At 50.8% G+C, this 62,626-nt stretch overlaps 3 protein-coding genes, 1 long non-coding RNA gene and 1 pseudogene across 9 annotated transcripts; 3 read left to right on the forward strand and 2 right to left on the reverse strand.

The window, feature by feature from the left end:
- Positions 1-2,059: 2,059 nt before the first annotated feature.
- Positions 2,060-30,455, reverse strand: Nphs1 (NPHS1 adhesion molecule, nephrin). 2 transcript variants are annotated; one of them, XM_045155110.1, is made up of 30 exons: positions 29,974-29,992; positions 29,537-29,640; positions 29,237-29,452; positions 29,040-29,162; positions 28,719-28,847; positions 28,519-28,600; positions 28,058-28,161; positions 27,534-27,661; positions 27,261-27,432; positions 26,921-27,078; positions 26,588-26,732; positions 26,374-26,498; positions 22,662-22,848; positions 22,411-22,540; positions 22,131-22,303; positions 20,294-20,434; positions 20,071-20,211; positions 19,494-19,615; positions 17,807-17,978; positions 17,568-17,724; positions 17,321-17,472; positions 15,239-15,350; positions 14,985-15,166; positions 10,809-10,865; positions 9,556-9,675; positions 9,401-9,425; positions 9,225-9,300; positions 8,973-9,066; positions 8,481-8,587; positions 2,060-3,577 (listed from the first exon to the last, which is right to left on the reverse strand). In XM_045155110.1, exons 2-30 carry the CDS (start codon positions 29,619-29,621, stop codon positions 3,446-3,448), a joined length of 3,747 nt encoding a protein of 1,248 aa, XP_045011045.1. In that variant the 5' UTR covers positions 29,622-29,640; positions 29,974-29,992; the 3' UTR covers positions 2,060-3,445. The 2 variants fall into 2 exon arrangements, with proteins under 2 accessions (XP_045011045.1, XP_045011046.1); XM_045155111.1 differs by lacking the exon at positions 8,973-9,066 and having other exon boundaries at positions 29,537-30,455.
- A 2,251-nt stretch (positions 30,456-32,706) lies between these two features.
- On the forward strand, positions 32,707-40,561 carry Kirrel2 (kirre like nephrin family adhesion molecule 2). Of its 3 annotated transcripts, none has more exons than XM_045154779.1 (16): positions 32,707-32,933; positions 33,094-33,243; positions 33,854-34,003; positions 34,148-34,308; positions 34,773-34,923; positions 35,133-35,238; positions 35,327-35,475; positions 35,930-36,057; positions 36,150-36,282; positions 36,698-36,798; positions 37,102-37,321; positions 37,946-38,050; positions 38,389-38,489; positions 38,798-38,863; positions 39,999-40,022; positions 40,111-40,561. In XM_045154779.1, exons 1-16 carry the CDS (start codon positions 32,882-32,884, stop codon positions 40,228-40,230), a joined length of 1,917 nt encoding a protein of 638 aa, XP_045010714.1. In that variant the 5' UTR covers positions 32,707-32,881; the 3' UTR covers positions 40,231-40,561. The 3 variants fall into 3 exon arrangements, with proteins under 3 accessions (XP_045010714.1, XP_045010713.1, XP_045010712.1); XM_045154778.1 differs by having other exon boundaries at positions 40,143-40,561; XM_045154777.1 differs by having other exon boundaries at positions 39,999-40,561.
- LOC123462176 lies at positions 33,732-44,641 on the reverse strand. The gene is made up of 4 exons (XR_006638141.1): positions 44,488-44,641; positions 40,329-40,442; positions 38,363-38,457; positions 33,732-34,380 (listed from the first exon to the last, which is right to left on the reverse strand). It is a non-coding gene; the product is annotated as an uncharacterized LOC123462176 (long non-coding RNA).
- Aplp1 (amyloid beta precursor like protein 1) lies at positions 43,974-55,397 on the forward strand. 3 transcript variants are annotated; one of them, XM_045154781.1, is made up of 17 exons: positions 43,974-44,108; positions 44,953-45,096; positions 47,348-47,480; positions 47,641-47,753; positions 47,989-48,122; positions 48,234-48,418; positions 48,794-48,924; positions 49,374-49,448; positions 50,168-50,326; positions 50,403-50,531; positions 52,149-52,248; positions 53,297-53,404; positions 54,092-54,148; positions 54,326-54,396; positions 54,580-54,642; positions 54,765-54,908; positions 54,987-55,397. In XM_045154781.1, exons 1-17 carry the CDS (start codon positions 43,974-43,976, stop codon positions 55,083-55,085), a joined length of 1,980 nt encoding a protein of 659 aa, XP_045010716.1. In that variant the 3' UTR covers positions 55,086-55,397. The 3 variants fall into 3 exon arrangements, with proteins under 3 accessions (XP_045010716.1, XP_045010717.1, XP_045010718.1); XM_045154782.1 differs by having other exon boundaries at positions 54,122-54,148; XM_045154783.1 differs by having other exon boundaries at positions 54,125-54,148.
- Positions 46,535-46,733, forward strand: LOC123462399 (annotated as a pseudogene).
- Positions 55,398-62,626: the final 7,229 nt, after the last annotated feature.

The following is a 62,626-nucleotide window of genomic DNA, read 5'->3' on the forward strand; positions in this document are numbered from 1 at the left end:
TTAACCGCCAAGCCATTTCTCCAGTCCCAGTCTCTCTTTCAATTTTAATTTTGATGTCATGATCTTTTCCTCCTCTTATGATGGTCTTGTGCAGCTAGTGTTGGGCACTGTGAGGCCATGGATATCCAAGCCACTTTGTGTGTGGAGGGAGCATGTTGTAAGGAGTCCTACCCTTCCTTTAGCTCTTACATTCTTTCCACCATCTCTTCTGCATTAGACCCTGAGCCTTGGAAGGTGTAATGTAGATATTGCAGTACTGAGCACTGTGGACACTTCTTTCCAGCACCATGATGCCTTCTAGGTCATCCCAAAGTCACTGCCATCTGAAAAGAGAAGGTTCTCTACCAAAAGTGAGAGTAGCATTATTATAAGGGTATGAGCATTAACAGAAGTGCTTACTGGGTAGTTTGATAAGCATAGTATATACACTTAGCCAGACAACAGCAGACGTTACACCCCTAGGGCTCATGACTACCCCTGTCTTAAGTTTTCAGTATCAGGGATGTATTCCCTCCTATGGAGCAGGCCTCCAATCCAATTAGAGGGCAGTTGGTTTCCCCCATAACAGACATGCCACTATTGTACCCATTGGCTCATATGGCCTGGCTAGCCAAATACATAATTCATTTTTCTAAACCAGAGTGGGGCTGATCAGATTTAGCCCACATCCAGTTCAGAGATGCATGGTGCTGTCTTCCAAGGCATGTAAACTGGGGCAGCCAATCCTTGGACAAGCAGTAATCCTGGGCACAAAGCAAAGCTGACCCAGAGGGGTGTAGACAAAAGTGGTGACGAGATGTGACAGTGAGTCAATTGTGGCGCACGCCTTTAATCCCAGAACTCTGGAGGTGGAGGTAGGAGGATCGCCATGAGTTCGAGGCTTGCCTGAGACTACATAGTGAATTCCACGTCAGCCTGGACCAGAGTGAGATCCTACCTCAAAAAAAAAACAAAAACGAGCAAAAAAAAAAAAAAAAAAAGCCAGGAATTTGACGCATGGCTTTACTCCCAGCACTCAGGAGGCAGAGGTAGGAGGATCGCTGTGAATTTGAGGCCACCCTGAGAATACAGAGTGAATTTCAGGTCAGCCTGGGCTAGAGTGAGACCCTACCTCAAAAAAAGAAAAGACTGTCTTTTGGGCAGGTCTGAGAGGGTGTTTCCAGGAAGGGTTAATGATGGGCAAGGCCCTCCTCTCCCAACAAACACACAGAGTAGGAGCCCAGATATAAAGGGGTCCCAGGACAAAGCAGCCCTTATGCCCACCTCTGCCTGTGCTCCTTGCTGGTGAGCACATAGGCCCTGTCACTGCCGCTGTTGGCTGACATCAGAAGGCACCTTCTCAGCCTTCTTGTGTGGACTGAAGAGCAGCAGCGCTCCAGATCTTCCAGGCCTCCAGTGCCAGATCTAGACTACTGAGGTGTCTGGCCTCCTGGACTGAGCAGCTACCCCATTCTCCTGCTCCAGCCTGCAGACAGCCATTGCTGGACTGCCTGGCCCACAGCATAGTAAATGTTCATTCCATCAGCACTGTCTCTCTAGAGAACCCTGACTAATGTACCAGTCAAGGATGAAATCCCTCAGCCTCCAGGATGCTGGGCATTGTGTTCTTTGCTTCTGTGGCATTGCCACTCACCATCACAACACTTCTTAAAAGTCCCCTTTATTTTTATTTATTTATTTTGTTTTTTCCAGGTAGGGTTTCACTCTAGCCCAGGCTGACCTAAAATTCACTATGTGGTCTCAGACTGACCTTGGATTCAAAGCGATCCTCCTACCTCTGCCTCCCAAGTGCTGGAATTAAAGGTGTGAGCCACCATGCCCAGCCTAGCTCCCCTTTTATGTTGACATTATTTTGGACCTCCAGCAAAGTTCTGACTGGTACACAGAACTGCCGTATCCACTGCATACACATGTCCCCTTAATGTCAGAATGTCAGCATTCTAGATTTGTTTAACCCTTTTCTATCTTGTGTAAGTAGCCATACTTGCCAATCAGGTGTTCAAGAATTAGGTGAAGCCACAGTCAACCCAACCCTAGATATGTGACATTGCACACTTCCTAAGAACACAGCATTCCTTTATGCAACTGCAGCATTGTAAATTAACTGTGCCAGTAAATGAGGTCATACATTATATATTGTTTCACATCTACATTCTTTCATAGAGTCTACTTATGTTTACACACAGTGTTTAGATATTGTAAAAAAATAAAATAAGTAGGATATAACAATGGCCTATAATTCTACTTACTATTATTATTTAAAATATTTTCCTTTATTTGCAAGCAGAGAAAGAGTGAGAGTGTATAGGTTCCAAACTCCAGACACAGCCATTTTGTGCACTTATCTTTACATGGACACTGGTGAATTAGTCCTGGGCCATCGGACTTCCATAGCAAGTGCCTTTAACTGCTGAGCCATCTTTCCAGCCCTCACCTTATTATTATTGGCTACTACAGATGTGGTTGAACTCAAAATGAACGAGGTGGAGTTTTTTGTTTGTTTGTTTGGGACTTTTGGGGGGAAGGGTTGAGGTAGGGTCTCACTCTAGCCCAGGCTGACCTGGCATTTACTATGTAATCTCAGGGTGGACTCGAACTCATGGTGATCCTCCTACTTCTGCCTCCAGAGTGCTGTGTTGTTTTGTTTTGTAATAGTAGTGATTAAACTCAGGACCTCCTACTTGCTAAGCATTCTATCACCAAAGCACATTCCCAGTCCTCAGTGGCAGATTCTAGGCAAGTGGTTCAGTGCTTCTACCATAGTTACTTCTCTGCAGACTCTTTAAGTTGTATTTACTTATTTATTTGTTCAAGGTAGGGATCTCACTCTAGTCTGGGATGACCTGGAACTCACTCTGTTGCTCCAGGCTGGCCTCAAACTCCTGGTGATCCTCCTACCTCAGCCTCCTGAATGTTGGGATTAAAGGCTAGCCTGAATCTTTAAATTTATTTTTGAGACAAAAATATCACTATGTAGACCAGACTGTGCCTGAACTTGTGCCACCCCTGACCGCTGGGAGTCTCAGAGTGTGCCAGGATGCCCAGCTTGGTTTTGCTTTTGATTCATGGTGCTGGGGTGAAACATGGGTCTTCATACATGTTAAGCAACTACTCACCCATTGAGCAACACTACAGCCCTGTCTCTGAAACTGACTTTGAAAAGCATAAAGATTCTCAGAATAGCTTTTCATCACCAAAATGTCATTGAGAAAAAACTCTGTCCCCTTGAGTGGTATAGTTTCTTTAAAAAAAAAAAAAAGCCTTGTTTGTTGTGCTTGGCCACTATCTTGAGTGTTCCTGTCATTTAAACACATCCCCCATGTCCTCTCCGGAAAAGGTCCATCTACTGGTGTCCTATGGAGTTCCCTTAACAAGCTCAGCCAAATTGTGAGGTTAATGGGCCCACCAGAACATTCCATGTATAGAAAAGCATTTAGAGAGCATCTCACACCAGCTCTCCCCTCAGTTCAAAGGGCAGAGAATAGGGTTCCACAGAGTCCATGTCTGCTGCCACGTGGTCATAGACACCCCTGAGATCTTCATACTGGTCCTCGGGCCAGCGTAGGTCATCAGGGTCCTAGAGACAAGAAGTGGAGTCAGCCACAGAGAGATGCCTTGTGGGACATCACCCAGCTCTGCTTAATCACCTTCCCAGACAGACATGATTTAGGGCTGAGAATACAGCTCAGTGGTAGAGTGCTCGCCTACCATGCATGAGGCCCCAGGTTCAAACCCCAGTACCACAAAAAACAAGGCCATTGTAAATTGGGCATGATGGTTCCTACTTATAATCCTAGCATGTGGAAGGCTCCTGCTTCATGTCTGAGGCCAGCTTGAGCTACGTAGTGAGTTCCAGGCTAGCCTAGAGTATATAGTAATGTCCCATCACAAAAGTTTGATTTCTGAGCCGGGCGTGGTGGCGCACGCCTTTAATCCCAGCACTCGGGAGGCAGAGGTAGGAGGATTGCCATAAATTCAAGGCCACCCTGAGATGACAGAGTTAATTCCAGGTCAGCCTGGACCAGAGTGAGACCCTACCTTGAAAAACCAAAAAAAAAAAAAAAAAAAAAAAGTTTGATTTCTCTTCTCTCGCCATCCCTCCCCACTCTATTTCACTACATAGCGGGTTGGGTTTGAACTTGGAACATCCTGTCCCGGCCTCCTGAGTATTTGAGATTATAAGCAAGTGCCGCCATGCCTGGCTTTAACTCTCAATTACAAAAAGATTTATCTTACACAGAGAAGAGTGTAACTGTAATATGCTGTCCTCACAAACTCCCACCAATGCATCACATAGTTTCCACGGCATCGAGCCTTGCTCATCTTAATTGATCAAAACCTTCACCTGCTCATTCTCCATTGAGTTCACTTGAAGCAAAAGATTTCATGCCAGGAAAATAATTTTTTTTTTGGTTTTGTGAGGTAGGGTCTCACTCTGGCCCAGACTGACCTGGAATTCACTATGTAGTCTCAGAGTGGCCTTGAACTCATGGCAATCCTCCTACCTCTGCCTCCCAAGAGTTGGGATTAGAAGTGTGCACCACCACGCCCGGCTGACAGGAAAATATTTTTTTTAAGTCAGGATCTCACAGAGCCCAGGCTGATTTCAAACTCACTATGTAGCCAAGGATGATCTCTCTCCACCTCCCAAGTACTAGTATTCCAAGTGTGCATCACCATACCTGGTTTATGCAATGCTATGGATCGAATCCAGGGCTTTGAGCATGCTAGGTGAACACTTCACCAACTGAGCTACATCCCAACCTCCAGGGAAATAATTTAAATATTGGGATTATGAAACCTTAAAAATAACTGAGTCTGGTGGCACACACCTTTAATCCCAGCTCTCGGGGGGCTGAGGTAGGAGGATCACTGTGAGTTTGAGGCCAGCCTGAGACTCCAGGTCAGTCTGGGCTACAGTGAAATCTTACTTCAAAATGAAAAGCTAAGAGTCAGGTACGGGGGTCCAGGCCTGATCTCAACACTTTTGAGAGTGAGGCAAGAGTATTGTCAAGCATTTAGGATAGCCTATGCTACAGTGTGACCCTGTTTCTAAAAACTAGACAATAACAACAACAATCCTTATGATATCAGCGATGGCAATTGTGGGATCTAAGCCCTGTATATTTTCAGAACACTTCCCCATCATAGTGGAAGACACCTGGGTGTGATGACACACACGTGAACCCCTAGTGCCCCCTGAAACCGAGGCAGGAAGATTGTAAGTTCATGGCCAGCATGCTACATAGTGAGATCCTGCCTCAAAAAATAAAATGGGGGCTGGAGGGATGACTTAGCAATTAAGGTGCTTGCCTGAAAAGCCCAAGGACCCAGGTTTGATTCTCCAGATCCCACATAAGCCACATGAACAGATGGTACATGTATCTAGAGTTCCTTTGCAGTGGCTAGAGGCCCTGACGTGCCCATGCTCTCTCTCGCTCTCCTTCACTTTCTTCCTTTCTTTGTCTCAAATAGATAAATAAAAAATAAAATGGGGGATGAAGATATGGCTCAGCAGTGAAGGTGCGTGCCTGCAAAGCCTAATGATGCTGGCTCAACTCCCCAGGACCGACATAAAGCCAGATGTACAAAGTGTCACATGCATCTAGAGTTCATTTGCAATGGCTTGAGGCCCTGGTGCACCCTCCCACCATCTCTCTTTTTGTTGTCTCTTCTTGCAAATAAGCAAATATGTAAATAAAATAAAATAAAACTGGGTGTGGTGGCACACACTTTTAATCTCAGCACTTGGGAGACAGATCTAGGAGGATTGCTGTGAGTTTGAGGCCAGTATGGGAATACAGAGTTTCAGGTCAGCCTGGACTAGAGTGAGATCCTGCCAAAAGGGAAACAAAATGGAAAAGAAATAGACCATCTGGGGTGGTCCTTGTTGGGGAGTGCTTTGTTCACGGCCTGGGAGACAAGAGTTGCTTAGCTCAGCAAGCCTTAGAGCAGATTATCCATGAGTCAAATATGGCCCACTGCCTGCCTCACTTTGTAACACCCAACAGTGAAGAATGGCTGATATTTATAATTTGTTGAGAAAACCAATGAAGGATAATATTTGTAGCATATGAAAAACATGAGAGTCACATCGAAGCATCCAGATGTAAAGTTTTCTTGGCATGCAGCCAGGCTCACTTACATGCAGCTCACCCGGCCGTGGCCACGTCTGCCTACACCGGCCGAGCTGAGGAGTTCTGAGGAAAACCGTATGCCCCAGAGAGCCCGTGACAGTCCCTCTCTTACCCCTGTGCAGACAAGCAAGTTCTGCCCCCTGCCTGTATGTTCCAGGGCTGTCTGGTCCAGCACCATGGACAGAGTTCCAGTCCCCTTAGTTCTTTGATGATGGAGCCATAGAAGCTCAGAGACGCGTGGAGAAAGTCACTTTTTGTTTTGTTGTTGAGACGGAATCTCACTACGTAGCTTAGGCTGGCCTTGAACACATGACCCTCCAGTCTCAAGGGCTATGGTTACAAGTGTGAACTGCCACACCCAGCTTGGAAGTTACACATTCTGCCCCATCTCTCTTACTGTGGTGCAGTGGGTAGGTGGATGGACAAAGTGTCTGCCTGTCATTTTTACCAGTCAAGCCACCATCTTCTCTCTTCCTTCTGGATTCTCCATCCTCTTCCACTCCCAGCGCAGAGAACTGAGTAGTGCTGGCCTCTACTACCCGACCCCATGGGTGGGCACTGGCCCAAGCCTGTTCAAATGGTACGTTCTGCTGCGTGTGGTGGCACACCTATACTATTAGCACTTGAGAGATGTGGGCAGGAGAATCAGAGGTTCAAGGTCATCCTCAGATACATAGCAAACTCAAGGCCTACAGGAGACTGTCTCAAAAAAAAAAAAAATCCTGGGCAGTAGAGATGGCTTAGTGGTTGAGGTATTTGCCTGCAAAGCCTAAAGACCCAGGTTCAACTCCCCAGGACCCACATAAGCCAGATGCACAAGGTGGCACATGCATCTGGAGTTTGTTTGCAGAGGCTAGAGGTCCTGGCATGCCCATTCTCTCTCTATCTGCTCCCTCAAATAAATAAATTAATTAATTAAACTTTTTTTTTTAAATCCTGAGGACTGGAGAGATGGCTTATCACTTAAGGCACTTGCCTACAAAGCCTAAAGACCCAGGTTTGATTCTCCAGGTCCCACGTGAGCCAGATGCACAAGGTGGTACATGTGTCTGGAGTTTGTTTGCAGTTGTTAGCAGCCCTGGTGCACCCATTCTCTCTTCCCCTTCTCCCTCTGTCTCAAATAAAAATAATTTATTTATTTTTTAATCCTGAGACTATATAGAGTATATATAGACCTGGAATTCACTATGTAGTCTCAGGGTGGCCTCGAACTCAAGGCGATCCTCCTACTTCTGCCACCATACCCCACAACTTTTTTTTCTTTTTCCTTTTTTTTTTCACTGTCCTGTGTGAGGGCATTTGAACCAGAACCAGCGATCCAGAATCCACCAGCACTGAAGACATGACACAGGGAGGCCCCTACCAAGAAAAGGAGGTTCAATCTGGCAGGCCCAGAGCCCACTCTCACCAGCCTCCCTCACAGATAATGCACCTAGGCTGCTGCCAAGCTCCAAAAAGCAAAAAGTTTTTCAAATTGTTCTCTCGGGCTGGATAGATGGCTTAGAGGTTAAGATTCTTGCCTGCGAGGCCTAACGACTCAATCTCGACTCCCCAGAACCCATGTAAGCCAGCTGCACATGGTGGCACACGCATCTGAAATTTTTATGCAGTGGCTAGAGGCCCTGGTATACCCATTCTCTATCTCATAAATATAAATATATATATAATTCTCTCTAGCAGCTTGAAATATGAAATATGAAATATGGAGTGCCAAGCCAGACTACACTTCCCAGACCCCTTTGCAGTTAGACATAACCATGTGACCATGTTTTCACCAGTTGGAACATAGATGTGCTGGGTGTCATTTCTGGGCCTCCACCATAGTCTTTCCTCTGCCTCCAGCTGATACCCAGTGAACAGGCCCATTCACACAGACACAGGCAAGGAATGTGCTGGAAAATGGCAAAGGTTCACAATAGAAAGAACTGTGTGAGAGCCAAATGACCACATGTGGCAGAGCTCAACTCAGGTGGCTGTGAGTGTGTGCGTGTGTGTGTGTGTGTGTGTGTGTGTGTGTGTGTGTGTGCGTGCATGCGCGCGCACGTGTGAAAGAGAGAGCACCAGGTCACCTTCCCCAAACTACATTCTTGAGACTCTTGAGACGGGTTGTTGCTGTGTAGCTGAGACAGATCTTGAACTCATATTTCTCCTGCCTCACCTTCCTGAGTGCTGCAATTTCAGTCCTGCGTCTCCACATGGGGTTCTAGGCGTGTCATGTCATCTCTGATTGCTGTTGCGAGGTCAGACCTCTTGGTCCTAGCAGCTATCTCACCTAGCTGACACATGCGGTGGCAAGCAGGCAAGTTTCCAGCTCAAACAAACTGGTGGCACAGCTCTCCTCACCATTTGCACTTCATCGTAGAGGGGTCCCCAGGTCCCAGGCAGGCCATATGCTCTCGCCACCTCATCATACAGGTGTCCGTGGAAGGCCACATCCTCGTCTCTAATACCTGTGAAGGTTAGAGTTGGGTGTGTTATAGTTTGGACATGAAATGCCTCCCCAAAAGGTTTGGAGGGTCTGTCTGGAGGAAGTAGGTCTCTGGGGGACATGTCCTTGGGGATTTCTTTCTCCTCATTCTGTTTTCTGTCTGCCATGAAGTGAGCAACTCTCTTCCACCTCACACATCCTCTACTGTGATGTTCAAATTAACCATGGATGGCACCAGTTGAAATTATGAGCCCAAATATTTTTTCTCTCATAATGTTTCCTCTGGCATTTTGGTCATAGTAACACAGACATAACTAATACAGTGTAAGGGAGGATGAGCAGGGGATCCGGTCCAGATGACAAGGGTACTTGGAAATGAGGAGCATTCTTGTGTGGTCATGACTCACCTTGGGGGTAAGAACCCTCCTCCAGCATGGGGGGAAGCCGGGGATGGAAGTCCCTCGGGGAGTGGTAATAGGGCTCCACGTCTGCTGTGCTGACCTACCACACACACACACACACACACCACAAAACCAACAGGTAAAGTCTTTTCCAGCCTTTGACTCTCTGGTTCCAGGAAAAGCCAATGATTAACCTGAAGTTAATAGTGCAGTTTGTCAACCCACCCATCAGCGAGGTTATCCAGCCCCCCCACTCACCGTGGAGCTTCGAGTGTCCCGATCCCCAGTCCACTGGCTCTCCTCATATTCATTCCTGACTCTGTCCTCTTTTGACCTTCCAGGATGGAGGTGTGGATGGCAGTTGGGTGTTGACCACCCATCACCCCCAAACCTTCTCCCTCAGAGCCTTCTTTGCATTAAAATATCTGGCTTACCCTGCCTCTGTCTTCTCTGAGATGTCTGAGAGAAACAGGGAAAATGGGTCAGAGACTCCTGCTCAAACCCACCTGGAGCTTCAGTGCACAGCATCCCCAGAATCCCCTCCCCGTACCCTGGTCTCCATCCTGGCAGGGGGAAGACCTCTCCTCACCTTCAGCGAGGTGCCTTAGTCTCCGCTGCCAGAGGAATCCCCCAACACAGGAGGCATTGGACAGCAGCAGAAGACCCCCAACTGCGAACAGCACAGGCAGCAGGGGTAGCCCTAAGGGCCCTGGGGGTGGAAGATGCTCTTCAGTGAGCCCCTAACAGCTAGTGGGAGCTAGACTTCCTAAACAGCATGTCCCTGACTTCCGAGTCAACTTGACTGGATTAGGATAGCCTAGGAGGCCAGTGTGCAACCTGAGCATATTTGAGAAAGAACGGTGAGAATGAATTAATTGAAGTGGAAGGCCTTCACTGAGGTGCTAGGATGACAGATATGCACCACCACGCCCCATTAGCTAGTCCTCTTTAAAAATATTTTTCTGACTTATTTTTATTTATTTGAGACAGAGAAAGGGACAGAGAAAGAGAGAGAGAGATAATGGGCATGCCAGGGCCTCGAGCTACTGCAAACGAACTTCAGACACATGTGCCACCATGTGCATCTGGCTTATGTGGGACCTGAAGAATCAAACCTGGGTCCTCAGCCTTCGCGGACAAGTGCCTTAACCACTAAGCCATCTCTCCGGCCCAAGATAATTCTTTTAAAATTAAACTAAATTATACCAGGCATGATGGCTCACACCTGCAATACCAGCACTCAAGAGGCTAAGCAAGGCTTGAAAGATGGCTCAGTAGTTAAGGCACTTTGCCTGAAAAGCCTAAGGACCCAGGTTCGATTCCTCAGTACCCATGAAAAGCCAGATGCTAGGTGATGCATGTATCTGGAGTTCATTTGCAGAGACTAGAGGCCCTGGTGTACCCATCCTCTCTCTCTCTCTCTCTCTCTCTCTCTCTATTTGCCTCTTTCTCACAAATAAATAAATAAATAAAAATATCAAGAAGCTGAGACAAAAGGATTACCACAAACTCAAGGTCACCCTGGACTAGCATACTAAGACCGATCCTGTCTCAAAAATGGAAGAGGTTGGGAAGGTGGTTCACTGGTAGAGTGTTTGTCTAGCATGCACAAGGCCCTGGGTTTGGCCCCCAAGGCTGCATAAGAATGACACTAAATTAGGAACAGAGAAATGAGTTGCTTCAGGCATACAGAAGAGCCAAAGGTATGGGCAGTAGGGGGCGTTCTGTGGTGGGAGCTCCAATAAATCTTAAGCAGCTGTGACTACAAGGGTGGAGATTGGATGAAAAGACCAGAAGGTTCCACCCTCGGAAGGGAGGAGCTCAGGGACGGGGAGGATTTACCTGGAGGCTGCACGGTAGGCAGCTCATCTCCAGGTTCTCCAGGAGTCTGGTCCAGTCCTGTGGGTGGATGAGAGAGTACCGCATTAATACCAAGAGTCAGCGAAGCCTGGAGGATTTCTCAACCTCATGCTTTTCAGCTCAGTTTGAAACTTGTGGAAAGAGGCACAAGGTTTCTTGGGGCTGCTTCAAGGGTCTCCGGAATTGCTGAAAATAATGGCGATACGCAGCAGCAGTTCGATGCTGAAGTCATGCTGCTGAATTATTAATGCGTGCTTTATGGTGTGTGCTCCTCTAACCTGAATTATCAATGGGCTGAGTTAATGAACAAAGGAGCTCGTCTCTCGGGATCCCTGGGTAGAGGTGTAAGTTGTGGAGTAAGGGATGTTAAAGCAGTGCTTTGTGCCTTATTTCGAAGACAAGACTGGAATGTGAGGGAAGGGGGGACTGCAGGGAGAGGAAAGGACCCTTATTTTTTCCAAGCAGAAAAAGGCCGTTCTATTGGGGGAAGATAGAACAAGGGGGCTCTAAGGAAGCTTTTTTGGGCAACGTAGGCAGAAAGTGAGAGATAGTTCTTCCACTTGACATGCTTATTTAGCACTGGCCCTGTTCTAAGATTACATCTTTACATATGTTAACTCATTGAATCCTGTGACTAAATCTGTGAGGAACCCTATTTCTATCTTGGCATTGTGGCACACTCCTGTAACCCCAGCACTCATACCACTATGGGAGGAAGGAGAATTACTACGAGTTCGAGTTCGAGGCCAGCCTGGGTTACATGGTGAGACCCTGTGTCAATAAACGAAAGACAAAAACGCCCCTCCTTTTCTTTGGTTTTCTGGGGTAGGGTCTTGCTATAGCCCAGACTGACCTGGAATTCACTATGTAGTCTCAGGGTAGCCTCCAACTTATGCAATTTATAATAATCCTCCGACCTCTGTCTCCTGAGTGCTGGGAGTAAAGGTGTGCATCATCACACCTGACTAAAATACCTTTAAAATTTTTTTGTTTTATTTTATCTATTTATTTATTTTTTGAGAGAAAGACAGACCCAGAAAGAGAGAATGGGTGCACCAGGGCCTCCAACCACTGCAGAGGCAAGCACCACCTTGTGCATCTGGCTTAACTGGGTCCTGGGGAATTGATCTGGGGCCTTTGGCTTTGCAGGCAAATGCCTTAACGTCAGCCATTTCTCCATCCCTAAAATACCCCCCCCTTTTTTAAAGCACTTGACTGAGGCCACAAAACCAGAAAATGGTGGACTTTAAGGGCTTCCAAATCCTGTGGGGTTAATCCCTAAACTACAGGGCCTGTCAGAATTACAACACACTTACTGGTCAACTTTAGGACTGCTATGCTGGACAAGTCCTCTTCAGCAGAGCCAGGCCCCCAGTCCCTCATTGCTGGATTCTAGCCAAGTACTCTGCCAATAAGCCACTGAGCCAGAGCCCCAGCCCCTCACTGTGGATTCTAGACAAATGCTCTATCTCTGAGCCATGCCCCCAGCCCCTCACTGTGGATTCTAGACAGTGCTCTACCTCTGAGCCACGCCCCCAGCACCTCACTGTGGATTCTAGACAAGTGCTCTACCTCTGAGCCACGCCCCCAGCCCCTCACTGTGGATTCTAGACAAGTGCTCTACCACTGAGCTACACCCCTAGCCCCTCACTGTGGATTCTAGACAAGTGCTCTACCTCTGAGTCACGCCCACAGCCCCTCACTGTGGATTCTAGACAGTGCTCTACCTCTGAGCCACGCCCCCAGCACCTCACTGTGGATTCTAGACAAGTGCTCTACCTCTGAGCCACGCCCCCAGCCCCTCACTGTGGATTCTAGACAAGTGCTCTACCTCTGAGCCACGCCCCCAGCCCCTCACTGTGGAATCTAGACAAGTGCTCTACCACTGAGCCACGCCCCCAGCCCCTCACTGTGGAATCTAGACAAGTGCTCTACCTCTGAGCCACGCCCCCAGCACCTCACTGTGGATTCTAGACAAGTGCCCTACCACTGAGCCACACCCCCAGCCCCTCACTGTGGAATCTAGACAAGTGCTCTACCTCTGAGCCACGGCCCCAGCCCCTCACTGTGGATTCTAGACAAGTGCTCTACCTCTGAGCCACGCCCCCAGCCCCTCACTGTGGATTCTAGACAAGTGCCCTACCACTGAGCCACACCCCCAGCCCCTCACTGTGGAATCTAGACAAGTGCTCTACCTCTGAGCCACGCCCCCAGCCCCTCACTGTGGATTCTAGACAAGTGCTCTACCTCTGAGCCACGCCCCCAGCCCCTCACTGTGGATTCTAGACAAGTGCCCTACCTCTGAGCCACGCCCCCAGCCCCTCACTGTGGATTCTAGACAAGTGCTCTACCTCTGAGCCACGGCCCCAGCCCCTCACTGTGGATTCTAGACAAGTGCTCTACCTCTGAGCCACGCCCCCAGCCCCTCACTGTGGATTCTAGACAAGTGCCCTACCACTGAGCCACACCCCCAGCCCCTCACAGTGGAATCTAGACAAGTGCTCTACCTCTGAGCCACGCCCCCAGCCCCTCACTGTGGATTCTAGACAAGTGCTCTACCTCTGAGCCACGCCCCCAGCCCCTCACTGTGGATTCTAGACAAGTGCCCTACCACTGAGCCACACCCCCAGCCCCTCACTGTGGATTCTAGACAAGTGCTCTACCACTGAGCCACACCCCCAGCTCCTCACTGTGGATTCTAGACAAGTGCTCTACCTCTGAGCCACACCCCCAGCCCCTCACTGTGGATTCTAGACAAGTGCTCTACCTCTGAGCCACACCCCCAGCTCCTCACTAGTGGATTCTAGGTAAGTGTTCTACAGCTGAACTATAACCCTAACCTTACAGAACCTTTTCAAATAATGTGTTAATTTTATCAAAGTTGCTGAGTTTATTGGCCTAAGATGAAATGTAGATCTTTTCCGAGAACCAGCTGTGTTTCTTTTCCTTCCTTCCTTGACAGGATTTCTAGCCCAGGCTGGCCTCAAACACCTTATGTAGTAGGAGATGAGTGGAGCTGATCCTCCTACCTGCACCTCCTGAGCGCTGGGATTCTAAGTGTATGCTGCTACACCTGGTTGATTCGGTGCTGAGGGTGGAACCCAGGGACTCTGCAAGTGCTAGCCCAGCACTGAGTAGCTGAGTCACGTCCCCAGCTGCTTTGTTTTCTACTTTTGTAAGATGGAAGCTTAGAAACGTAGAGCGTCTGGCTCAGGGCCTCTCTGTCTGATGCGAACAATTCATACTTCAGTTTCCTACTACACACTACCTTAGCTGCATCCTTAAAATTTTACGGTTTGGGCTGGAGAGATGGCTTAGCGGTTAAGCGCTTGCCTGTGAAGCCTAAGGACCCCGGTTCGAGGCTCGGTTCCCCAGGTCCCACATTAGCCAGATGCACAAGGGGGTGCACGCATCTGGAGTTCATTTGCAGAGGCTGGAAGCCCTGGCGCGCCCATTCTCTCTCTCTCTCCCTCTATCTGTCTTTCTCTCTGTGTCTGTCGCTCTCAAATAAATAAATAATAAAAAAAAAATTTTACGGTTTTCATTTTCATTCAGTTAAAACTTCTTGTTTTGTTTTTTTCCAGGTAGGGTCTCTAGCTCAGAATGACCTGGAATTCACTCTGTAGTCTCAGGGTGCCCTTGAACTCACCATGATCTTCCTACCTCTGCCTCCCAAGTGCTGGGATTAAAGGCATGCGTCACCACACCTGGCTTTAAAACTATTTTCTAATCTCCCCCACTTATTAGCCACATTGAGACAGTACAATTTAGTGGCTAAAAGCTGGTCTCTGAAGCTCATTTGCCCAAGCTTCTCCTCTCTTCCTACCTGTGTGACCTCAATCAATATATCTGCCTCAACTGTTCCATCCCTAAAAAGGGAAAAAAACCAATATCTGCTTCATTTGTCAACCTGTAAGTTCTCTTTAAAAAGTTCAACCTGGGGCTGGAGAGATGGTTAAGTGGTTAAGGTGTTTGCCTGCAAAACCTAATGAATGGAGTTTTATTCCCTAGTACCCATGTAAAGCCAGATGCACAAAGGGGGTGCATTCATTTGGAGTTCGTTTGCAGCTGCTAGAGGCCCTGATGCACCCATTCTCTCTTTCTCTCTCTGTTTGCAAATAAATAAAGTTCAGCCTTCCCAAGACTATCTCTTCTCACCTGGGGTGGTGACGGAGACTTGGATCCTCTTGTCAGTGAATCCACTATCCCCCAGGGCATTGCTGGCCAGCAGCCAGACCCTGTATCGAGTAGAAGGCTGCAACCCGGTCAGGGTAAAGGTGGTGGCCTGGGGAGGCAGGACATCCACATAAAGGAACCCGGGAATCTCTAGCGCTTCATACCTGCATGACAGGACAGTCACTTCAGCAGTGTCCCAGCACCCTGGGCTGCCACCCTTACTTGACGGGACCCACCTGATGCGGAACCTCTGTGGCAAACCCCCGTCAAAGCCAGGCTTCCACTCCAGTCCTACTGAGTGGGAGGTGACACTCACGACCTTCAATCCCAATGGGGGATCAGGGCGGCCTTGGAAGAGAATGACAGGGGAACTAAAGGAGACAAAAAGATTCTAGAAGTTTCCTTCCAGGGCATTCCTAAGAATGATTTGAAATATAGCTGGTTCCCATGACTCATGGTCACCGTACTCAGTAAGTGTACTAGTCTCAGGGTGGCTTCAAACCCACACTAATCTGTTCTGAGCACAGAGTTTACATATTAGCTCAAATTTGAGATTCTCCTGCCTCAGTAGCCCAAGTGCTGGGGCTATAGGTATGTGACACCACACAGGCTTAACCAATCAATTTTTGTTTTACATGTGTTTAGATTTTTTTTTTTCAAGGTAGGGTCTCACTCTAGCCCAGGCTGACCTGGAATTCACTATGGAGTCTCAGGGTGGCCTTGAACTCACGGCAATCCTCCTACCTCTGCCTCCCGAGTGCTGGGATTAAAGGCGTGCGCCACCACGCCCGGCTGTGTTTAGATTTTTTAAACTCTCCTTATTGGCATATGTTGTTGATTCACTAACATTGAAAGTGTGGCCAACTGCATCGCAACTTTCCTTCAACACAGCATGACCAAGCACAAGCATTTTCCCATAGGGTACATCACAGGACATCACAAACTCTTTACACTTAAGAACTCTTCCCAGAATGCTATCTTAGGGGCCACTTTAAGTCACAAAACTACCAACAAAATGCAAAGGCAAAAACCTACTGGGACATTAAATCAACCACAGAAAGGACTTCGCTACAGCATGACAGCTGGGGTAAGAAGACAGAAGCCCCCTCAGCTGAGAACAAGTGCACCGGCAACTCTAGTTCTCTGCTGTGAAGGACTACAAAGCACTATGGGTATTGACCAGGGCATCACAAGAAAATTGTAGTGACCGGGTGAATTTGTAAGTGACACATATATAACATTACACACACATACAGAAAAAACAACATCCACACACATTGTGTTCTTTTATATTCTTTTTTGTTTGTTTGTTTTGTTTTTTGAGGTAAGGTCTCACTCTATCTCAGGCTAACCTGGAATTCACTATGTAGTCTCAGGGGGCCTCAAACTCAGCAATCCTCCTACCTCTGCCTCCTGAGTGCTGGGATCAAAGGCTTGCGCCACCACGTTCTGCTAAAGCATGTTCTTTGTAGTGGATTTTTGTTTTTAGAGAGAGAGAGAATGGGCATGCCAGGGCCCCCAGCCACTGCAAACAAACCCCAGACACATGCACCACCTTGTGCATCTGGCTTATGTTCATCTGGCTTATGTGGGTACTGGGGAATCAAACCTGGGTCCTTAGGCTTCCCAGGCAAGCATTTTAACCACTAAGCCATCTCTCCAATCCTTGAGTTTCATTTTGAAAGGGCAGAATCCTAACCACTAGATAATCAGGAATGGCATGGGTTTCATTTTGAGAGTTGCCCCATCACCGTGTCAGGACACATGCTCCTGGTGAAAGTGAATCCACTCCCAGTGGGAGGCCATGTGATCAGTCCTGGCCAATTAGTGTTGCTTCCCCTGACAAGGTGATTGGTACAGGGCTGAACTGACATCTGAATGGACTCAGTGAAATTTGATTCTAATATTTCCATAGAGAATCCCAGACAAGCCTAGGCTGCATAGCAAGACCCTGTCTCAAGAAAACCAGCAAAACTAGGGCTGAAGGGATGGCTTAGCAGTTAAGCCATTTGCCTGCAAAGCCAAAGGACCCAAGTTTGATTCCCCAGGATCCACATTAGCCAGATGCACAAGGGGGTGCACGCATCTGGAGTTCGTTTGCTATGGCTGGAGGCCCTGACATGCCCATTCTCTCTCTCTCTCTCTCTCTGTCACCCTCTTTCTCTGTCAAATAAATAAATAATATTTTTTTAAAACACACCAAATGAAGTTCTGTCCTCACTCATAAACACTCTCAGAGGTCAGGAACACTGCCAGGCTGGGACATGGCAGTTTACCCAAGGAGCAGCCCCCAGCGCCCCTCCTGCCCCCTGTCATACTAATGCTGACGAGCTGAATGTTGGTGTGGTCTGAGCCAAGGGCATTGGTGGCCGTGCAAGTGAACAGGGCATAGTCCTGGGCTGCAGAGACGTTGGCGATGGTCAGAAGACTGCTGTGGATGCCACCTTGGTGGTACGTGTGCTCTGTGTACCTGAAGAGAGGATGCAGTGGGGTCTTATGAAGATAAGTGGGATCAGGAGACCAGAGTTGGAGGCTAGAATCCTGCTTAGCTATATCCAGGTTTACCTGGGATCTTGGAGATCCAGAGGAGCCCCATTTTTGGTCCAAGTGAAGATAACGTTGGGGACACCTCGGGCACGGCAGTGGAGGGTGGCAGAACTGGTGCTGTCCCCAGCTGCAGCCACTTTAGTTAGGGGAGTGGGATGATCCACCTGGGGGGCAACTAGGACAGGTTGAGGGGTCAGCATGAGGTGTGTGGGAGCACCGAGGGCTGTGGGTTATGGATAATCCTTGAAGTTACCCACATCTGACAACAAGCCGGACCAGCCCTCGGGCCGAGGGTCCCACACCATTGTCCACAATGCACTGATAAGCACCAGCCTGGGCCAGTGTAGCCTGGCGAATCCGCAGATGCCCTGTGGATCCCTTTGCCATCTGTTCCATGTCATCCAAGCTCATGTCCTCCTCCTCTTCCCCCTAGTATCCCAGGATACAGGAGTTGGCCTCTAGTCTGTCCCTAGATATATCACGCCCCAGACTATACCCCACTGTAGCCTCATTCTCCAGGTACAATCCTTCACAGAGCTAACAAGAGAAAACACAGCCTATCGAGTCTTCCGTCCAGTTCATTCATTCATCCATCCACCAGCTCAATCACTCATCCATATTGTCTAAGCACTCATGCTTGAACTATCTACCCAGCTGGGTGTGGTGGCCCACTCCTTTAATCTCAGCACTCTGGAGGCAGAGGTAGGAGGATTGTCATGAGTTCACGATCCCTGAGATTACATAGTGAATTCTAGGTTGGCCTGGGCTAGAGGGAGATCCTACCTCAAAAAACCAAACAAACGAACAAAAAAAGAACTATCTATCCACCAGGCTATCAACCCATTTAATGAGACCTTGACCAACATGTTCAAGGTCCTGGGTTCAATTTCCAGAACTATAAAAACACTAACTGGGATAGATATGGTGGTTCATACCTCTAATACAGCACTTGGGAGGAAAAAGTTAGAGGTTCCCAAGGGCAGCCTGGGCTACATAGCCAGCCAGTTTCAGGAGAACCTAGACTACATAGCCTCAAAGGCAAACCAATGAACCAACCAACCAACCTCAAGCCAAGCATGGTAGTACACACCTATAATCACAGCACTTGGGAGGTGGAGGCAAGAGGCTCAGGAATTCAAGGTTAGCCTTAGCTACACTGTGAGTTTAAGGCCAGCCTGGGCTACATAAGACCCTGTCTCAAAACAAAAGCAAAAAATCAAATCTACCTACCCACCCATTTATATTTCCATCCATTCACTAATTCATCCAAATGTTTCTCTTCCATGCACCCACTCTGCAGCTCTCTATCTACTTCATCTGTTCACTCCTCTATGCCCACACTCATACACGCGTATGATTACTTAGCTATTCAGCTACCATGTGCCCAGTCCTCCATTAATCTACTCATTCGTTCATTCATTCATCTTTTTTTGTTTGTTTGTTTTGTTTTTGGAGGTAGAGTTTCACTCTAGTCTAGGCTGACCTGGAATTCACTCTGTATTCTCAGGGTGGCCTCGAACTCACAGTGATCCTCCTACCTCTGCTTCCTGAGTTCTGGGATTAAAAACGTGGGCCACCATGCCTGGCTCATCCATCATTTTCCACAGACCTCTTTCCACTGATATGTATCCGTCCACTCATCTAACTTCCAATCAAATGTATCCTCTCATTCCTCTCACATGACCATCAAACTATCCATCCATTTATGCATTTTTTCACTCCTGTATCCAAGCAGGTGGCAAGTTACTTAGCCGCATAGCCATCCAACTCTCCCTCCTTCCCACCTACCCCCTTGCCACTCAATAGTCATTAGTTCCTGGAGCGTGCCTCAGTCTTTAGGGTTATACACGGTCACACTGATGTGCCCCCCACTCCCAAGGAGCTCACAGCCAAGAAACTTCACTCCCTAGCCCAACCTCCATTCACTGAAGGCTGGGTCCTTACCAGCCTCTCCCAGCTGAACATGTCTGGAAGGATGGGATTGGCATCAACTGTGCAGACTATGTCCACGGATCCCCCAACATCCACCTCAGTAGGATCCTGAAGGCCACGGATGGTGGGAGCATCTGGTGGGAGACAGGGCCACAGAGAAGGCACTTAGGCCAGGCCAGGCCAGGCCGTGGGAGAAGAGAGATGGGCAGGAGGGGGTGTCTTAGCGTGTCTAGGAAGGGTGTGGAGGCAGAGCGCCTGGAGAGGGCTCTAGGGTAATGAGGGAGGCCCCCCACTCTGTGATTGTTAGATGGGTGGGGTGGGTTGTCTGAAGGGCGTTGGGGTGGGGCTTCACAGAGGACTTGGCATCTTAGAGGAAGGGCCTCGTCGGAAAGCCCGTCTCTTCTTTGTGCATGGACTTCACTTTGGGTCTGTCTAGAGGGTAGAGCAGGGACTTCCAAAATAGGCTCCTAGGGTGGGTGGTTATCCCTGGCTTGTTGAAGCTCCCACCAAGTAGGTGTGGTTTCCATGGTAGCGGGGCTCCCGGAGGCCCTACTTTCTCCCTGGCCACCTCGGTGTTGACGCAGCTCACAGTGTACGTCCAGCCGCAGCAGCGCCTCGGCGGTGCCCTCGGAGTTCTGACAGTGCAGCTGGTAAGTGCCAGCGTCGGCGCGGGTCACATTCCACAGCTGCAGAGCCCCGCCAGGCAGGATGCGATGCCGGGGGCCACCAGCTGGGGAAGGCCAGGGTAAGGAGCCTGCAAGACCACCGTCCTCCGCCAGGACCACGCCTCTCCCCAGGCCCACTTTCAGCACCTGGGCTGAGGCGGTAGCCGCGGAAGGTCCAGTTGAAGGCCTCGGGGCCCGGGTTGGCGGACACGGACACAGGCAGCAGCGCCTGGCCCTGCTCCACCGCGGTCACCACCAGCACTTGCTCCCCCAGGAACTCCGGTGGGTCTTCAGAGGGGGCAGGCACCCCAAGGAGTCAGCAGTATTGGCAAGGTGGGGTTCCAGAGACAAGAGTTGAGATCAGTCTCAAGTTCAAAGGTTCAAGTCAGGGTCAGGACTAGAGCTCAGGTTGTGGATATGGTAACTGGGAGAACTGAGGTCAGAAGTAAGGCTCAGGACAGAGTTAATAGTCAAAGCTAGAAGGAGTGGCACATGCCTGCCTCTAATCCCAGTGCTTGGGAGGCAGAGGCAGGAGGACTGCTGTAAATTTGAGGCCAGCCTGATCTACACAGCGAGTTCCAGGCCAGCCAGGAATAAATAGCAAGACCTTGTCTCAAAAAAAAAAGGGCTGGAGAGATGGCTTAGCAGTTAAACACTTGCCTGTGAAGCCTAAGAACCCTGGTTTGAGGCTCGATTCCTCAGTACCCATGTAAGCCAGGTGCACAAGGTGGCAGTGCATCTGGAGTTTGTTTGCCGTGGCTGGAGGTCCTGGTGTGCCCATTCTCTCTCTGCCTAGCACTCTCAAGTAAATAAATAAAAATTTTTAAAAAATTTAAATTCAAAAACAGGGGCTGGGGAGCTGACACAGTGGTTAAAGGCACTTGCTTGCAAAGCCTGCTTGCCCGGGTTCAATTCCCCAGCCATCATATCAAACCAGACCCATAAAGTAGCACATGTGCTTGCATTTCATATGCAGTGGCAGGAGGCCTTGGCCCACCATTCATTCATTGTCTCTCAGTCTCTCTCTCTTTCTCTTTCTGTCTCTCTCTCTCTCACACACACATATAAATAAATAAATAAGTATAGGGTGGGTTTTTTTCGTTTTTCAAGGTAGGGTCTTGCTCTAGACTAGGGTGACCTGAACTTCACTACATAGTCTCAGGTTGGCCTTGACTGCACAGCAATCCTCCTACCTCTGCCTCCCAAGTGCTAGGATTAAAGGCGTGCACCACCACACCCAACTAAAAATTAAAAGAAGAAGAAAAAAAAAAAGAAGCTGAGATCCTGGGCTGCTAGTAAAAGTACTTGAGTTCCAGCCTCAGAATCTACTTTAAAAGCCAGGTGTGGTGGCACCAGCCAGCACTGGGGAGGTGCAGATAGGTGGCTCCTTGAGGCTGCCTGGCCACTCTAGCCTAAGGAAGTGAGTTCCAGGCCAGGGACAGATCCTGGGTCAAAAAAAAAAAAAAAAAAAAAGGTGGGTGACGGGGCTGAAGGAATGGCTTAGCGGTTAAGGCGTTTGCCTGCAAAGCCAAAGGACCAAGGTTCAATTCCCCAGGACCCACGTCCGCCAGATGCACAAGGGGCACACGCATCTGGAGTTCGTTTGCAGTGGCTGGAGGCCCTAGCACACCCATTCTCTCTCTCTCTCTCTCTCTCTCTCCCTCTTTCTCTATCAAATAAATAAAAATAAAATATTTTAAAAAGGGGGCCTCTGGCCTCCACATGCAAGTCAGCACACGTGCATGTACACCAACACACACACACACACACACACACACACACACACTCACTCAAGTTAAGGTCCAGATTTTGGACAAAGCTCGAGACCTGGGTTGATGGAGAAAAGGGTCAGGATGGACCTGGTGCCGTTTTAGCGGTCAAGGTAAAGGTTATGAAGGTCAAGACTTGAGGGGTCAAGTGAAGACCTGAGCAGCTCGGGGTCAGGAGGGGGTCATGGGGAGGCGTTCCAGGCCTGCGCACATACACAGCACGTCGAGGCGGTGGAAGGCGCTCACGGTTTCGTGGAGTTCGGCGCTGTGGGCGCGGCAGGTGACGCGGTGGCCGTGGTCGCGCGATGTCACTCGAAGGAAAACGCTCCTGGAGGCGGCGGAGCCTTTGAACGGGGCGCTCCGGGGCGGCGCGGGCACGTCTTCCAGCCTGTGCCCCAGGCCGAGAGAGAGGGGTCAGCACAGGGCTGGCTAGGGGTGCGGGAGGGTCCAGGACAGATGTGAGCAGGACCAGAACCGGGGCCGCCCCACTCTCACCTTTCCCCCTCCTTGTCCCAGGATAGGTTGACTGGGGGGTTGCTGCTGATGCTGACGCAGGTCAAGTTCAAGGCGTCCCCGGGGCGCAGCACGGACACGTTGGCCAGGATGGTCAAGTTGGTTGGGGGAACTTGGCGGGTTGGAGAGGAGAGGCTCAGAGGCGACGAGGAGGCCACCGATCCCGGCTCCACGGCGGCTCCCCAGCCCGCCCCGCGCCCCGCGCCCGCGCCCGCGCCCCGCGCCCCGCTCACACTGCACCGCGAGCTGCGTGGACGCGCTGAGCTGGCCAGCCCTGCACGAGAACTTGGCCCTGTTGTCCGACGGACCGATGATCAGCACCAGCTCGCGGGAGAAGGTGCTGCCCGACTTCTCCAGGCTTCCCAGCTGCACCCGCCGCGGCTCCTGAGGCTGTCGCGGCTCGGTCACGGTGCGCGCGTCCTGGGGACCAACAGGGCGCGCTGGAGACCGCGGTGCCCCTGCCCGACCTGCCCCAGACTCCCACAGAACCGGCCTTTGTGTGATGGTCAGCGGGGATCCCCTGCCTCCTGTGACCCCACCCATGCTTGCCCTGCACACCGTGGTCTCCCACACTGCCTCGCTGGCCACCAGCCCCCATCTAGCCCAGTGTTTACCAAGCCCTATGTACCAGGAAACTCCCTTGAAATTCCAGACCTACATGGGATTCTTTCATTTTCCTAACCTCAGCTTTTTTTGTTTGTTTCTTTATTTAGCCATAGGGTCTCCTGTAGGCCCTACACAATTACATCCAGTTGAAATGGAAGTCCACTGTCACTCGTATATTTCCCACTCCTCCCAGGATTTTTAGTAGGGTCCTAGCTTCTCAGGTTTTCCCTCAAAATTTGTAGGAATGTCCTTTAATTTTAATGGAATTTCACTTTCTTATCTAGAAACATCAAAAATAAAATTTAATATTAATGGATGTACAATATTCTGTTGAATTATTATTTTTCCAAAAATATCTAGCTTCTTACAAAAATATAATTGCCTTTCCCCCCTCTAGAACCCCTAGTCTTTCTCTTGAACTCTGAGATTTTCACTTGAACTTTTAAAATATTAATCAAGTTATTTGCCTTATATCTAGAGTTGTTAGTCTTGATCCAGAGTTCTTTCTTCTACTCTGGAATTGTTTTCCCAGAAATACCTCCACCATTTTTTTAATTTTGTTTTGTTTTGTTTTTCGGGGTGTGGTCTCCTCTAGCTCAAGCTGACCTGGAATTTACTATGTCATCTCAAGGTGACCTCAAACTCAAGGTAATCCTCCTACCTCTGCCTCCCAAGTGCTGGGATTTAAGGTGTGCACCACCACAGCCTGCTACCTCCACTATTTTGTAGTGAATAAAAGTTTCTCCCAGTACTCAGGTGGTGAAGGCAAGAAGACTACAACTTTTAGGCCAGCCTGGGTTACATAATAAGGCCTTGTCGCAAAAAATAAAATTAAGTTAAAATAAAATAAATAAAAGCAAGAGACTGAGGTAGGAGTATCACTAGGAGTTTGAGGCCATATTGGGCTATGAAGAAAGTTCTAGGTAAACCTGGGTTAGAGTGAGACCCTACCTCAAAAAAAGGGGGGTGAGGTTGGAAGTTAGAGAGATGGCTTAGCAGTTAAGTCACTTGCCAGCAAACCCAAAGGACCCAGGTTTGATTCCCCAGTACCCATGTAAAGCCAGATGCACAAGGTGGTGCAAGCATCTGGAGTTCTTTTGCAGTAGCTAGAGGCCCTGATGTACCCATTCACTTTTTTTTCTCTCTCAAATACATAAATAATTTTTTAAAGGGTTGGGGAGCTGGACATGGCGGTGCACACCTTTAATCCTGGCACTCCAGAGGAAGAAGTAGGTGGATTGCTGTGAGTTTGAGGCCACCCCAAGGCCACATGGTGAATTCCAATTCAGCTTGGGCTAGAGTGAGACCCTAACTTGAAAAACCCAAAAAGGGGGGAGGGTGGGGAAATTGCTCAGTGGTTAAAGATGCTTACTTGCAAAGCCTGTCTGCTCAGGTTCAATTCCCCAGCACCCATGTAAGAAAGTTGCACATGCATCTGGAATCTGTTTGTTGTGGCAGGAGGCTCTGGCATGTCCATTCCTTCTATCATTCTCTCTCTCTCTCTCTCTCTCTCTCTCTCTCTCTCTCTCTCTCTCTCTGTGTGTGTGTGTGTGTGTGTGTGCTTGAAAGTAAATAACTAAACATTTTTTTAAAGGCTGGGAAATAAATAAAAATAAAAATATATTAAAAAGGGCTGGAGAGATAGCTTGGTGGTTAAGGCATTTGCCTGCGAAACCTAAGGACCCAGGTTCCATTCTCCAGGTCCCACGTAAGCCAGATGCACATGCATCTGTAGTTCCTTTGCAGTGCCTAGAGGCTCTGGCATGCCCATTCTCCCCCTCTCTTTCTCTCTGTTTCTAATATATATATATATTTGAATTAAAGTGGCTGGGGAGGGCTGGAGAGAAGGCTTAGTGATTAAGGCACTTGTCTGTGAAGGCTGAGGACCCATATTTGACTGTCTAGATCCTGCCTTAGCCAGATTCACAAAGATGAGGCAAGTGCACGTTTGCACATGCCCACTAAGTGGTGCAAGTATCTGGAGTTTGATTACAGTAGCTGAGGCCCTGGCATGCCAATTTTATCTCCCTCTTTGTCTCTCACACTCACTATCTCTATAATATAAATAAATAATCTGGGGACTTCTGGGTGTGGTGGCACACACACCTTTAATCCTAGTACTTGGGAGGCTGAGATAGAAGGATCACTGTGAGTTCGAGGCTATCCTGAGAGTACAAAGTGAATTGCAGGTCAGCTTGAACTAGAGTGAAAGTCTACCTTTAAAAAGCAAACAAAAGACCCCCCCCAAAATAAAAAGCTGGGGAGATGGATTAGCAGTTAAAAGCACATTCTTGCAAAGCCTGCCTTCCCACGTTCAATTTCTCAGTACCCATGTAAAGACAGATACACAAAGTGGCATATGCATCTGAAGTCTGTAGTGGTAAGCAGCCTTGGTGCCCCCACTCTCTCTCTGTAGTTCTGAAATAAATATCTTTTAAAAAGAGAAAGAAAGGAATGAAAGAGGGCTGGAGAGATGGCTTAGCGGTTAAGCGCTGGCCTGTGAAGCCTAAGGACCCCAGTTCGAGGCTTGGTTCCCCAGGTCCCACGTTAGCCAGATGCACAAGGGGGCGCACACATCTGGAGTTCGTTTGCAGTGGCTGGAGGCCCTGGAGTGCCCATTCTCCCTCTCTATCCGTCTTTCTCTCTGTGTCTTTCGCTCTCAAGTAAATAAATAAAAAATGAACAACAACAAAAAAAAGATTTTAGAGATAGACATATTTTGGATTGTGTCAAGATTCTGAATGTAGCCAGGCTCACTTGCCTTGTACCCCTTACCCCCACCAATGCAGAACAATGGGAAACACACACACAAAAAAAAAAAAGAAAAAAAGAAAAAAAAGAAAGGAATGAAAGAAAGAAACTAGGAAGGAACCAGGTGTGGTGGTGCACGCCTTCAATCCCAGCACTCAGGAGGCAGAGGTAGGAGGATCACTGTGAGTTCAAGGCCAGCCTGGGACTACAGAGTGAATTCCAGGTCAGCCTGGACTAGAGTGAAACCCTACCTCAAAACCAAAAAAAAAAAAAAAAAAAAAAGAGAGAGAACTGGAGAGATGGCTTAGCAGATAAGGTGCTTGCCTGTGAAACCTAAGGACCCAGGTTCTACTCTCCAGATTCCACATTAGCCAGAAGCATAAAGGTAAGGCAAGCACAAGGTTGCACATGCCCACTAGGTGGCACAAGCGTCTGGAGTTGTATTTCAGTGGCTGAGGCCCTGGCATGCCAATTTTCTATCTCTCCCCTCTCTCTTGCTTGCTCTATCTGAAAAAAGAAAGAAGAAAGAAATAGAAATGGAGGGAGGAAGAAAACTAAGGAAGGGAAGTGTCCTTGTTTGTCACCCACCTTGTACCAGGTGAGGGAGGGGTCTGGGTTGCCCCCAATGGCCAAACACACCAGCCTCACCCGGGTTCCAGTCCGGATATACTGCCCCGCTGGGGGTCCCTCAATCCATAGCTTCTGAGCTGGATCTAGTGGGAAAAAGTAGAGAGAGAGTGACTTTTCTCTGAGCGGAAGCCTCAGAAATTTAGGGTCTTCCTGAGCCAGGGTAAGGACTCACATTTCACATTCAAGGTGAGTGACTTCTTGAAGGTCTCCTTGCTGAAGGCATCACTGAAGGCTTCACAAGTGAGGGATAAGCCATTGTCTTCCCTCCGCACCAAGAAGGTCAGATTGGACATGGAGATGTGGCCACCATGCAGGCCCTATCAGCGAGTTCACATTAGGCTTGGGGATTGAGGCGCCTCCACCCATGATACCAGGGGCCCAACTCCACCCTAGGCCCCAGCAGGGACATGTGAAGCATCCCCACCCCCTCCTCTGTCAGCCCAGGAGTAAGGGCTCCTCAAGGACCAAGGCTTCCATCAGACCCTAATTGCCCTATGCCTCTCACATCCAGGACTGTCTCATCGGTGGGCAGCAGCTGCCGCCCACCCAGCCACCATCGCAGCAGGACCCGTGGGCGACTGGACTTGGTAATGCAGCAGAGGGTCACATTCTTGTTCTCAGACTGCGATGTGGATCCCAGGATGGTGATGGCACTTGGGGGAACTGCAGACAGGGTAGAGGAGAGGCAAGGCAGGCTGAGGGCTTCGCAGACCAGCCTGGCCGACCTATACCTGCGCCTAAGTCTCCTGATTTATGACTGATGAGGTCTTTGGCATCAGATAGGTTTGATTTGGAGCACAGGCGTTCTCAGAGGTACAGACTGAGAGATGAATAACAGGACTCACAGGTGACCTGCAGCGTGACGCTTTGTTCCTGGACATCCGGAGATACGCTGTTGGAGGACTCACAGCTGAGCCGTGCCCCGTGATCCTCCGGGCGAATGGTCATCACCAGCACACTGCGGGCCACGGCCTGGGCGTGCTCCGTGCCCCATGCTATGGACACTGGTTGACCATTCTGGACAAGGGATGGGCCAAGACCAGTTCTCTCTACACCCCTGCTAGCCCCAACCTGCACCTTCTCTCTCTCTCCACCCTCCATGCTGGCCTCACCCTCACCTTCATCCACTGCAGTGTGGCTGGTGGGTTTCCTCCTCGGGCTGTGCACAGCAGCTCCAGGTTCTGACCTGCCCTCACATGTCCCTTGTCTAGTCCTGGCCAATCAATGACAGGAGGTCCTGGAGGGACTAGGGAATAGAGGTCACTCAATGGGCAGGGGGAGCTCACCCCCTCTTTCTAGGCCCTCTAGCCTGGTTCTGAATTCCTTGGAAGTTCCATGTTTCACCCTTAAGGCTTGCTTTCATTTTTGGTTCTAGGGATGAAACCCAGTAGACACGTCCTAGACACGTCCTCTCCCACAGAGCTGCATCCGCAGTCTTTGCTTTTTCCCTCTACACATCCCAGGCAGACCCAGACCCCTGCTCTTTCTGACTCCGTCTTCCACGTGCACAAATTGCAGACATGCGCTGCCACACCAGGTGCCACTGTCTGAATTTCCGATAGATAATCCCTGCGTTTCCTCTGGCACCCCAAATCCTGCTTCCTGTTCTCAGTGCCCTCAACTGCCACCTTTCTTCACTTACACAGAACATTCATCGTTACTGAGGCCTTGATGGGAGTGTCCAAAGCTGGGCTGAACGCCTCACAGACTAGTAACTGCCCGTTATCGGAGCTCTGAGGTGTCACCCTGGGATGGAAGTTGGAGTTCTGGAGTCAGAGTTATCATGTGAAATTTAGGGAGTCAGGGTGGAGATGTGGGGATCCCAGATCCCTCTACCTGTGCCAAAGTCTATAGATTGATTTCTCCTAAGTGACAGAGTCCCGTGAGAGAGATGTGGTGGCTCAGCAGAGAGAAGTGGGGCCCCAGAGGGCCATTCCTAACCTAAATCTTGGGTTCCCATGAAGAAGTAGTGAGTGTCTGGGTGAAGAGTTGGCTCCCAGGCATCCATACACACCCCAAGCTTCTGTGCTTGAATCCTGGGCTAGAGATCTCTTGAAGGGAAAGCTGAGGATCAGAGTGGGGAAAGACCCCCAACTTGCATACCTGGCTGTAGCCTCTGTGGTGAAGAGCTTCTCCTGGGACCCTTCATTCACGTTAGCAGAGACACTGGACACAATCTTTCCACCTTGGGGAGAGGAGTGCTGGAGGGAGGGGGTGCTGGGTTCCCTCCAAGGTAGACCCGGGAGCATCACCCGGAAGTCCTCAGGGTGGACTTCCTCTTGGTTTTATCGGACAACACTCACTCTGGAGGAAGGTGATGTCAGGTGCTGGCTTCGCATCCCCAGACACACAGGCGACCTCGTACTCCTGCCCAGCTACCCAATGGACTGTGCTCCCTGCCTCAGGGGTCAGATGAAGCACCCTGGGGGGGACTGGTAAGAAGGAGTTTGAGGTGAGCCTCCTCCTCCAAGAAGGACATGAGGACCCGCACTGCTTCCCTTGCTTTGGAAATGATCCCTACCCAAAACCAGACCAGAGAGTTCGCACCTCTGGGATTAGGGGAAGGAGAGGCCTGGAAACCCAGAATGGTGCAGCCCAGAGGAGGCAGGCGTTCTCATCCATACCTAGAATGGTGAGGATCACTCTGGGCGACACAAGCTCAGGTCCCATCTCTGAGCGGCCGACCTGGCACTCATACGATGCATCGTCACTGAGGTCACAGGCTTCAATGTGCAGGTGGAATTCACCTGGAAGTGGGGCTCTCAAGGTCAGGGCCACAGCCTCTGCTGGTGGCTTAGGGTCTCAGGCTCTAATTTCCTACCTTTAGCAGGATTTCCTTCCAGGTGGTATCTTGGGAAACCTGGGATCTCAGGGTTGGGGCCTAGAAGCAGCCCATCCTTTGCCCACTGTACCACACTGTCAGGGGCACTGACACCACACCGCAGCTCAACTTCGGTCCCTTCGACTGCTGTCAGGTTTTCAGGCATAGCCCAAAAACCTCGAGGAGTTGAGGCAGATATTGGAGACTGGGCCAGGCCTGGGGACACAAGGAGGGCAGCAGGGAATGGCAGGGGTACTCTGGGGAACAAAGGTGGGAGGGGAGTTCCAGCATCCCACTCACCTGAGGTCAGCAGTCCCAGGAACAGCAGGGGAGCCTGGATGGGGGTCCTCAGGGCTGTCTCATTCCCTCTGACCCTGGCTCTCATAGTGCCCGTTGCCTGTAACCTGAATGAATCTGTTCTGGTCTCGGTCTGGGTCTCTTTTCCTGTTGGTCTCTTGCTTTTCTTTTGGTCTCTCTTTTTCTGTTAAACTTCTTTCTGTTTTTCTATCTTCCTAGGAGTCTGCCATTATCTCTGACTCTCTCCAAGTCTTTTCTCTTCTAACTTTACCTTTCCGTCTCTTTCCCTTCTTGTCCAAGGTTATTTCTCTATGAGTCCCCAAGCCCGATTTGTTCTATCTCTCTTTTTTCTCTCTCTCCCTCCCTCCCTACCACTCTAGCTTCTGTTGCTCTTTCTTCTCTCCTACTACCCACTGCCCCTCTCTCCTTTCACTACTCACAGCCCCTCAAGGACGGACCCGCTGCTCTGGGTCCCACAGGCCTTATATGAGCCAATGTGGTTAGTAGCAGTGTTGAGTTAGTCCCTGGACCCAGCCTGAGCACACCCTCACACTGCTTCCTCCCCTGGATCCTCCCCAAATAGAGCCATGAAATCCCCTGTCAGCACATGCCAGGAACATTCTTCAGTCCCTCCCCAGATCCCTGTCACCCTGGGAGAGAGAACCTGAGACTGTCTCCCAGCATGGGAAGCAGAGAACTGGGCCTGTGTGGGCAGAAAGGACTCCTCCACTTTTCCCAGCCCAGATACATGACCTTGGCAAGTCCCTTTCTTCCCTCGATGACATCAGGCATATCTACTGGAGAGGGTGCAAGAGTGTGTGAGAAACTGTGGGAGTGTGGGAGAGAGTGAAGCCATCTGTGTGTGAGGGGGAGGGGAAGTCATGTGATCTGTGGAAGCAGGGTGGGAGTACAAGTCTACCAGACCTTGGTATGTGTGTCGGGGTCAATCCAGGTCCCGAATGGTAGGGGCATGAAGGGTAGGGTCCCCACAGCGAGGGAGCGCCCACCCAGTTGGTGCCTGGGAACTGCAAGGCCTGAGTCCAAGGGCCATGTCAGCTTCCTTCTGTCTTTCTCATCATCTCCACCTCAACTTTCTCTGTCTCTCCTTCTCTAACCATCGGATTTATCTTCCTGCCTTCCTATTGTCCATTTCTTTGAGCTGACAAACACACACACACACTCTCTCCCTCTCTCTCATTCCTGTCACTCCTGTTTCCCCACATTGTCTCTCACACACCAGGAACTCAACAAATATCTCTTCTCAGATATTCACAGTCTCTGCCCATGCCTTTCTCATTTGTTTCTCTAGCTTGGAGTCCTGCTTCTTATCCCTGAATTTTATAACCATATGCTGGCTGGTCTTCATACACACTCACATGGGATAAGCTCCTTCTGCCTGCTTATCTCCTGCAGGAATTGCAACTGTTTCATCGCTCCCCCTTCTCGTGACCCCCCTCTCTGCTCCTGCTCCAGGAAGCAGTGGAAGCATCCGGCCTGAGCATCCAGCAGCTCCACACTGGATCTGCCTCTCTGTTCTTTCTCTCCCACTCCCCACTATTGACTGCATGCCCTCCCTTTTCCAACTCCCTTCCCATCCCTCCTGGGATAATGGCCGGGATACAGTTCTTCAGAGGGAGTATGTCATGGGGCCTTTGCCAGGTGGTGTCCCTGAGGGCTAGGGTGTAGAGCTGACAGCTGCCTGGATCTTTAATTAGAGCAAGCCTTCTAGCCTTTACCTTGGCTGTTTTCCTTCTCCCAGTGCTCTAGGGACCTCAGTTTTCCATGCTTGTTCCACTGCCCACCCACTCACCCCCCAGTGCCAAGAAGGGGACGCAATGTCAGGTGTCTGGAAAAACAGCGTCATCACCTGACTTGGTCCCCAAGACTCAGGATTCCTTCCAACCCCCTCCCCCAGCTCGTTCAGACTCTGGATCCACTACACGGAAGCCAGTAATACAGGCACAGCATCCCATCCCCCAAACTAGTCATCAGGCCCCAGGACCTTCCTTTCGCAGGCACAGATGTTCGGGTCCTTAGTCCTTCTTTGCAGACACAAGAGTCCAGGTTTCCAACTCTCCCCCTTCCTACTCCCCCCATAGGCCTTAGGACAGATGTTCGCTGTCTGTCGATTTTCAAATCCTCCTGGACCAGTGGGGGTAGGTGGGAAAGAGATTGGTGGTTAAATCCACTAAGACTTAAAACCAGATATTCTGAACCTGGCCTAACTGTACCACCCTGCAGACCTCCAGGCATCCAGGGCTGAGGCCCTCCAAGTCCAAGCCCCTGCCATTTAGGAACACAGGAGGCCGAATCTAAACCCTCAATGCGGGCCCGCAGTTCTCACAGGCCCAGGAATGTCAGACCCGGGGTCCCAGTACCCCCCTCCGCCCACCAGACCATGCGGTAGACTCAGAGTCCCTCCCACCTGCCCCGCCAGCTGCGCAGCGTGGGAACGCCCCGGCTGGGCAGCATGGAGCTGTCAGGACCAGCTGCGCGGTTCCCAGCCTCGCTGCCCGCGGAGCCCCGGACCCGCCGCCTCCCAGCCGTCTCCCGGCAACCGGCGCAGGGGGCCCCGCGGGCGGACCGCGCCTGCAGGGTCCTGGGAAAGGAAGGGGGACGCCCGGATTCCCGGGTTTGCGGGGGGCGAGCTCCCGTTTGCAGCGGTATCAAGGCAGCAGAGGGATGTTTGAGAAGTGGGGGGGCTAAACCCCCTTCTTCAGGGCCCCCACATAGCCCTCGGGCACCGGATGTCCTCTCCCCGACCCGCAGACCCACGGGAGCCCGGGCCTCGCCTCCCCAGGGCGCGGAAACTGGCGACGTCCCAGGGGCTCCCCATTTATAGCTGGTTTTCCACTCGGCACAGTCCCTCCAGGACCCAGGCTGAGCAAGTTTCTTCCACTACCCCTCCCTCCGCATCCCGGCCTCCCCCATCAGCCCACAGGGCGCAGGTGTCCAGCCTGGGCGGGACCCCTCCTTGGACTCAGGTGTTCGGGCTCCCACATCCCCAACTGGCATGGGGCGCGCGCCTGCTGAGCGGGTCCCCGCCCTGTGGGCCCCCATTCATTCTCGTCCGGGCCGCCAGGGAGTTTCTCAATGGGAAGAGGGCGGGGCGAGCGGACCCCGCCTCCCTGGCCTCCAGCAGACCGCGGGGCGCGCGACTGGCTGCAGAGCTCCGGAGGCTGCGGGTGAGCTAGAACCAAAGACACCCCCACCCCCGGGCCGGAGACCGGAGACCTGCAGCCTGCGACAAGAGTGGAGGGCGAAGGGGACTCCGGTCCAGCGAGGTGAGACGTGCGCCGTGGACGAAGTTGGAGGGCAACCAACTTCCGAGGGACACGCGCACCCAGGATGCTCGTCCCCGCCCTCCTCGCCCTCTCCTTCTGCTTCAGGGGGCGTGCAGGTACCGCTCTCGGCTGTTTTGTTAGGCTGGTGTCTCGCAAAGCTGGGTCTGGGAGAGGAGAGGCTGAAGCCTGTGTTTCCGAGTCCGGGGAAAGAGGGTTGGAGACTGGACCGCTGGGTCCTGAATGAGGGACTTGACTGTGCCGCGCATCCCTCTCTAGGCCCTTCGCCCCGTTTCCTGCAACAGCCGGAGGACCTGGTGGTGCTGCTGGGGCAGGAGGCTCGGCTGCCCTGTGCTCTGGGCGCGTACAGGGGGCTTGTGCAGTGGACCAAGGATGGACTGGCTCTAGGGGGCGAAAGGGACCTGCCAGGTGAGCCTGCCCTCTACTCAGGGAGGGGCTGGCACCAGAGTGGGGCTGCTGGCCTTGGGCTGTGTCTGAGGTTTCTGTCATGAGCTTTTCAACTTTGGGAGACTGACGGGCTCAGGCGATTGGAGTCTTGGGCTTTGAGTTGATTCTTTCTTTGGGAACTGACACTTTGCTCCTCAATAGCAGCCGTGTAATTACTGCTCAGATCATTGTCAGTCCTGTCCTTTATTACTTTCCCTATCACAGTCCAAAAGCAGTGTTTAATCTAATTTTTGTTTGTTTTGTTTTTGAGATAGGGTCTTCCTATGTAATCGGGGCTGGCCTCAAACTCAAAATCCTTCTGCCTCGGCCTCCCCAGTGCCGAGGTAATAGGCAGGCACCGCCCACACTTGGCTTAACCTAATTTTTATTGTAATCATCTTGTATTCCTTTCTGACTTTATTAACCCCAAATTTGCAGTGGATCTAAATTGTCAGGAGGGTTAGAGTCTCTCTGGACTAAACACACACTTTTAATAGTATTTTACCACGGAATGTGTGGACCATTTTTTTTTCTGGTGTGAGTACAAAGACCTGAGATTAGGAGCTCAGGACTACGGTGTCCCTCTCTACAGGGTGGCCCCGGTACTGGATATCTGGGAGTGCAGCCAGTGGCCAGCACGATCTCCACATTAAGCCTGTGGAGCTGGAGGATGAGGCATCATATGAATGTCAGGCGTCCCAAGCAGGCCTCCGATCGCGACCAGCCCGAATACACGTGCTGGGTGAGGACCCAGCCCACTTGTGCTTTGCAAAGCCAGTAGTAGTTGGGTGTAGCAGAGTCTAAGAAACCCAGGGAGGGGTTGGAGCTGAGAGAATGGGGGCTCTGCTCCCGAGGGTCCTGTTCTGACCCAAGATCTCCCATGCAGTACCTCCAGAAGCCCCCCAGGTGCTGGGTGGCCCCTCTGTGTCCTTGACCGTTGGAGTTCCAGGGAATCTGACCTGTCGGAGCCAAGGGGATGCCCGCCCTGCTCCTGAGCTGCTGTGGTTCCGAGATGGAATCCGGCTGGATGGGACCACTTTCCAACAGGTTGGGCCAAATCCCTTTGTAGTCCTTGCCCATCCAGTGAAACGTGGGGTCTACTCTGATCACAGGGCGCATCTAGAGAAGACAGAGGAAGATAGGCATTCAGAGGTTGGGATCCTTGGAATGTGCATGGCTCGGTCACTTGCTAATTGATTAAGCTTAAATATGTTATTTACTTATGCAATAGGGATAGTAATATATACCCAATATGGTAACAGTAAGGATTGGATACAATAATACATGTAAATGTGTATAGATGTCGTGTACATAGTAAGCACTACTGTATTAAGAGGCAGATGAAATCATTGTTATTGCCCCATGTGTTGGTGAGGTGGGAGGATGGAGAGTTCAAGGCCAGCCTGGGAGGCTACACAGTAAGACCCTGTCTCAAAGAAGAAGAGGAGGAGGAACTGGAAGAAGAACAGGAGCTGGGGAAGAGGGAAATCATTACTATCTATCACTTCCAGACCTTGCTGGAGGAAAGCACCACTGGGTCTGTGGAGAGCATTTTATTCCTGACCCCTTCGAGTCATGATGATGGAGCCACCTTGATCTGCAGAGCCAGGAGCCAGGCCCTGCCCACAGGGAGGGACACGGCTATCACTTTGAGCCTCCAGTGTGAGTGCAACTGGGCATGGGAAAGACCCGGGTGGGGCCTGAACTCTTTGACCCGACACAGCTGAAGACAGAAGGATCTGGAAGGCCAGGCTCCGGTCGCAGAGGGAAGAAGGAACTAAACACCCACATCCCTGGGCAGAGGAGTGGACAAGGGGCTACAATGGATGTTTTCTAGGTCTAACAACACTAATAGTTGACCACTCTCACAGACCCTCCAGTAGTGACTCTGTCTGCGGAACCCCAGACTGTGCAGGAGGGAGAGAAGGTCACTTTCCGGTGTCAGGCCACGGCCCAGCCTCCTGTCACGGGCTACAGGTGAGGAGAAAGACCACCTCTCCCTTCAGCCAGGTGCACAGGCTTGGAGCCAAGAGCTAGGACACTAACGTCACCACTACCTTTCCAGGTGGGCCAAGGGGGGCTCTCCGGTGCTCGGGGCCCGCGGGCCCAGGCTGGAGGTTGTGGCAGACCCCTCATTCCTGACAGAGCCTGTGTCCTGCGAGGTCAGCAACGCGGTGGGAAGTGCCAACCGCAGCACGGCGCTGGACGTGCAGTGTGAGCAGGGGCGGGGCATGGACGGGGCAGGGGTGGGCGTGCCTGGATGGACCGGGCGGAGGCGGCGAGGCTGGAGGGGGCGGGGCGGGGCCTGGCTGTGCACATCAATATCAAAGTGAGGCAGTGTGGGCGTGGACAATTAGTGCCCTGAGGGTGTGGTGGACCAAGGTCCTACACCGAGACTTTTAAAAATTTTTTATTATTTTTATTAATTTTTTTTTCGGGGGGGAGAGAGAGAGGGAGAGGGAATGGGCACACCAGGGCAAACGAACTCCAGAGGCCTGTGCCACCTTCTGCAGCTGGCTTACGTGGGTCCTGGGGACTTGAACCCGGGTCCTTTAGCTTTGCAGACACGAGCCTTGACCGCTAAGCAATCCCTCCAGCCCCCGAGACTTCTGAGTGTTTTAGAGAGGTCCTGACTCCAGGGCTCCTTCCGCCCTACTCCTCTCTCCAGTTGGGCCGATTCTACAAGCAAAGCCGGAGCCGGTGTTCGTGGACGTGGGCCAAGACGCCACCTTCAGCTGTGCCTGGCGGGGGAACCCACTCCCACGGGTGACATGGGCCCGCCGCGGTGGCGCGCAGGTGAAGCCGGATCTGGAGACTTGTGACTTTTTGACTGTGGCTGGAGGCGGCCCGGGTGAAGCCCCATCTCTGATGCCCCTTTGCTGTGCCAGGTGCTGAGCTCTGGACCCACGCTGCGTCTTCCGTCAGTGAGGCCAGAAGATGCCGGCGACTACCTGTGCAGGGCTGAACCCAGGTCCCTGGGCCTGGGGGGCGGAACCGCCGAGGCGAGGCTGACCGTGAATGGTGAGAAAGCCTCACATTGCAGGGAACCCCGAAGGTCCTGGGATGAGAAGTGAGCATGGGCTGGGGAGATGCCTCGGGGGTTAAAGGCGCTTGATTGAAAAGCCTGACAGCCTGGGTTCGATTCCCCAGCACCTACATAAAGGCAGATGTGCAAAGTGCATGCATCTGTCATTTGCAGGGGTTAGGAGGCCCTGGTGCACTCTTACTCACTCTGTGTCTGCTTCTTTCTCTCCATCTCTCTCTCATAAATAAACAAATAAATACATAAATATATTTTTTTAAAGAAATGGGCAGAGGGCACATGACCTGCTTGGTTGTGATGAGTAGACAATGCCCAGGCCTGGCCTTGTTTTATTCTGAACTGGCTTTGGGAATGTGGACACCTCACCTGAGTGACCCCTGGCTTCCATTCCAGCTCCCCCAGTAGTAACCGCCCTGCACTCTGGGCCTGCCTTCCTGAGGGGCCCAGCTCGCCTCCAGTGTGCAGTGTTTGCCTCTCCCGCCCCAGACTCTGTGGTAAGGAAAAGACCCCCACTATGACCTAGCCATGACCCTGGAAACTGAGGCCTCCTCACTTGTCCCAGCACCCCACACTGCCCCTTCCCCCCCCCCCCCCAGTCTACTCATTTCTGTTTGTTTTTCTGTTGAGGTAGGGGCACACTCTAGCCCAGGCTGAACTGGAAGGCACTATGTACTCTCAGGGTAGCCTCAGACTCACAGTGATCTATCTCCCCAGTGTGAGCGCTGGGATTCAAGGTGTGCACCACCACAACTGGCCAGTCTACTCATTGACCTGCCCTCCTTCCTGCCTGTCCACAGGTCTGGTCTTGGGATGAGGGCTTCCTGGAAACAGGGTCAAGAGGCAGGTTCCTGGTGGAGACCTTCACAGCCCCAGAGGTCCAGGGAGGAGATGGTCCAGGCCTGATCTCTGTGCTTCACATTTCTGGGACCCAGGAGTCAGACTTCACTAGGGCCTTCAATTGCAGTGCACGGAACCGGTTGGGTGAGGCAGGAGCCCAGCTCTACCTGGGCAGAAGAGGTGAGACACTGACCCCAAGTCCACACGGACGCAGTTATCTCTAGGTTAAGGCTACCAAACTATAAGGTCCTCAAATATAGAGATTCCCCAAACTCGGGAATCTAAATTGGCTTCTTAAGACCCCCCCCAAAAAAACAATAAATTCCCTCAGATACAGAATCCTGAACAGAAAGACTAGTTACTTAGGAACCTCCAAAGAAACGAACCTACAAATGTGGGAAATTATAAAAGACCCTCAAATTCTAAGGCTCTCTAAAGCCTGAACTTCAATTAATTAACTTATTATTGTTGTTGGTTTTCTTTGACATAGGGTGTTATATGTAGCCCAGGCTGACCTTGTACTATCAACAATCCTCCTGCCTCAACCTCCCAACTGCTGGAATTACCACTGTGTGACACCACAACCACCTGTCAAGGGGTTTTAAACTCACTCTCAAATATCTGGAACCCCAAACCCATGGGTCTTTAAACCCCAAACTGGGGAGAGTACAAACCTGGGGAATTTCCAAACTTGGTGATCGAACCCAAGGATCCTGAGCCCAAGCCCTGGGCTCTAGTTCTCCTGTTATCTATCCCCCAGTCTGTAAGGCAGCCTTCTCAGGGCTCCCCTTCTGCTCCTTACAGACCTGCTGCCCACTGTGCGGATTGTGGCTGGAGCAGCTGCTGCGGCCACCACTCTCCTTATGGTCATCACTGCGGTGGTCCTCTGCTGCTGGCGTCACAGCAAGGGTCAGTATCCTGAGCCCCTCCCCCCAACTCCCACGTCTCCATCACTCATGCCCTGTCCACTCCCTAACTTTGCACAGGCCTTATAAGGCTCACCCCAGGCTCTGGTTCCTTCCTTAGCCTCAATCTTCTCAGGATCACACCCTCCCCACCCCACATCATATATACAATATCAACCTATTAAGTACCCTCCTCCCTTTCCCACCCCACATCATCATGGCCAGGATCCTCATTGGTTTCCAGCCTCTCCTACCAATATCTCTCCGCCCTCACAAACTTTGGTCCTCATAAACCTTGACCCCACCCATCTCTTACCTCCGCTTCTCATTGCCCCATCTCAGCCTCCTTCTCCAAGCAAAAGAAACTGGTGAGTATCCCAGGAAGTAGTGATGGCTCCACTTCCCGTGGCCCTGAGGAGGAGACAGGCAGCAGTGAGGACCAGGTAAGATGTGGTGCCCAGACCTGACTGTGCTTTCAGACCCAAGTAATAACCTAGTCCAGCCAAGCTTCAGACTCAGAGGTTGTCCCAAATCTGTGACCCCCACACACACCGAAATAGCCCTACAACACCAAATATGCCCTGGGCCCAATTATTAACTAGGTTCATTGTGTTCCCATAGCCTTCTTTATTGCCCTAAATCAATCCCTCAGGTCCATCTTCCCAAGTCACCCTTCCAAAAGCAGACTCTGATGGTCTCTGGGGCAGGAGGATCTTCCAGCCACTCCTGTACACTATTTTCCCTCCCCCAGGGCCCCTCTGTGCACACAGATCACAGGGACTTGATTCTGGATGAGGAAGGAGCACAGGAGACTAAGGTGAGCACTGGCAGGCAGAGAAGCCTCCCCACTTTTCCCCCCTTTTGGCATGTGTGTGGTATATGTGTGTCTGCATGTTCATGTGTGTGGGCACATGTGGAGGTGCTAGTGAACATGTATGTACATATATGTGGAGGTTAGAGATAAACATCAGGTGTCAAAAGCCACTCTCTAGCTTAATTTTTTAAAAAATATTTTACTTGCAAACAGAGAGAGAGAGAGAGACACACACACACAGAGAATAGACATGCCTGGGCCTCTAGCCACTGCAAATGAACTCCAGACACATGCACCACTTTGTGCATCTGGCTTTACATGGGTACTGAGGAATCAAACCCAGGCTGTTAGTCTTTGCAGGCAAGTGCCTTACCTGCTGATCCATCTCTCCAGCCCTCTGTCTTAATTTAAAAAATTTTTTTTATCATTATTTAGTTAGTTATTAGATACAGAGGGACAGAAGGAGAGAGAGAGAGAGAGAGAGAGAGAGAATGGGCACACCAGGGCCTCTAGCCACTGCAAACAAACTCCAAATGCATATGCCACAATGTGCATCTGGCTAATGTGGGACATGGAGAATTGAACCTGGGTCCTTAGGCTTCGCAGGGAAGTGCCTTAACTGCTAAGCCATCTCTCCATCCCTGTCTTAATATTTTGAAATGGGGTATCTCACTGAACCTAGATCTCAGCCAGTTCAGCTGGACTAACCAGCTAGCGAGCAAGTCTTAGGGATCTGCCTGCTTCCACCTCCCCAGCACTGGGGTTTCAGGCACGTACTACTGAGCCTGGCATCTTATGTGGCTGCTGGTGATCAGAATTCAGGTCCTGATGCTTATGCAGCAAGCACTTTACCCACCGAGCCATTTCCCCATCCCCTTTCTGTTGTTTATTGAGGCAGGGTCTACGCTGCAGCTCAGGGTAGCCTGGAGCTCACCAAACACTCCTTCAAGTCCTAGCGTGACCTGTTTTCCTTTACCTCTCTCCAGTCTGCGGGTCTAGCTCTGTCCCTACCGTCACTCTTCGCCTCTTTCTGTGTTCCTTCTTTATCTGGCTCTATCTTGTGTGTCTCTCCATCTGTGTTCCCACCTTTCTAGACTGACACGCCCCTTACCAAATCCCATTTGCTTCCCTCCCCCAGGATCCAACCAATGGTTACTACAAGGTACGAGGGGTCAGTGTGAGTCTGAGCCTTGGAGAAGCTCCTGGAGGAGGCCTGTTTCTGCCACCCCCCTCTCCGATTGGACTTCCAGGGACCCCTACCTTCTATGACTTCAACCCACAGCCGGACATGGTGCCTCCCTGCAGACTGTATAGAGCACGGGCAGGTTATCTCACCACACCTCATCCTCGAGCTTTCACCAACTACATGAAACCCCCATCCTTTGGACCTCCAGATCTGACCACTGGGACGCCCCCCTTTGCCTATGCGGCCTTCACCACACCCAGTCACCAGCGTCTCCAGACTCACGTGTGAGGACGTCTCTCCAAGTAGAGACAAGGAATCTTCAGCTTGCCACAGCTAGTGGTCCTGGAACTGAGGAATCACAGCAACATGACGGCAATGCTCCTCCAAAACTGCACCCTGAGGGAGGGGAAGATCTTTATAACTGCCAGGATCACTGATACACAGTCAGCTCAGCCAAAGGGGGTGCTTCAGGTGGGGGAGCAATATATCACTATGCCCAACTACTCTGTTAGGTGAAAGACGGTGGCAAGGCCCTTTGTGGAGGGGTGGGGAAAAGAGGTGAGGTGATGGGGCTTAGGGGCAGGGATGGAAGTCAGTTCTAGCCAGTAAGAGAAGATATTTCAAAATGACCATCTGCATTGAGAAGAATAATAGTAAAGAGCAAACCAAGGCAGAAGGACTGATCCCCTCTCCCAGCCTTTCCTGGTTTTGTCTGATGTTCACATTGGCCAATAGAAGCATCATGAAGATGGCTGTTCATTCCGTGGGAACCCACAATGACCACCATCTTGATTCCTTCCACTTTCCTTAAAGACTTGGAAAGAACTAGATACAAGGAGTAGGAGGGTGATGAAAATAAAGGGAATAAAGGGAAATCTAAATATTTGTTTAATGGAAAAGAACCAAAGAGACAGATGTGTCTTGGGGATTCTCTGATAATTATTTTCTGTCAAAAAAGAGGTCTTGGAATTCTATCTGCTGCCCCTCCCCCCTCTCTGATATATATATATATAAAACCTGGGCATGGTGGTGCACACCTTTAATCCCAGCACTGAGGAAGCAGGGGTAAGAGGACTGCCATGAGTTTGAGGCCAGCCTGAGGGTAATTCCAGGTCAGCCTGAGCTAGAGTGGCATCCTACATACAGTCTTGGACTGGAGAGATGACTTAGCTGTTAAGGCACTTGCCTGAAAAGCCAAAGGACCCAGGTTTGATTTCCCAGTACCCATGTAAAGCCATATGCATATGATGGCACATGAATCTGGAGTTCATTTGCAGTGTCTGGTGGCCCTGGCACATTGATTCTCTCTTATCTCTATCTGCCTCTTTCAAAATATTGTTTAACATTATTATTATTATTATTATGATGATGATGATGATGATGTTTTTCGAGGTAGGGTTTCGCTCTCATTCAGGCTAAGCTGTAATTCACTATGTAGTCTCAGAGTGGCCTTGAACTCATTACGATCCTCCTATCTCTGCCTGCCAAGTGCTGGGATTAAAGGCATGCGCCACCATGACTGGCTGAAATTTTTTTTAAAAAAAAGAGGTCTTGGGCTAGAGAGATGACTTAGTGGTTAAGATGCTTGCCTGCAAAGCCTAAGAACTCATGTTCGAATCTCCAGGTTCCATGTAAGCCAGCAGTGATGCAGGTGTGCAATGTTGCACGTGCACACAAGAGGGCGCACGTGTCTGGAATTCATTTGCAGTGGCTGAAGGCCCTGGTGTGCCCATTCTGTCTTTCAAAAAAAAAAAAAGTCTTCTCTGGCAGCTCAAGAGACAGAGGTAGGAGGATTACTGTAGGATGAGCTGGAGGCCACCCTGAGACTACATGAATTCCAGGTCAGCCTGGGCTGGGCTAGAGTGAGACCCTCCCTCAAAAAAAAAAAAAAAAGAAAAGAAAGAGAGAAGGGAGGGAGGGAGGAAGGGAGGGGGAAAGAAAAGAGGTCTTAGAGGCTGTCCCAAAGTCCCTCCTTTACCCTAGCCTATAAGGTAGCCTTGTGCTACCTGCTTAGCACTGTGACTTCCTTTCCTCTTGTTAAAAAAATATTTATTTATTTATTTATGTGCAACAGAGAAGGGGAGAAAGAGCAACAGACAGAGAGGGAGAGAATAGATGTACTAGGGCCCCTTGCCAATGCATACCAACTCCAGATAAATATGCCTCTCCATGCATTCATGTATCTGGCTTTACATGGGTACTGGGGAATTGAACCCAGGCCATCAGGCTTTGCAAGTAAGTGCCTATAACCATTTCTCCAGCACCCTCCTTCTTTTTTCCCCCACAACATAGCCCAGGCATGACCTGGAATTCTTGATCTTCCAGCCTTGGCCTCCAAGTGCTGGGATTATACCATTCCTGGCTTAGGCTCTTTTAATATACATCTACACAAACAAATACAGTTGAAAATAGAGACAGACAGACACATATGGGCATGTACCCGCAAGACACACACAGAGTCCATAGCCAGGCGTGGAGATTCATCCTTAATCCCAGCACTCCAGAGGCTGAGATAGGAGGATTGCCTTGCGTTCAAAGCCAGCCTGGGCTATAGAGTGAGTTCCAGGTCAGCCTGGGCAAGAGTGAGAGCCTCAAAAATAAAAAATTTTTTAAAAAAAAGAAAGAGGGGAAAAAAAAAAAAGAAACCCATACAGCAAGTTTACCCTAACTTTGAGACAAAATAATGAACCCTGAAAGGGAGGTAGGGAAAAGATTTGGGTGGAAAATGGAAATATTTGGTGCTGGGCCATCCTTAAAGAAAGGGCCCAGGGTCTTTGGTGCATGGATCTTTGAGCTAGCATTTAAAGTTCCACTTAAGATGGCTCAGCTGTTAAGGCCCTTGCCTGCAAAGCAGAACAATGCAAGTTTGATTCCCCAGCACCCATGTAAAGCCAGATGCACAAGGTGGTGTATGAATCTGGAGTTCGTTTGCAGTGACTGCTGGTCCTGGTGAGCAAATTCATTCTCTCTCTTTCAAATATATAAATAAAACTATTTTTGAAGTTCTGCTTGGGGTCTTTGGGAATAAAAAAAAACGACTGAACTACTAGGGTTGAGGAGGAAAGGATTTGGGGTCAAGATCCTGATAAATAAGGGGGTTGGGGGCTATAAAGATGGTTTAGTTGTTAAGGTGCTTGTTCGTGAAGCCTAAGGACACAGGTTTGATTCCTCAGGACCCAGGTAAGCCAGATGCACACAGTGGTGCATGTGTCTGGAGTTAATTTGCAGTGGCTAGAGGCCCTGTCACACCTGTCCCTTCCCTACCTCCCTCTCAAGTGAATAAATAATTTTTAAAACTTGTTTTAAAGAAGGGAATTGATCTTAGACCTAGATCTGAGAGAGGAAGGGACTGGGTCTCAAGTGCTGGATTGTTTTGTCTGTTTATGACACTGTCTCATGTAGCCTAGGCTGTTATCAAACTCGTACGTAGCTGAGGCTGGTTTCTCATGCCCCCATCTTCCAAGTACTGGGAGTGTACATTACTGAGGTAATTTTGGAGATCTGTATTCCTGGGATCTCAAGCGAGGAATTTAGAGGAGGTCTCTGGCATTGGCATCCCTGGCGGGGCGGGGGCAGATAAAGCCAGATGTGGGTGTCCTGGGTTTGTTCTGGAGAAAGCTGGGGGTACGAGGTGAGAGCCAGAGAGAGCGGGGGGAGCTCAAAATCCCAGCCAGCAGAGCCCAAGCCCTGGACCCTGGAGCTCCGCGGGCGCGGAGGGGCGGGGTGCGGGTGCAGGCTCCGGGGCTCGGCCGCTCGGCTCTGCGCAGGGGCCCCGCGCTATTGTCCTGCCGGGAGGGCGGGGCGGCGCGGCGCGGGGCGGGGCTGGCGGCGCCGGCGCAGCCCGGGGGCGGCGGAGGCGGCGGCGGCGCTGGGAGCTCCTGTCACCGCTGGGGCCGGGCCGGGCCGGGCCGGGCGGGAGCGCAGGACATGGGGCCCGCCAGCCCCGCCGCTCGCGGTCTGGGCGGCCGCCGGGGCCCGCCGCTGCCGCTGCTGCTGCTGCCGCTGTGGCTGCTGCTTCTGCGCGCGCAGCTCGCCGCCGCCAACCTGGCCGGGGCGCCGGAGGTGAGGCCCGGCGGGGTGCTAGGGGACGGGGTGGCGATGGCGCTGGGTGGGGGGAGGCGACGGGGAGGGGGCGGGACTGGGCCTCTAGGGCGGAAAGCGCGGATTTCAGCCGGAGACCTGTCCCTGGACTTCCCCATCACCGCCTGGTGGTCCTGCGCCCTCCTGACCCGCGGCGCGGGACCTGGCTTTCCCAGAGCCCCCGGGTCCCAGAAGCCTAGCCCACCATTGCAGGCCCCGTCACCCTAGACCACTGGGCCCCAAACAGGGCAGCAAGACACTGGGATGTAAGAGTCCAGGTCCCTTGCGTCCTCTAGACCCACATGAGGTCCCCCCCCCCAAAAAAAAACACACCCAAGGCTTGGTCCAGGCCTCCACCCACCATCCGTGCGGATGTAGCTCTCTGGTTCCCAAGGGCTTGGTGTCCAGGCCTGCAGGGAGGGAAGCCAGGCCCGGTCCCCTTTGCGCCCCCTCCACGAGAGCGGGGACTGAGCGTGGAAGGAGGACGGGCCGAACGCCTGTGTCCTCGGCCTCCTCCTCCACGGTTCAGATTAACCCCTTCTGGCTACAAAGCCAATATGCCCGGGGCGGAGGCGGAGCCTGTCTCCCCAGCAACAAGGCCCTGGAGGAACCCGGGAGAAGGGGGGGGGGCTGTATCTGGGTTGCCATGGCAACAGAAGAGCTGGGGCGCCCCCGCCCCACGGGAGCTGCCCCCGGGAACGGTCCCTCCACCCAGGGAGACTGGGAGGGGGGCTTGTCTAAATATCTGGATTTCAGTGAGCCAAGGGCCAGTGGATGGCCGGTGTTCCCCCGGGCCCCTCATTGCCTCGTCCGCCTCCACTTCCAGGCTCCGGGGTCCGCCCAGGTGGCGGGACTATGTGGACACATCACCCTTCACCGAGACCTGCGCACCGGCCGCTGGGAGCCGGACCCGCAGCGCTCCCGCCGCTGCCTCCGGGACCCGCAGCGCGTGCTGGAGTACTGCAGACAGGTGGGCGGGGCCCGGGGAGGGGCGGGGGACCCTGCCGCCCAGCGGGGCGGCGAGCTCCTAAGGAAGCTACACTTATAAAAGGCTGGGGGTGTCCGGGGAGATGCGGAAAGCTGGGGGAAGCAAGGGGGCGAGGTGAGGACAGGACCTATTTTGAGAAGACATCATGATAGCCAATAGTGTGGCGGAGTTTAGAAATCCGAACAGAGCAAGCATTGGTAATTTGGAGCATCTGGCACGAAGAATTCTTTAAGTTTTCTATTCACTCTATGCGGATCATTCCTCATCTGTAATGTGCTCCAAATGCAGCTTCACTTTCCAGATACCTTGATGCAGAATAGTTTTTCATTACTTAAAAAAAACTCTGAGCAGAGTATAAGTGGGCGTGGCCTAAGTGGAGCTAAGACGGAAGGAACTCTGCGCTGGCAGCGTGGGGGTAAGCAGTAGCACCCCAGGAGAGAGCGGTTAGCTGGGAGACGTGACCATGAAGAAGCGGGCCTAATTCAAAAAGAATAGATACTTATGCTTAGAGGCTAGACAGGCTGAGCACGAAGTAGGGCCAGATCTATTGTGAAGGAAAATAACTTGGCGTGGTGACACCTTTAATCCCAGCGCGCTGGAGAGTGAGGTAGGAGGATTGCTGTGAGTTTGAGGCCAGCCTGGGCTAGAGTGAGACCCCACCTCAAAAAAAAGGAAAGGGAAAGGAAGAAAACCTGATTTCAGGGCAGGGGTGTCTTGAGAAATGAGTTTAGGGAGGTTGATCTCATGGGCAAGCGGAGTGGAGGGATCTTCATAAAGAGACTGGACAGGGGCCTGGAAGGGTGGCAGAGTGGGCTAAAGGTACTCCTTTACAAAGCTTGATGGCCTGGCTGTGTTTCCTCAGTACCCACTGAAGTCAGATGCACAAAGTGACCCATGCATTTGGAGTTAGTTTGCAGTGGCAGAGGCCCTAGCAATCCATTCCCTCTCTTTCCCCCACACCTATAAACAAAAACATTTTTAAAAACCTTTTTAAAAAGATACTGGACAGGTCACATCTAAGGATGGTGAGTCTTTAAAGGGAGCACACTAGAGGCGTGGCCAATGATCTACTAAAGGCTGGCTGTATGCAGAAGCAAGGTATAGGAAGATGTCCTCATGAACACTAGGGCCTTGAAAATAGAATGGCCAAGTCAAGACTGGTGATCCCCAGCGATTGGGGATGGTGAGAGAGGAGGATTGCAAATTCAAGGCCAATTTGGGCAATTTAATGAGACCTGGTCTCAAAATAAAAAGTATGCCCAGTGTGGTGGTGCACACCTTTAATTCCAGCACTTGGGAGGCAGAGGTAGGAGGATCACCATGAGTTTGAGGCCACCCTGAGACTACATAGTGAATTTTAGGTCAGCCTGGGCTAGAGTGAGACCTTACCTCAAAAAACCAAACTAAAAAGTAAAAAGAGAAGACTGTACTTTCAGGGATCATTTCTAGTTCGTTACTGGAAAAGCCTCTAGTAGCTGTGTAGAGGGGAGGCCTGGCGTTCTCTCCTGAGTGTGAGGCCAGTTCTTGGTGTTGCTTTGCTGCAACTGCCACTTGCCATTGATATTCGTTCCTGCTCTCCTTTCCAGGGAGCTGGAGGGAGAGGATGCAGTCTGAGTGGGGCAAAAACAGAAAAAGAAAAAATATTTAAAAAAAAAAGAGGGTTGGAAAGATGGCTTAGCCATTAAAGGCATTTGCTTGCAAAGCCTGACTGCCTGGGTTCGATTCCTTAATACCTACATAAAGCCAGATGCACAAAAGTGGCACATGCATTTGGAATTTGGTTACCATTTTGTCTCTCTGCCTCTTTCACCCCGTCTCTTCTTTTATCTCAGATAAATAAATAAATAATTTTTTTTTGAGGTAAAGTCTTAACTCTGTAGTCCAGGCTGACCTGGAATTCACTTTGTAGTCTCAGGGTGGCCTTGAACTCATGGTGATCCTCCTACCTCTGCCTCCAATTGCTGGGATTAAAGGCGTGCGTCACCACACCTGGCATACATAAAATATTTTTTAAAGTTAAAAAACATCTCAGGTTGGGGCATGGCCCTACATTGAAAAGCCAATAAATAAATAAACAAACAAACAAACAAACAAATAAATAAAAGGACATCTTATAATGTATATTAGTTGAAACCCATTCATCCCTAGTTCTACAAAAATAAAAATACTGGAGTAGAGGAGGATATCTCATAGGTTGGGCCTTGGATTGATCGCCCGTCCCTGATACCCTCAGATGTATCCGGAGCTGCACATCACACGTGTGGAGCAGGCTGCACAGGCCATCCCCATGGAGCGCTGGTGTGGGGGTGCTCGAAGCGGCCGCTGTGCCCACCCCCATCACCAGGTTGTGCCCTTCCACTGCCTGCGTGAGTCACCTGCTTGGGGAGGGGTACCGAAGTGAAGTGGGAGCCTCCCAGACATGAGGTTCTGAGCTTCTGTGGTCTGGGTGCTGGGCAGAAAAACCTCTGAGGATAAAAGGCCTGGACTGAGTATGGTGGTGTTACTGTGGTGTCCCCCACCCCTCAGCTGGTGAATTTGTGAGTGAGGCCCTACTGGTTCCTGAAGGCTGCCGGTTCTTGCACCAGGAACGCATGGACCAGTGTGAGAGCTCAACCAGGAGGCATCAGGAGGCACAGGAGGTCAGGAACTTGGTCTACCCATCCCTACTCCCAGGACCTAGGAGTCCAGGCCCATGACACCCTTCTGCACCAAGAGTTCCTACTGGGATGTAGGAATTCCATCCCTCCACCCCTTCCTCCAGAGCTAGGAATCCAGGCTCCCAGCGTCACCAGCCCCAAAGACCCAGTCATCCTAGCTCCTTGTCCACACCCTCCGGCCACTCTGTCCTGGCCTCTGAGCCTCCTCTTCCTGCAGGCCTGCAGCTCTCAGGGCCTCATCCTCCATGGCTCAGGCATGCTTCTGCCCTGTGGCTCCGATCGGTTCCGAGGTGTGGAGTATGTGTGCTGTCCGCCTCCAGCAACCCCAAACCCATCTGGAACAGCAACTGGGTAAGTGGCAGGGGACCTTCTATGCCTCCTCCAAGGCTCCTGACGCAGCAGCTGAAAGATGAGGAGGGGTCTATTTTGGGATCTTACTGGCTGAGTCTTCTGCTCCCTCAGTGATCCTTCCACCCGGTCCTGGCCCTTGGGAGGCAGAGCAGAGGTGGGTGAGGATGAGGAAGAGGCAGAATCCTTCCTACAGCCAGTAGATGATTACTTCGTGGAGCCTCCCCAGGCTGAAGAGGAAGAGGAGGAGGAAAAGGTCACATCTCCAAGCTCCCATGCCCCTGTAGTGCTCAACGTAGGTGAGGTGGTCTTCTCTGTCCTCATCACTGTTGTGGGAATGTAGGGGTGATTTGGGAGTGATCTCGTTGAGAAGGGCCCACCAGGAGGTAGTGGAAGAGATGTTAGGGTTAGTCTGTGATGAATACAAAGAGGAAAGGTGGTTTGGGGGTACTTAGAAGTGTAGGGGCCATTCGATAGGCTTAAGGATCATTCTGGCAAAGCTTGGAAAAATGGATTCTTAAGCTTTTCAAGAACAGGCCTGGTCCAGAATTACACCTCCTGTGAGGCCAAGCAGCAGGGGCTAAACCGTATTCATGATGGTCTCCAGTGCATTCTAGGAAATGTAGCTCTTCAGGTGGGAAAGATGACCTGTTCACCTGTCCCTGGTCTTGCAGTCACTCCCACCCCAAGGCCCACTGATGGTGTGGACGTCTACTTGGGCATGCCTGCGGAGACCAACGAGCACGAGGGCTTCCTGAGGGCCAAGATGGACCTGGAGGAGCGCAGGATGCGCCAGATTAACGAGGTGGTGACACCGGCGACCACAGGACTCCTAAATACCAGGAAATCCCACACTGACACACTCTAAGTTAGAGTGCCCAAGCCTCCTTCCACACTGAGCCCTTAGCACCACCTCCTATGATGACCAGCGATCCTTGACTCACCTAGAATCCCATTGAGATGCTGCCAGATTCTATAGACACTCTAGTCAGACACACTCCACCTCTTAAATCTTCTCTGAGGCTGGTCATGGTGGTGCATGCCTATAATCTTAACATTTGGGAGGCTGAAGCAAGGTAACCAGGAGTTCAAGGCCAGCCTAGCTATAAAGATTTCAAACAATCCATCTGGGTATTCCCTCTGGGACTAGGGGATCTGGATCCTGCAAAGTCTTGGAAGTGGGCCTGGGGACTTCTTACCCATGAAGATCAGGGTAAATCCTGGGGTGCTCAAACTCTCTTTCCCCACCCCTAGGTGATGCGTGAATGGGCCATGGCTGACAACCAGTCTAAGAATCTGCCTAAAGCTGACAGGCAGGCCCTGAATGAGGTAGGACAGCCTTCTGTGGGTGCCATTCATGCCCATGTCCACTACTGGGGTACTCCATTCATTTTAACCCCTTCTATCTTGGCCCTTCCCAGCCCCACTCCTACATTTGGCAGCTCCCCACCTCACTGCACTGTACCCTGAGCCACATCTCCAGCCTTTAAAACTTGCCTTAACTTGAGTTCCCTCTGAAGGCTGACTTTGGGATCCTCTCCCAAGGGGAGACTCCTGCAATTGCAGCCAGGCCCTTCTCAGACTCTCTGGAGACAATCAAGTCCCAGTTAGGCCCTGCCTCTTTCCTCTCACTTTTACTTAGTCTCTCTCTCCCTTCCCTGTAAGCTTGACCTCCTAAGTAACTCTTGGTGCCATCTCCCTTTCCTTGCCCTGCTGCTGCCCACCCCTGCAGACCTCACTAGGGCCAGCCTCATTCCAACCCTGGGTCACACCCATCATTATCTTAGAGGTACAGCCTTGTCTCCAGTTTGGCCCCACCCAAGCCTATAGTCCTGCATCCCCTGTAAGTTTGCTCTCTTACACCTTAACAGTGACCAGTTTTGTTTCCATGTTGGCCCAGTTTTACAGATTTTACCCTCAGATTGGCTCAAAGTAAGCCTACCCCTACCCTCACCCTGCCTAGCCCACCCTACTTGCCTGGTCAGACTCTCTGACCCAGAGTTCTACCCATCCTCCCTTCTGACCTTGTGCCTCCCACCCCACTCCAGCACTTCCAGTCCATTCTGCAGACGCTGGAGGAGCAGGTGTCTGGTGAGCGACAGCGCCTGGTGGAGACCCACGCCACCAGAGTCATTGCCCTTATCAATGACCAGCGCCGCGCTGCTCTGGAGGGGTTCCTGGCGGCACTGCAGGGGGATCCACCTCAGGTATGGGGACTATAGGAGCTTACAGCAGAGGAGAAGGGGTCAGGGCAAGCCTGGGCAGCCTTCATTCCTCCCACAGGCAGAGCGCGTTCTGGTGGCCCTGCGACGCTACCTGCGAGCCGAGCAGAAGGAACAGCGGCACACGCTGCGTCACTACCAGCACGTGGCCGCCGTGGATCCCGAGAAGGCCCAGCAGATGCGCTTCCAGGTATGCTCACCGTGTCCCCGGTACCCTGCAGCCCTCAGCCCCTTCTCTTACCCCTCACCTCTGGCTTGGGCTCCTTTGCTATGCCTGCAGCCTGTCTCCCTTCTCTGCCTCAGGATCTTTTCCAGACCCTCCTGGTGTTGGAACACTCCCCTCCATACTGTGTCTTTGATTCCCTTTTCTGTTGTGTGTGTATGTATGTATGTATGTGTGTTTATACATGTGCCTTTGCATATGGAGGCCAGAGGTTGGTGTCAGTTTTCATCTAAAATGACTCTCCACTTTACTTACTGAGGCAGGATCTCGCTTGACCCCAGAGCTCAAAGTTTGGCTAGCTTAGAGGCAGCCCGCCTCAGGGACCCCCTTTCTCTGCTAGCATTGCACCTGGCAATCTAAACTTAAGTCCTTACTGTGCGGCAGGCGCTTTGCCCACTGAGCCATCTCCCCTGCACCTTGACTTCCTTCTCGTCCTTGGATTCCCACTTCCTCTTTGTCAGACTTCTGCTTCCTTTTCTAGACTCCTCTTCAGGGGCCTTGAACCTTGTTCCTGTTCTCAGCCTTCTTTCCTTCCTTCCTTGCCCTGCTGGTTCCCCCTAGAGCCCCTGTCCTGTGCCCTCAGATTCTAGTTCATTTCCTGGCAGTTCATGTCCCATACCATGAGTCCTGTGTTCTTGAATCGCCAGCCTTGCCTTTGAACCGCTGTCATTTGTAAATGTCTCTCCTATCCCAGTTCTTGCCCCCGGAGCCCCTGGACCTCCAAGTTGTGTTCCTCAGACCCTACTTTCTCCTTCTGCCTCACTCACTCTGCTCCCTGCCTTCTATACCAGGTTCCTTTGAACCTTACACTTCTGTGCCTTCTGAGCCCACTTTCCCTGGGGACCCCACCTTTCCCTGAACCTTGCTTCCTTCTCCAAGTCTCTTTCTGCTGTTGGGCACAGTTTTTCCTTTTCCAGTTTCCTCCTTCTGTGGCCCAATTCTTTGTTTGTTTGTTTGGTTTTGGTTTTTCGAGGTAGGGTCTCACTGTAGTCCAGGCTGACCAGGAATTCACTCTGTAGTCTCAGGGTGGCCTCAAACTCACAGCAGTCTTCCTGCCTCTGCTTCCTGAGAGCTGGATTAAAGGCGTGCGCCACCACGCCAGGCCCCATGGCCCAATTATTGACCTGGCACCCTACTTCCTGTCTATTGTTCCTGAGTTTCCTTCTTCCCTGTTGCAATTCTTTTTTAAAAAAATTTTGTTTATTTATTTATTTATTTATTTATTTATTTGAGAGTGACAGACAGAAATAGAAAGAGGCAGATAGAGAGAGTGGGCGCACCAGGGCCTCCAGCCACTGCAAACAAACTCCAGATGCATGTGCCAACTTGTGCATCTGGCTAATGTGGGTCCTGGGGAATCGAGCCTCGAACTGCGGTCCTTAGGCTTCACAGGCAAGCGCTTAACCACTAAGCCATCTCTCCAGCCCCCCTGTTGCAATTCTTGACCCTGATACCCTACTTCCTGTCTGTTCTGGAGACTTTTCCTGGGGTTCCATTGACTTCCTCCTTCCTCCTGCCCCACTCCTCTGTGCCTCTTCTCTAGCATACAGTATGTGGCTCATCTTTCACACTCACTCCCCTCAGGTACAGACCCACCTTCAGGTGATTGAGGAAAGGATGAATCAGAGCCTGGGGCTACTTGACCAGAACCCCCATCTGGCTCAGGAGCTGCGGCCCCAGATCCGTGAGTGCCCATTATGTTGGCCCCCAGTTCAGATCTCTGAAGGCAGACTTTAACTTCAGCCCCAACCCCCCACTCTTTTCAGACACTTTAAAACTTGGTTCAGGGACGGAGTGATGGCTTGCTTAGCAGTTAAGGCATTTGCCTGCAAAGTCTAAGGACCCAGGTTTGATACCCCAGTACCTATGTAAGCCAGATGCACAAGGTGGTACATGCATCTGGAGTTCGTTTACAGCAGCTAGAGACTATGGTGCACCCATTCTCTCTCTCTTTCTCAAAAATAAGTAAATAAAATATTTTTTTAAAACTAACTGGCTCAAATTAATAGCTATTTTTAAGCAAGTGCCTTTAACCACTGAGCCATCTCTCCAGCCCCTAATACTGTTTTTCTTTGTTTATGATTCTACAATCATGAGCATCTGATGGGTCTTACATAGTTAAGTGTGCAGCCGTATTTAGTTAGAAGATGAGGTTTGTTGTTGTTCTGGTGCTGGGAATAGAGTCCAGGGTCTCGTGATACTTGGTATTCCACCTGTGTACCACCCCTGACATATATCCCTTGGCACTTTGAGACTATAGTTGACTATGTAACCCAGGTTGGCCTGGAACTCACTATCTGGTCCAGGCTGGCCTCAAACTCGCAATCCTCCTGCCAATAAGGCAGTGTTGGGTATCTAACACACAGCCTTGTACAAGACTAGATGAGTGTACCATTGAGTTGCTCCTCTGGCTCCTTGGGCCCACAGTCTATTGGTTAGAACAAGTTATGAACTGGGTCCAGATTCAACAAAGGACATGAGTTTTTCTGATCCATGACTATCAGAACATCCCCCTGACAGTTAGGAAGCCAGTCTGTTGAAACTTGTCTCCATCCTTGCCTCCACCAAGCTCCTCACTTGGCCAGGTCACACATGGGGCTGCTCGCTTGGAGCCTCTCTGCTGCAGCCCAGTCTCCCAGCCATCTACTGTCAGGGTGCCCTTCCCTCACCTGTTTTGTTTGTGGAGGTGCTGTGCGCACCACTCCAGGCACCTTTCTGCATGTCCTCCTCAGAGGAACTCCTGCACTCAGAACACCTGGGTCCCAGTGAGTTGGAAGACCCTCAGGCTGGAGGCAGCAGTGAGGACAAGAGTGGGCTTCAGCCTCCAGACTCCAAGGATGGTGAGTGAGCCTAGATAACCCTGCCAAGACTCATTTCTTCTTCTTTGTGGGGTGATTTCTTGGCCTGACAGAAGAAAGTCAACACCCAAGGTCAGGACCCAAGGCTCTATGCGTGCTAGGCAAATGCTCTGCCAGCAGGTGACACACACCCTCAGTCTCTTTTTACTATCTATAATTTTTAAAACTTTTTAATTTTTGTTTTTTTGAAATAGGGTCTTTCTCTAGCCCAGGCTGACCTGGAATTCGCTATGTGGTCTCAGGGTGGCCTTGAACTCACAGCGATCCTCCTTCCTCTGCCTCCTGAATGCTGGGATTAAAGACGTGTGCTACCATGCCTGGCTGTATTTATAACTTTTGAGGCAAGGTCTCACTAAGTTTCCCAGGCTGTCCCCAGACTCACTTTCTAACTCAGGCAGCCTTGAGCTTTTGGTCCTTTTGCCTCTGGAGTCCCTGGAATGAGGCACGGTCCGCCAGGCTCTGCTCTGGCATGCACCATCTGAACCTTCCAATCTTACTTCTACATCCAGCTTCTTGACTCATTTTTAATTTTCTAAAGTCCAGGGATGTATTGATACCACAGCATATGGGTGGGAGTGAAGGGAATGCCTGAGGGTGTGGGGAATCTGTAGGGTCCTTGGTTCCCGGGAGGGTCTCTCTGCTCTATTTGATGGCCTTCTCTCTTCACTGTTCCACCTGTCTTGTCCCTCTGGAAACCAGAAGACACTCCCATGGCCCTTCCAAAAGGTGAGTGTCACACAATGTAGACCCCACATAGGCCCTAGCCACTGAATCGTGCTGAACTCCAAAGCCCTGATGGATATGTAGCTACCCAGTGGGAGGCCCAGAGGGTGGGGTCTGGTGCCCTTTCTGAGCCCCCTGAGGTGTCTAAACCCTCAAGGATAAGATGGACTTGGGGGGTAGGGCCCACAGATCAAGATGCCCCATCCTCTGGAAAAGAGAAACTGTCCCCACTGGAACAGTATGAGCAAAAGGTAAGTTAGAGGGACGTGTGGGCTCCCGAGGGGCCAACCCTGGGGGGAGGTGCTCGAAGCTTGGATTCCTTGGCCTGAGGGAAGAGGGACTTGCGGTTCTGGGAAAGAAGAAGGTTGAGGGGTACTCTCCTGGGCACCTGAGGAAGAGGAGAATGGGGCCCATGAAACCTCCTGCTCCCCCAGGTGAACACATCGGTTCCCAGGGGCTTTCCTTTCCATGCATCGGAGATTCAGCGAGATGAGTTGGTAAGAAGAGGCATATCCTAAGGGGAGAGGTCAGAGGCCAGTGTCTTCAGTGCCGCCTCCAAAGTCACACAGGGTCCTGGTGTATCTCAAAGATGCCCGTGTCTCCTCCTCCTCTCCCACAGGCACCAGCTGGCACCGGTGTGTCCCGAGAGGCTGTGTCTGGTCTGCTGATCATGGGAGCCGGAGGGGGCTCCCTCATCGTCCTGTCCTTGTTGCTCCTGCGCAAGAAGAAGCCCTACGGGACGATCAGCCATGGAGTGGTGGAGGTGAGAGGCACAAAGACAGCCACACTGTGCTCGGGCCACAGAGCCCCATGCCGGAGACTTCCTGTGGCCTTGTTGCAGGTGGACCCCATGCTGACCCTGGAGGAACAGCAGCTCCGGGAATTGCAGAGGCATGGCTACGAGAACCCCACCTACCGCTTCCTGGAGGACAGGCCCTGAACCTGACCCCTGGCCATCTACAGCTGAGCCCAGACTGCCCCTCCTCCTGGAGCCCTGAAGCCCTCCTCCCAGCCTCAGGTGGGGAAGGGAGGTCGGCCTCCCTTCCCTATTCCAAATTCTATCCCCTTAGAAGTTCCCAGGTATTCCCAGCTTTTGCCCCACCTGGGACCTCCTCACCTTAATTTATTTTATGTTAATTTATTGCTTCTTAAGGTGACCACCACCTGGGTCCCAGTGTCTGTCACTCCCTGGAATTCACCTACCCACATTTTTCCCCACTAACCTCCCAATAAAGTGTCTTCACCAGGTCAACCTGTGTCTCTGTTGGAGAGGTGTGTATGCACAGCTGGACGCGGGTATCCATCTCTGCCTAGGCGTCCTTGAAACTGGATGTGGGCGCTTTAAATCTGGGCTGGGCCTGCAGGCAGAGCTCTGGGGCTGGCAGGCTGAGGCCGTGGCTGGCTGGCTTCTGGCGCCTGCTCCCTGGAGCTTTCCATGGTGCTGAATGGGACTCCAGGTCTTTGTGGGAGGGCCACTAGGAGGTGGAGCTATGGCAAATTTTTCCAGCCTTCTACTTAACCATACCCACAATCACTCATAGTGCCTACCTGCCAGCCTTATGAAGGGCTTCGGAAGGTATTCTTTCTTTCTTTCTTTCTTTCTTTCTTTCTTTCTTTCTTTCTTTCTTATTAAATATCCTGTCTATAGTGTGTGCTGTGTGTAAGAAGTACATTTTTTTTTTTTTTTGAGGTAGGGTCTTGCTCTTGTCCAGACTGACCTGAAATTCGCTATGTAGTCTCAGGTTGGCCTTCAACTCATGGTGATCCACCTACCTCTGCCTCCCAAGTGATGGGATTAAAGGCGTGCGCCACCATGTTCAGCTTGAACATATTTTTTGAGACAGGGTCTCATGTAACCCAAGCTGTTCTCTACTTGCTATGTAGCTGTGAGACCTGGAACTCTGGATCTCTTTTTTTTTTCTTTAATTATTGTTGTTTGTGTGTGAGAGGGAGATGAACTCCAGATACATTCTCCAGACTTTGGAAGCAATCTTTACCACTCAACCATCTCCCCAGCCTTGGAACTCCTGACCTGCCTCCACTTCCATCCAGGTGCTGGGATCAGAAGTTACTTACAGGTCATCTCCTTGGCACCATAGAGTTTCCCCTTTAACCACAATTGCCCAGCAGATGGCAGTCACGCACCAGGTTCTAATGTCAGTGAATCCCGATTTTCTGACAGATGGCTTGGGGAAGGAGAATCTATTCCTAACTCTCCCAAAGGCCTCATGAAGTAGCTCTTCATAAACTGCCCATGTCAATGCAGGTCATGTATATTAAATGCACACCTGGAGGTGTAAGGAATAACATGCGTCCTAACGAGTTGCACACAATGCCACAGTTCATTAGAGAATTCAGTTTGGCACCATCATTCTGATGGTGGTTACATCTTCATAAATTCGGAGGAGCCTAACAGAAATCCATCACAAATGCCACACAGTAGGGAAAAAAGCTGTGTTTGTATTTTCACAACTATGTATGATAGACTAACAGTAAGTAAAGAGTTCTAAGCAGACAAAACTGGAAATAAGACAATTTTTTTCTCAATATGGCCAATATGTGATTTCGTAATAAAGCTTACTTTTTTAAAATTCAAGGTAAGGTGTCACTTTAGCCCAGGCTTACCTGAAAGTCACTCTGTAGTCTTCGGCTGGTCTCAAAATCACAACAATCCTACCTCTGTCTCTGAGTGCTAGGATTAAAGGCGTACAATACCACACCCCTATTAAAGGTTACATTATAAAGGCAGTGTTAGGTTATTATTTGTTTTAAAATCTGTTATTAAGTGTTGAGAAGATGGCACAGTGGGTAAAGTGTTTGCTAAGCAAACATGAGGACCTCAACTTGGATCCCTAGCACGCACATGAAACGAGATGCAGTTATGCACACCTGTAATCCCCGTGCTGGGAGGTGGAGATGGGAGGGTCCCAAGGGCTTGCTGTCTAGCTAGTTCAGCCAAATTTGCAAGAGCCAGTTTCAGTAAGAGGCCCTGTCTCAGAAATAGAAAACTGTGAGGTGTGAAGCACACACTTTTAATCCCAGCACTCAGGAGGCAGAGGAAGAGGATCATCATGAGTTTGAGGCCACCCTGAGAGTACACAGTGAATTCCACATCAGTCTGGGCCAGAGTGAGATCCTACCTCAAAAAACAAACAAACAAAAAAATTGCCGGTGTGGCGGCACACAGGGACTCACGTAGGAGGATCACTGTGAGTTCAAGGCCACCCTGAGACTACAGAGTGAGTTCCAGGTCAGCCTGGGCTTGAGTGAGACCCCTACTTCCAAAAAAAAATTAAGGTAGAGTGTCGAGAGCTGTAGCTGCTCTTTGACCATGGGAACTGCAGCTGGTCTTGGATCTCTGGGCACAGAGGCCTTATCGTACGGCCTTGATAAACAGTGTTTAGACTCAGAGGTATTTGTGCAGCAGACTTTAGGCACATAGGCACTATTGAGAAAGTTTTATCTTCTGTATATAAGCTTGTGCTTGCCTGAATACACTTGAGACCTTGATCAGACTCTAGACTTGGTCTCCTTCTTTGTGTCTGTCTTGTCTCTCATCCAGGTTAATTTCCCCTCGGGTCCTTGTTTAACTCCCTGCTGGCCAGGACAGTAGAGAGCAAATTGAGGAAGACATTGGATGAGTACACAAGTATGCAAACACCTGCACACACACATGCATGCACCGTGCACATGCCTGCACACACAAAAAAAGGTTATCAAAATAAAATATTTTTTCATTGCTCATTTAATGCTCTTGTGCCTTTCTAAAACAGCTTTGTTTGTACATTGAAGATGATTATATTAATTTCTTTTTACTTTATAAAGCACATAAGTTTTTTTCTTGCAGTTTTGGAGACTGGGAAAAGGAAAATCAAGATACTGTCCTTTCTTGTTTTTTTAAAAAATTTTATTTATTTATTTGAGAAAGCAAGAAAGAGAGAGAGAGAATGGGCATGCCAGGGCTTCCAGCCACTACAAATGAACCCTAGACGCATGTACCACCTTGTGCATCTGACTTACATGGGTCCTGGGGAATCAAACTGAGGTTCTTTGGCTTTGCAGGCAAACGTCTTGATCACTAAACCATCTTTCAGCACCCCTTTCTTGTTTTTGAGATAGTCTCACTCTAGTCAACCGGCCTTGGACCCATGCAAGCCTCCTGCCTCAGCCCCCACCCCACCTAGCAGCGCTGCCTTGTATTGTCTCAGGGGTGCTTGGCTTCCTCGCTGTTCTCGTGGAGCAGAAGGCGTACCAGGCCGAAGGGTGAGTCAGCCACACGCTGCATGAAGCCTCTTCTGTCAGGGCTGTAGCCGTTCACAATGGAACTCCTGGGACCTAACCATGTCACTAGCAATACTGTCACACTGGTCATGGCTGGGTGTGGGGTACATTCAGACTCCTGAAACCTCTGCACCTCTTTACCAGCCAGCACCCTGTGAAGCTTGTTAGTCAGGGGGGAGAACCACTGTGAGCATGAGGCTTCTCTTCAATTCTAGGAATCAGCTGCTAGGGGCACTCTTGGACCCCCATGGTTAATTTTGTCAGACTGGCCACAAGGTACCCACATATTTGGTAACACATTGTTTTAGATGTTTTGGATGTCAGTGACATGTAAGTCAGTGAATCTGAGTAAACGAAACTGCTCTGTCAGTGGGTTTCTCACAGAGAAGGAAATACCAGCCTCCTCCAGGAAAGAGGAAATTCTCCAGCAGAGAGCTTCTGGAGTGGAACTGAACCATCAGCTCTCCCTGCAGACACTGCACGTCTGTCTTAGTCAAGTAAGTCACTACTTCCCACGAGTTTCGGCTTACACATCATGTTGGTTCTGGTTCTCTGGAGAACTCATAGAAGCCCTCTGAGGCTCATCACTAAGCAGACCTGTTCCTATCTGGACAGAAGGCTTCGTGCTTGGCAGGCCCCAAAGGCTGCGGTTCTGTGCTTGTACAGCCTGCACTACCAGCTGCATTCCAGCCTTGACCCAAGACAATCCAGGAGCTTGCCAGCACAGAGTGGGCTGGGCCAGCCCTCTCCTGTAGGCCTGAGTCCATCTTGGGGAGAGGGAGCCCCTTGTAAGTAAGGGTGTGCGTTCAACAAGAACTCTTCTCTGATGAGGCACCATTTCTGTCCAGTGGATTTGTGGTGGTTTGATTCAGGTGTCCCCCATAAACTTAGGTGTTCTGAATGCTAGGTTTCCAGCTGATGAAGATTTGGGAATTAACGCCTCCTGGAGGGAGTGTATTGTTGGGGGCCGGCTTATGGGCTTTATAGCCAGTTTCCCCTTGCCAGTGTTGGGCACACCCTCCTGTTGCTGTGGTCCATTTTATGTTGGCCAGGGGGTGATGTCCACCCTCTGCTCATGCCATCGTTTTCCTCTGCCATCGTGAAGCTTCCCCTCGAGCCTGTAAGCCAAAATAAACCTCTTTCTCCCAGAAACTACTCTTGGTTGGGTGATTTCTACCAGCAATGCGAACCGGACTGCAACAGTAAAGTGGTACCAAGGAGTGGGATTGCTGCTAGACACCTGACTGTGTGGCTTTGGCCTTTTGGAGCTGATTTTCAACAGGAATGTGGGAGGAGTTGAAACCTTGGCCTAAGAGATGCCTTGCAGTGCTGTAAGTACAGCTTGATGGTCTATCCTGGTCAGAGCTGAAAGACCTGAGGCAGTAAGAACTATGGACTGGGAGGTTTGGCTTATGAGGGCGAGAAAGAGCTTTGCTTGGACTGGGCTAGCAGTTTGTGTGAGAAGCTTGCTCTTATGCGCATGTCCTGAGAAGTTGTGCAGGGTTGCTTTGCGTAGAAATGAACTGGTGTGAGCAGAGGAATATGGCACAGAAAGGAAAATCTTTGGGTGAACTACTGCCCATTCAGCTGCAACTGAGAGATTACAACCTTTGAGACTGGGCTAGCTGACCTGTGCTGGGGCAACAAAAAGAATGTCGACTCTTTTGAAGGGGCCTGAGTGCTCAAGGAGTGTCCTGTTCTTCAAAGTCTGCTTTATTCCCCCCTGGATTAACAAATTGGCACCCTACCTGGTATTGTGGAGTATAAGAAATGCTGGAAAGAGGGTCATTGAGTTTGCAACACGGTCTCGTGTTTTGGAAATGGCCATGGGCAGTGTGAAGCAGGTTTGCTGGTTGCCTGCATAGAGACCCCATGGGGCCATGAGGATGAACCGTGGCTTGCAGTGGAGACACAGTGGAGATGCCGGGACCATGAGATGGCTGCCGAGGAGCTGCCAGCCCTGATGAAGTTTTCCAGGACTGTGAGTAGCCTAGCTGGAGGGGCGGAATTGGAATGCCAGAAACTTGTTGCTGGTTAGAATTATCAGACTTGAAGATTTCTCACTGGCTAGAGTTGTTGGACTTGAAGCTACAAATGTTTGCCCTGGTTGTTTTAAATCTTGTATTGGTTGAATGTTTCTTTGCTATGCCCAATGCCATCTACTGCAGTGCAAATATTTATTATGTGCCATTATGGGTTTTTTGAGGTTATTTTTTGGTATTATGGCTCAGTTAAAAGATCTTGGACTATGGGGATGTATGAACATCATTGGGATTGATTAAAAACTATGGGGACTTTTAAAATGAGATGAATGCATTGTATTTTACATCATGTATGGATATCAGTTTATGGGGGCCAGGGGTGGAATGTGGTGGTTTGATTCAGGTGTCCCCCATAAACTTAGGTGTTCTGAATGCTAGGTTCCCAGCTGATGAAGATTTGGGAATTAACGCCTCCTGGAGGGAGAGTATTGTTGGGGGCCAGCTTATGGGCTTTATAGCCAGTTTCCCCTTGACAGTGTTGGGCACACCCTCCTGTTGCTGTGGTCCATTTTATGTTGGCCAGGGGGTGATGTCCACCCTCTGCTCATGCCATCGTTTTCCCCTGCCATCATGAAGCTTCCCCTCGAGCCTGTAAGCCAAAATAAACCTCTTTTTCCCAGAAGCTACTCTTGGTTGGGTGATTTCTACCAGCAATGTGAACTGGACTGCAACAGGGTTCAACTGTCCTTTTATCCTCTCTTGTTAATTACACTATCAGTTGATGATTTTATTAATTTGTTAGACAGTGTCTCTATATCACACAATGGACTCTATGAGGAATTTCCAATTCCAATTCAGTTCTTAAGAGTCGCTGAAACAGCACGTCCATAAAAATTCTTCCCAGGCTGGCTGCCTCTGAGTACCGCACGAGCTCTCCCTCTGACTTAACGCTCGTGGTCCCCAACAACTCTGCCTTCTAGCTTTCGTCTACACACTGAGTTGATGCCCACCACGCTCGTCCTGGGCTTGGCCTTGTGGCGTCAGTCAGTGTGGTGCCAGCAAGCATGATGCAAGCAGGTATGTGTCCTTTCAAGGCGCTCTTTCTTGGAGCCTTTAAGCACCGTGTGAAAAGAACCACTTACCTTCCGGTACTGCATGGAGACATGCCCACCCGCCCCAGCAGTCCCAGCTGCCAAGTTACCAGATGTGCAGTGACTTAGTGTTGAATCCCAGTCCAGGTGAACCCAGGAAGTGATGGGAGAGAGACAACAGCACTTCCAGCTGAGCGCCACCAGGCAGCAGAACCCGTCAGGAGGTGAACGTTGGAAGCCTTACATTACTCTTGCCCTGAAGTGAACTAATATGTTAGTCAGTTACTTTTTTTTTTTTTTTTTTTTTGCTGTGACCAAATTAATGACAGAAACAACTTAAGGGAAGAATTCCTTTGGCTCATGGTTTCAGAGAGTCCAGTCCATGGGACCACTGCCACACTGAAGAAGGAACGTCATCGTGGCAGAAGCTTGTGGTAGATGAGTCCCCAAGGACATGTCCCCAGTGACCTATTTCCTCCACTTAGGCCCTACCTCCTGACCTGGAACTCACTACACCATCTCAGGCTGGCCTTGAATTCAGAGATCCTCCTACCTCTGCCTCCTGAGTGCTGGGATTAAAGGTGTATGCTACCACACCTAGCGGGTTTCTATTCTTTTTTGTCTGTGTAGTGTGCATGGTGTGGTGTGGTGTTGTATGCATACGCATGTGCCCCATGGGAGCATGTAGGAAGGCCAGAGAAGACCACTGGGTGCTGTCCTCTGAACTCATCTTTGTGTTTCCTTGAAAGTCTCTCATTGAACCTGGAGCTGCTATTCCCCTTTCTGGCTGACAAGCAAATGGCAGCAACTCTCCAGTCTCTGCTTCCACAGGTCTACTGTCAGAGGATGGCCACATCCAGCTGTTTGTGTGGGTGCTAGAGAACTGAACTCAGCACGAATCAGGCCATCTCAGACCCTCATGCTCTTACCTGACATCATCCTCCTACCTCAGCCTCCTGAGGGTTGGGATTAAAGACATGTGCCACCATGCCTGCCCTAGCCATTTTTTAACCACGCTGGCAAGACTAACATCTGTAATTGGTTTGCTATCCATGAGTAGTTGTGAGCAGGGAGCCTGGTGGGCCAAGGGGCTTTCTGGAGTGGGGATTCTGAGTAGTTATGGGGTA

The sequence above is a fragment of the Jaculus jaculus genome, chromosome 7 (assembly GCF_020740685.1).
Source record: "Jaculus jaculus isolate mJacJac1 chromosome 7, mJacJac1.mat.Y.cur, whole genome shotgun sequence".
NCBI lineage: Eukaryota > Metazoa > Chordata > Mammalia > Rodentia > Dipodidae > Jaculus > Jaculus jaculus.

Excerpts from the sequence above, each read along its gene's own strand:
- Nphs1 (XM_045155110.1), bottom strand. The coding sequence starts at position 29,621 with ATGAGAGCCAGGGTCAGAGGGAATGAGACAGCCCTGAGGACCCCCATC. Across the intron at positions 29,453-29,536 it reads CCTGGGACTGCTGACCTCAG|GCCTGGCCCAGTCTCCAATA; the intron begins GTGAGTGGGATG and ends TTGTGTCCCCAG. Across the intron at positions 26,499-26,587 it reads ACTCACCTTGAATGTGAAAT|ATCCAGCTCAGAAGCTATGG; the intron begins GTGAGTCCTTAC and ends TTTTCCCACTAG.
- Kirrel2 (XM_045154777.1), top strand. The coding sequence starts at position 32,882 with ATGCTCGTCCCCGCCCTCCTCGCCCTCTCCTTCTGCTTCAGGGGGCGT. Across the intron at positions 35,476-35,929 it reads CACGGCGCTGGACGTGCAGT|TTGGGCCGATTCTACAAGCA; the intron begins GTGAGCAGGGGC and ends TCCTCTCTCCAG. Across the intron at positions 36,058-36,149 it reads CCCGCCGCGGTGGCGCGCAG|GTGCTGAGCTCTGGACCCAC; the intron begins GTGAAGCCGGAT and ends TTGCTGTGCCAG.
- Aplp1 (XM_045154781.1), top strand. The coding sequence starts at position 43,974 with ATGGGGCCCGCCAGCCCCGCCGCTCGCGGTCTGGGCGGCCGCCGGGGC. Across the intron at positions 47,481-47,640 it reads TGTGCCCTTCCACTGCCTGC|CTGGTGAATTTGTGAGTGAG; the intron begins GTGAGTCACCTG and ends CCCACCCCTCAG. Across the intron at positions 49,449-50,167 it reads ACAGGCAGGCCCTGAATGAG|CACTTCCAGTCCATTCTGCA; the intron begins GTAGGACAGCCT and ends ACCCCACTCCAG.